The sequence below is a fragment of the Arachis duranensis genome, chromosome 8 (assembly GCF_000817695.3).
Source record: "Arachis duranensis cultivar V14167 chromosome 8, aradu.V14167.gnm2.J7QH, whole genome shotgun sequence".
NCBI classification, from domain to species: Eukaryota; Viridiplantae; Streptophyta; class Magnoliopsida; order Fabales; family Fabaceae; genus Arachis; species Arachis duranensis.
This window is the reverse complement of record NC_029779.3, coordinates 4,771,357-4,843,445: the sequence shown is the minus strand read 5'-3', so window position 1 is coordinate 4,843,445 and position 72,089 is coordinate 4,771,357. Positions and strand designations below refer to the sequence as shown.

The window sequence follows — 72,089 nt, the reverse complement described above, 5'->3', positions numbered from 1 at the left end:
AAAGGACTGGTCTAGGAAGCTTGATGATGCTCTCTGGGCATACCGGACAACATACACGACTCCCATTGGCATGTCTCCTTATCAGTTAGTCTATGGCAAAGCCTGTCACTTGCCAGTTGAGTTGGAGCATAAAGCTTACTGGGTAATCCGATATCTGAATATTGATTCAGAAGCTATAGGAATCAAGCGAATGCTTCAGTTGAATGAGCTTGATGAATTCAGATATTCAGCCTATGAGAATGCCAAGCTTTAAAAGGAGAGAACCAAGCTACTACATGACAAAAAGATTGCCATCAGAGTCATTAAGCCAGGACAAAGAGTGTTTCTATATAATTCAAGGCTCAAATTCTTTCCCGAGAAGATGAAATCTCGATGGTCAGAACCATTTGTGGTTACCAGAGCTTCACCATATGGTCATGTGGAAATACAGGAAGAGAATTCTGACAGAAAATTTACAGTGAATGGCCAAAGGTTAAAGCACTATCTTGGAGGCAAGATTGATCGCCAAAGGTCCACTCATCAGCTGAACTAGCAGAACTGACCGTCAAGCTAATGACGTTAAAGAAGCGATTGTCGGGAGGCAACCCGATAAATTTGTACCCTTAGCTAATTTTCATAGTAGTAGTTTTCTTTTTTTATTTTTATTGAGTTTTTACTGTTTCTCTGATCATGCAGCTATGTTATTCCAGGAACCGAACACCTCTAGCTAAAAAAAAACAATAAAGAGAACACGACGTGCAAGCGTCGTTGACGCGAACGTGTCAATCATGTGTGCGTGAAAAACAATATTTGACAGAGAGTTATGCGGGAGTGGCGCTGGACCCATGCTTGGCGCACAAACATGACCGCGCGTACGCGTACCACACGCGTGCGCATCGTTTGCAATTATCGCCATCCACACGTGCACGTCATTGACGCGAATGCGTGACCTGCAAAAACAGCATAAAAAAGTGTTTTGGCAGAGAGTTGTGCTGTCTTGGGGCTGGAAGCTTGCTAGAGGCACAAATTTACTCATGCGTACGCGTCCCTGACGCGTGCGCGTCATTTGCAAAAATGGTCCTCTACGCGTGCACGTGTATGACGCGCACGCGTCATATGAAATTATTGGTTCCCAAGCCATGCGAACAGAGAGTTGTGCGTGCGCGCGGCTGGCTTCGCGTGAATCGCACAAAACCTGTGGCACGCGGACGTGTGCCTGACGCTAACGCGTCATAAAGAAAATTCGCGACCCACGCGTACGCGTGCTGTACGCTTATGCGTCGCCTGCGCCGCACAAATACACTTGTTTACCGCACAGTTTTTACTTTTCTTTCTCTCTCTCCCAATCCTAATTCTCTCTTGTTCTTTTGTCTTTATATTCTTCTTTTCTCTCACTATTTGTTTTTATTTGCAGTTCTTCTTTGCTTGAGGACAAGCAAACCTTTAAGTTTAGTGTTGACACTTTGCTTAAGGGTTTTTTTTGTTTATTTTTATGGCACTAAGGGAGGTGAATCATCTTCACAAAGGAGTACAACCTGAAGAATAAAACGACCGCTCAGGATAGCTAAGGTGGTTGAGTTCCTTTCATTTTTTCCCTCCCGCTTTTATTATGTTATGTTCCGGTTTCCTGCTACTTTGTTTTGTTTAGTGCATGATCCTTTAGTAGTAGATTCATAGGTTCTAGTTTAGTTTTCTGTTAAGTGCTTTAATTCTGAAAGATGTCTCATGTATTACTCACTGAACTTGAATTCAAATAAAAAATACAGAAGTGATGTATTGCATGAGAAATTGAGTTAATTTTAAGAGTAGTCTTATTTACTTAAAGGTGGTGGTATTTTCTGTGATTGTTGAATGCATGAACAGTGCATATTTGAATTTGAATCAAGGGATGTTGATGTATAAGGAACAGGAATTAATTATCTTTTTGCCAATATGGATGCTACTTTGAGTCTTTTACAATTTTGTTTATTTTAGGTAGCATTCGGTGGAATTTGATGGAGTTTCTACAGCACAAGAATCAAAGGAGATAGCAGCGAGGAGCGACGCGTACGCGTGAGCGACCTGTACGCGTGATTTGGTGCTTTCCATGGCGACGCGTGCGCGTGACTGACACGTACGCGTGATTTAAAGATCTGCTCAGTGATGCGTATGTGTGATCGACGCGTACGTGTGATCGACGCGTCCGCGTGACTTGCGAAGAAGACTAGCGACGCGTATGCGTGACTGACACGTATGCGTGACATGCGCCACGTGTAGAAAATGCAGAAAAATGCTAAAGGTAATTTCTGGGCTGTTTTGACCCAGTTTCCAACCCAGAAAACACAGATTAGAAGCTGCAGAATGGACAAAATAAGTGGTCTCCACAATCAGCTAAAGACTAGTTAATGAATTCGAATTTAAATTCAAATCTTATTTTGAGGAAAACATTTTTTAGTTTTAGATAGATTTTAAATTAATTAGGATTAATTATAAAAGGAATGCCAACAGGGTTATTCCAATACAACATTATTCTATTCCAAATTTACAATCCTAGTTTTTTCTCTGAACCATGAGCAACTAATCCTCCATTGTTAAGGTTAGGAGCTCTGTCTATTTGTATGGATTGATTCATTTGATCTTTCTAATTTAATTCATGTTTTGATTTATATTTCAATAATTGTTTTCGTTCTTTATTTTATGAATTTGGGTGGAACGGAAGTATGACCCATGTTCTAATTGAGTTCTTGTAAAACTTGAAAAATGTCTTTACTTGAACAACAACTTGAAAACATATTATCCTGAATTTCTAATTGTTTGTATTTAACAGGATACGTGACATATAATTCCCTTATTTTTGGATAATTAGGATTCTTGTGGCATATAAACTGGAATTTGATCATCACCTTCTAATTGGAATTAATTGACCAAGGAATTGGCAGTTAATGAATTTTAAAGAAGACTAGGAAGGTCTAAGGAATTAGGGTCTAGTCACATATAGTTTGCCATGAATTAAATCTTGCATGATTAAAATAGTTAGTAAGAAAAATGAGTTCGAAAAAATAGATAACTCTGAAGCCTTAACTGTTTTCTCTATATTTTATTCCCAACTCATTGCTACTTGCTTTCTGAAATTCTTAATTTACTGTTTAATGCTATTTGAATACCCAAATACTCTTTTCTATTTGTCTAACTAAGCCAATCATTTAACTATTGTTGCTTAGTCCATCAATCCTCGTGGGATCGACCCTTACTCACGTAAGGTATTACTTGGTACGACCCGGTGCACTTGCCGGTTAGTTTATGGGTTATAAAATACCGCACCAGAGCACAAACAAAAGCTAACTGTGGCAGAGATGAAGATGTCGAGATGGATGCGTGGTCATACACAATTGGATAGAATAAGGAATGAAGATATAAGAGAGAGAGAGAGAGAGAGAGAGAGAGAGAGTACCATCAATTGTGGAAAAATATTATAGAATCGCGTCTCAGGTTGTTCGGACATGTGAGAAGAAGACCGAAAGAATACCCAGTCATGAGGGTGGATGAGATGGAAGATGGACCAGGGGTGAAAGACAGAGAAAAACCTAAGAAGGTCATCCATGAGGTGGTTAAACGAAATCTATATTTAAACGGTCTCTCTATAGACATGATATATGATAATGCTCAATAGTGTCGTTTGATTCATGTAGCCGATCCCACCTAGTAGAATAAGATTTTGTTATTGTTGTTTTTGTTATTGTTTATGTTGTATTTTTAAATATTTTAAAATAGAATAATACAATATATTCTCAACGTATTGTTAAAGATAAATTAAAAGAAATTCTAACTACAGCAATTTGCTCTCTACAGATAGGGCTGCACACGGATGGGATATACGCTAAAATTCTATCAAATATGCACTGCTCCCATTGGATCGGATCAGATATGGTATCCGCGTTTTTTTAGGTTGGATCGGATATCAGATATATCCACATAATTCAGAAATTTGTTTTAAGGCCTTGTTTGGCTGTTTTTGCAAAAAAATGTCCAGAAAATCATTTTTTCACTTGTTTAGGCCTATTAACTTTTAAAATATTATTAATAAAAGTTCTCTTGAATAATAAAAAAATAATAATAGCACAAGATCTAAGTTTGATTGTTCTAAGTTGGAATACAACATAAAAAATTAAAAACAAGATAACATAAAATTTATGATAAGACTTGGTAAAACAACACATTAAATTAGCAATTCAACATACCAAAACATACTAAAACAACAACTCAGCAATTAAACATACTAAATCATACTAAAACAGCAACTCAGCATACTAAAACACAGTAAAAGAGCAACTTAGCAAGTTTCAATTGACATATCTCTTCCATTTGACACTGTATCAGCAACCATTCATTCCTATTGAGAAATAGTAAGTGAGAAAAATTAGTAAAACATGTTAGAAATAGCAGGTCATCACTCAGCAAATACTACAACCTACAGGTGAGTTTGGTGAAACTATCACTAGCAATGATACATTAGAAAATAGCTTATCTGGTAGAAATTGACTACAATGTCAAGTAGTTGATTTCTCATTCTTGTAAAATAATCTTTCAAAACTAGTATATGTTATCATGTTAGGTAAAGAAAAATACTTGACAACTGGAAACGAAATCAAATAGACCAATAATTTAAAGCATGTTTTGATTTGCCAAAAGATGATATAATGCCATTGTATTTTTTCAAAAAGAAAAGAAAATCATTGACAGTAATTTAAAACTGTGAGAAAATGGCAGGACGATTCTCCTTTGGCAAAGAAAGATATAAAATTAAAGAATGTACAGAAAATGTTTTCGAAATATCTTAGAATTTGTTCTGTCTATACTATAATATTTAATTTAAAAATTAAAATTAAATTACCTATAATACTTGATGAGTTGAAGAGCGAAGACGATAGAGACGAAGGAGGCCTGGTCTGACAAATTGATGAAGCCGCTTGGGGAGACAACCATTGCCGATGGAAGAGAAGACCAAGCTGCTAGAGGAGACGACCTCACTGCTGGAGGGGGTGATCGCACCACTGGAGGAGACCACCAACCGTGAGCGCTGCACTAGTGAAAAACGCAACCTATGGAGAACAGTGCCTATGGAGAACGTGTATGGAGAATGCGACCGCCGTCCACCGCGTCAATCGAGGAGGCGACGACCGTGCAGCTGGAGCCTGGAGGAAACGACGAACTTAAAAGACGGTGATGGATAATTAACGCCGGTGATGGAGTGAGGTAGAGCCAGTCAGAATGGAGAAGGAGAACCAGAGTCTAAAAGTCAGAGTAAAAGTCTGAGAGGAGAGCCCAGAGAGTAAGAGAGGAGCATCGTAACATTAAGGATTTAGGGTTGGGTCACATTACATTAGAATTTATTTAAAACTAGGCTATTTATATGATGTGCGGATATGCGGATTGGATCCGCGTGTATCACTGCCAAATTCACTATCCAATCCTATTATGGTGCAAATAAAATAATATTGGTAAAATTTAGATTGGATGTCGCGGATATGCGAATATTTTCTAATCCATGTAGAGCCCTATCTACAAATTGCCCCACTCAAATTTTGAAAAAGACTATACAATGCAATAACGGATTTATACATCGAAACCTAATCTCTGCCGTATCTAAAGAAAATCAGTCGTTCGGTTGATAGTAGATACATTCGTAAGAAAATATATTGGAAAAATCCATGACCGGTGAAAGACAGAAAGACGGTTCAGTTTGAAATTCCCCTCATCTTCAGATTTCTTGCTTTAGGCATTACTTACCGGCTACCGCTAGTTTGGGTACTCTTTTTTCTCTTGATTGCTTCACTTCTCTGTGTGCTTCTGATTCATTATCAGTAACCGATCCATTGGAAGCTTAAAGAAAGAAAAAAAAGAAGATTAGCCCAGGTGTTTAGTTTTCTTTCTGGTGCAATTTCTTTTCCAGATTCTGTGTCACCAAAGCATCTTGCTATTGATTCATTTGCGTTTAATTTCCCGGAGTGCTAAACAGCATGCGCTTTAGTTCTAAAAGTTGCATTCATTTTTTCATTATTTTGGGCTAAACGGTTTCCGTTATTATTCAGTTAAGCGTCGTTTCGACTACTTGTGTGTTAATTAATAGGTTTGCTCTTTTGGATTTTCAGTGTTTTGATTACCTTGTGAGAGAGGTGTGGGAGAGGAACAAATCTGTTTGTAATTTGGATCTCTTTCCTGTGAAACCCTAATTTTCTGCATAAGTGAAGGTTCCTTACTCAATGGAAACTGGGGATGACAATAGCAATGCCGATAGCCCTGAACGTACGGCAGGGATGGAGGGGTGCTTGTATTCCGAAGCTGTAAATAATGGAGTGGTAATTGTTGATGGGAGTGGTCCTGATGAGAGCAAAGAAATTAGGCATTCGAAGAAGGAAGCTGTAAATACCAGAGTGTCAACTGCAGATGGGCGTTTTCGGACATACAAGAGGCGGAAACATGTAAAGATGAGTTGTTCAGAAAGCAAAGCTCAGGAAGAAAGCAGAGTGTGTGTGGAAGCCGCAAGTCACTTTTCAGAACAGGTATCCTGCACATCTTTTGCTGCATGTGTGCCTTCGATATTTGTCTGTTTTCATTTATCATATGGCATAGGAGATTTTATATCTAATCTATTGTTTTGTTTTCTGATATTTTGTAGAATTGTTATGCACAAACTGCTAGAATTTTAGGGTTATGTAGGCACTAGCAACTAGGCATGCATAAGACTGGAAAATTTTCAAGAGTGCTGATATTGAGGGATTTGTTTTTATAATTTTTCCTGTAAATAGTTTAATGTTAGATTCCACTTGGAATTATTTATATTTGTTCTACTGAGGAAAAGAAGTCTTGAATGCGAAGACCAGAATAGTAGTATGTTCACATGTTATTTGTGGTTCTCTCACTGCTAGGGAAGGTAGGAATCATGGGGAATGTGAGTCATCCTGAATATGCAGATATTGTAAAAGGATAGTCAGTCAACCATTTTGTGAGGTGTATGATGCGAATATTGTAACAAGTTGTGTGTGTTTGTGTTTACGTGTGTGAGGAATTTATTATTAAAAGGGTAGTAACATAAAAGGATAGTCAGTCAACCGTTTTGCAAAATAGGCTTAGGAGAGTCATAGCTGCTGCGATGCTCTGAATTGGGTTTCTCTCCATTTTTGCAATTCCTATACTGTTATCTTCTTTCTAAGCTGATATTAAGCTGATATCAGTTGTGGGTGCTACTGGTGTTTAAAAATACACATACATCTTTTCTCTTTGCCTATTTTCTGTGGTTCCTATCAGCCCCTTAGTGTGTGAGTCTAAGATTTGTTAATCTGAGTTGCAGAAGAGACATTATTGCTGAAGGGCTAATGTTTTAGGAGAAGGAAGAAAAAATTGCTGTTGTCTGATTTTATTTGTCAATGAGCATGCTGTTTTTAAACAACGAGTCTTTCTCTTTTTCTTTTAAAGAAAAAAGCTTTCAGTAAGTGCTAGTTGATTTGTGAAGTTAATGACAAAATTGTTGTGGAGAACACACACGATAAATGAATCCAGCACATTATTTTTCTCTTAGAATTTAGATATGAATGCAATTTACAAAATAGTTAGTGGAGCGGTGGGGTGGCTTGTGTAGAATTCCTACTTCACAAAATTTAGATGATTTAAAGAGCAATACTTACAATATCTTCATCCCTTCTGCAAAGCTGTAATTTAAGATTTCCTTTTATGCAGGCTGTGAAGAAACCATATGGTATAGCTGTAGGAAATACTTCAAAAGATAATTCAAATGGACATTGGGGGAATGTTGTACTAAATCATTTATATCATTCATTAGGCAATGATAACAGTGGCACAAAGTGGTGCATAAAGGAAGCACTGATGAGTAATCCAAAATCCATTACCGACATGGTTTGTTCTATGTCTAGAACTGCATATATCATGCTTATATCACTATTAAATTACTTTTGTCTCTTCCATCTTGCAAATCAACATATTTTTCTGCAGGAAACTTCTAAAATTGACAAAGATGGCCAAGAATGCTCGTCACACTTCGACTGTTCCTCTCATAGGTTACAGTTTGAAGCTAATGGGCATGCATATGTCATGCATGGTGGATGTTCAAGTGAATCAGATGGCAATGGTCTTACTAAGAAGTGTCAGCGTGTGTTCCATAATATCTTAGCCTCTGAAAAATTCAGTTCATTATGTAAGGTGCTACTAGAAAATTTTCATGGAATGAAACCTGAAAGTGTAGTTGACTTTAGTGTCATAAATTCAAGGATGACAGAAGAAGCTTATGAACAATCACCCACACTTTTCTTGTCAGATTTTCAACAGGTAAAATTTAAGTACCTATACAACTAACAGATTTTGCATGGCTGTATGATTTTGCTTGAGAAAGTTTGAAAAATTTAGACAGCTGAATATCTGGATAGTATGGCTATTATTGTTGTTTATGTATCTTTCAACTTCTATGCTCTGAACCTGAAGTGCTTAAATTTGTACTGATCCTGACATTTGAAATAACCTAAAGGAGATGTGTTGCATATGGTGCACCTACATCATTCTACAGTGTAGGCAATTAAGCTAAAATATGGAAGCATACATAAGGAGAATTAGGGAATAACAGGGCAGTATTGTAATTGACCTGCTAAGCTGGCAAAGTAGTTGAGGGGAAATATATTCTGTAGGGGAGAGATAAGAGGTATTTAGGTGATGGAAAGTGTTGACTGAGGTATTCAGATCATTGAGAATTAGGCTCAGAACTTCAGGAGTGAGATAGGCTCTTGAAATCCTATCACCTATGTTTTCCTTTTCTGTTTTCTTGGTAATTCAATAACATTCATACTACAGAGGGTTAAAATCACATGGGCTACGCTGCTACAATACAATTCTCCATTCCTCTATTACCGTTCTTCTGTTCTTTTCTATCATCATGGTACCATGTTTAACTGGAAATTCAATTTTCAATATTTATTAGTGGTTATTTCTTCAAAACATTTTGCTGCGCTTATTTCATGTTATTTTCTCTTATCTAATGCAATAGTTAAGCTGTTATTAACCATATTAATCTTGGATTTGAACAAGATAGACTTTATAAGAGTAAAGACATGGGTATCCCGTATTCCTTGATTTAGCTTTTGGTGTGGAGTTAAGGCTACAATCTTAAGAAGGTACTAGAGCCTATCTTGTTTTTTGTCTTGCTGATGTTCATCTGTGCAAACATCATGCCTTGAATATCCAATTTTGGGTGTGAGGGAGTGTGTTAAGTTTGAAGTTATTGAAGGGTACAACCAAGATTGCTCCTATAAATACCGGGGCATCCATTACCTCTTGAGCTAGCTTTTCGAGGTCACATTAGACTCATTCTTATATAACCCAGTTTTGGGATTATTTTAAAAAGATAAAGTTGAAGCTTAGAAAAGCAAGCCTTTAGGTAAATTAGAAGCTTCTTCGATGGAATTTATTTTTATAATAATTCTGATATGACTGGTTTGTAATAAATTATCAACAGCCTCCAGTAAGCACGTGCTGAAATGACTATCATAATTTTATTTGTTGTAGCTTATTCTAGGCCACAATTATGAATTATGGTAGTAAATCTTATTAAATATGTCCAACTTCATGGTTAAAATTTTACAAAACTAGGATATTTACTGCTGTTGCATTAGCTTTACTCACATCAACAGCACATTTTCTTGCGGGTCTTTCAAAGAAGGGATTGGCTTATTTTGGTAAATACATCCGACGAACTCCAATCCTTTTACCAATTAACATCTCACAAGATTTCTCAAAAACCTTGCTGTGCACTATGAAGCCTTCTATCACTCACCGTGGAGGTGTAACAGGGGAAAGAGAATTTTCTAAGGGGCCCATTACTAAAAGAGGGAAAATAGCCCCTCTGCCTAATAGCTACAGCAGAACGGAAAAGAGAGTGAGAGTAAGGAGGGGCCTACTAATGTAACAGAATTGGCACATGAAAAGGGTAGTGGAAGGGGTCTGAGATCTAATTTTGTTAGTGATCAGTTGGGAGAGAGGAAATTTGAGGGAGTGATTGATGATGAGGGAGGACATTGAGAATTTGGAGAATGCACTCAGGCTTGCAGAGAGGCTGGGCTCTTGCATCCCTCTACTATTGTTATTTTCTCTTTTCCTTTTCTCCAACAAATAATACACTAAGTGGGGAGGGTGAATTCTCACTGAATCCACCATTCCACTTCATTTCCCTCTTTTTTGGTCCCTATTTCTGACTATTTTCCCTTTTCTATCACTGGTGCATTATTTTCCTCTCTGTTTTCTCGATACTGGTTGTTACAAGTTCCTCCCTTTTTTTTTTATGAAAGGCAATTTTTCCAAGGAAAATGTGATACTCATACGGATCCAATCCATTTTTAATATCTTATGCATTTTTGATAATTAAAAAATAATGTTACTTGATGACTTAATACCAATCAAATTGAAGTAAAAGTTATATTGCACAGTAATAGAACTTGTGATGTACAGGATTTAATGTTGGGCAATCAATGAAAATAAACTAATGTTCCTTAGATGAAAATGATGTATTGAACAAGTAATTTGACCACATGTGATTAGGAATGAGTGAATTAAAATCAAATGTGTTACTTATTGTGGAATAGATGGTAAAAGATTTTTGTAGGTGGTTTTCAGCATTTGCAAAGAAGGCTTGTAAACGACCTATTAAGGAGAGTAAATTAGATGGATGATAGTCCAACACCTATAGGTAGAGGGAGACCTAGAAGAACTTTAGGTAAAATCATTAAGAGTTTTGGATTTTAATAGATTGAAAGAGGCATTTTTCTGAAATGATACTATAGAATTGTGCTGTCATCTAATCATATACTTATCCTCAATGGAACCTTGTTACAAAGATTAGAAACATATATTGTGAATTACTTGAAAGTAACAGTCAGCACGTTTGTTATTTATATGTTACACTCAAGAAAAACATACAATTTACATAAACGGTAGAAGAATGAGGTTATTGCCTGTCTCCTCATTTTTGTAGTGGCCAATATTTCTTGTAGAATATTGCCATGTGTTATGAATGATAATATATTAGAAGTTAGAGAACTCGAGCAGCCCTAAATGTTTCACATTAATTCATCTGTGGAATTTCTGGATCTGGTCTGATTGTTGCCATGGTTGAGGATAGTCTATAGTTCTGGATTTGTACAATGCTGGATTGCTTCCTTTTTTTTTCTTGGCTAATTTTGATGTAGGTTTGCATCTGGTTTGGTGTTAATATTGTTAAATTATTGTCAATGTTGTTTATATCAACCATTGAGTTGAACTATGGTGTTGTCATTTCTTTTTCAAGGTGAAATCTTTCTTCTTTAGTTTATGATTTGATGGTAAATATGGCAATTTATCTACAAATGATACACTGAACTTCTCAGTGTCTTCTGTAGACCCTGAGCAGATAACTGGGGAATGTAATTTCTGGGTCTAATTATATGTTTAATCTTTGTAATATGGTTAGGTTTGGAGAAAGCTTGAAAACACTGGAAATGAGATTGTTGCTATAGCAAAGAGTCTTTCCAACTTGTCAAGAGCGTATTACTTAGAGCATGTAAATCTAAAACCTTCGCTATTGGAAAGCATCTTTAATTGCTTTTGTGTATTCTTATCTTCCTGCTTTTTTTTATCCCTTTTGCTTACCTTAAATTTTTTGTTTAGGTGGGAGTTCCTGGACACAGTTCATTTGAGGATCAAAAACAAGTGGTATGACATAGGAGTATTATAATTTTATTTTAATATTTAATAAGCTGGTAATGCGTGATATCTCATCAAGTACCAAAAAGACAGAAAAGGAATTTCTTTGAAGTCTGCAATTGAGTTACTTCAGTTTATAAACAAGAGTAGGGATAGTAATGGGTACCCGTCCCGACGGGTACCCCTCCCCCACCCCCAATCTACATTTATGAAAAATGCCCCCTATCCCCGCCCCATTTCCATCACAGGTCTCTGTTTAATTGTCGCCAAGGGGATAGTGGATACCCCTCCATGTTACCTTCAAAATTTTTTAAACAAATTTAGTACAAAACCCATAACACAATCCTTCAAAAGTTCAATAAAGTTTAACATAAGGCAACACAAAACACAATTTAACCTAATCTAATACAGATGTTAAATATCCAAGAAGACAACTTACAACTTTTATATATAAGTGAGGGCATTTTAGTAAATTTTCAATTTGCGGGGATTTTGCCGGTCCCCATGGGGCTGATACCTCTACCCCTGTCTCCGTCTCTATGGTGGGTTCCTGTGGGGATTTCACGGGTCCCAGTGCGGGTAATCCCCATGGGTACAGTTTGGACCTTCCAATGTCTACAGCTAGTGCAGCTTTTAGCTGGAAGAAAATAGTTACTGCTATTCCTCTCTAAGCCTAGGCCTAGCTTAGACTTCCTATCTTCCTCTATTGGGTACTTTTTATGGGGGTTTCTTTTTTCTGTGGCATCTGGTGAAAGTAGGTTTAATCTACACATCTGATAGAATACTTAGCTGGATTCCTGGTCCTTTAATTAAAAATAAAATATTGCATTTATCTGAATAGGTTACAATTTCCATTTTTAAGATAGCATCGGTTTGAGAGATGCATGTAAAATACCTAGTTTGGAAGGAGAGTAACTAAGGAAAAGTTAAGAAGCAAACTCTAATAGAGTATAGAGCATTGAGTTTTAGCTCAAAGCACATCTAGCCTCTTTCAGGACTAACTGATATACATTCAAATGCTCCCCAAAGCCTCCCTCAACTTTGGCATAGAGTTCCTCCACACACCAGGTTGTGGAACCCCCTTCTAATCATTGAAGAAAAAAGTAAGCAGTGGCAATCCTTTTCCCCTTGCACCTATTGTACTCTGACAAAAGCCAATGACATTCATTTGTATTGGTTATTAATCAACTGTATCCTAAAGCATAATAGCTGTAACAAAAAATGATTTTATAGTGAAAAAGGATGAAATTCTGAAAGAAATTGAGACATTAAATAGGATAGGTAAGGAAGGTCTTATCTCTAGTGAAGATTGTGAGAAGGGTTCCCAGTTAAATGAGTTTGAGGATCTTTTGTTGAAATAAAGATTAAAGAATTAGTTGGGGACAAAAGGCCAAATTCGAATGGAAGTGGATGTGAATTCTAAGCTTTTTCATAAGGTGCTTATTATTGGGAGAAAGAGGAAAAGTTTAATTTAGTGGTGGTTTGTGGGGATGGTTAGCTTGTTAAACACACACACATTTAGAGGAAATGTATTCTAGATCATTCCTTTGTAGTTTAAATTGGCAGCTATCCCTCGTGAAAAGGCTGCTTCTTGGAGAGACCCATTGGAGAAAAGGACATAAAGCAAGCTATCCCTCATGACTTTATTGCTAGTTTTTTATCGTGTCTTTTGGACAGACCTTTATGGTTCCCACCTCTCTCTCATGACACAATGCTCACTCTCTCACTCGCCAGCTAGGCTAGTTACAAAACCCACCTTCATAGTTCACTCAATTATAATTAGGTCGTTAATATCTAATTGTCTAGGTATGTAACAGATGTCGTCAAAGTTTATCTTTCGAAGGTGTTGAAGAGTTCCATAACATGAGTATCATGTAGTTTTATGAGAAATGCTTCTGTAGTGAGGAAGATGATGAATCTTAGATTGTGCAGAATGTATGAATGAAAGTGAATTACCATGCTATTATTCATTAGTCTGAGTTGGTAAAACAGAATTGGTAACCAGTGATTGCCATAACCAAATTTCCTAACGTAGCTAAATTGTATTAAAGGAATTTCTTAATTTGGTTGACTCATAACTAAACCGATTGATTGATTTGTGGGTCAATCTGATCTCTATCTTCAACACACCCTGTGCACATGCCGTTGTTTTTGTTAAATTAATGTTATACACTTATAGAACCAAAAAAAAAAAAAATAACAAAGAAAAGAAAAAATTCTTTGTTTTGAGGTAGATTTTTTTGTATCTGAGGACATTATTTCTTGACTAAGAAATATAATATTCAATATTGTAGTTCACTTTTTCTTTAGGTAAGTAAGAATTTGTTGTAGGCAGCTCGGTGAGGGACTTTTTTATTTTTAAAACTTAATGTCTTGCTGGCTTTCACTACAAATGGTGCACATGATCTGTTTTACACAACAAATGCAGACCCTTATATTTATTTATTTTTTTGCTGTGGTTGCCGTTTTATTGAATCATTACAAAATGCACTCTTGATATGATTAAAGATTTTGCCTCAGATTTATTAGATTGGTCTTGAGAATTGCTTTTCATGCATTCTTGTCAAACAGTTCCATAACTATGCATTGGACAATGTTATGAGACCACAGCAGACAGAAGTTTGTGCTACAGATAAAGTCTGCAGTTGCAGGCATTGTGGAGGCAAGGCAGATGGGACAGACTCCTTGATTTGTGATTCATGTGAGGAGATGTACCATGTATCTTGTATTGTGCCGGCTTTGAAGGAATTACCTGAAAAAAGCTGGTTCTGTGCCAATTGTACTGCTATTGAAATAAGATCTCCACATGATAATTGTGTGGTGTGTGAAAGGTTGAATGCCCCAAAGTCCTTGAACAACATTGTTGGTGATGAGAGCATTCCTACAAATGATGAAACACACAATGAATTGGAGGAAAATTCAAATTGTACATATGGGATCGAGGTGTCCATAGGGAGAAGAAACTTGCCTGATTGCAAAATTTGTAGGGAGGAAGTAGATGGAGAAGATGTACGGATATGCGGTCACAATTCATGCCCTAGTAAATACTATCATGTAAGGTGTTTGTCCACTAAGCAGGTCCAGTCATATGCTCACTGTTGGTACTGCCCTTCTTGTTTATGTCGAGTTTGCCTCGTTGATCGAGATGATCACAAGATTGTTCTCTGTGATGGTTGCGACCATGGATACCACATCGATTGCATGGAGCCTAAACGGACTACCATTCCAAAAGGCAACTGGTTCTGCAGAAAATGCGATGCAGGGATCCAAGCAATACGCCGGGCTAAAAAGACATATGAGAATTTCAATTTTAGAACTGGCGAAGATGTTTCAAAGCCTAAGTATAAGCTTGGTAAGAAATGGAAACAAGGACGAGAATTGGAGAAAGATGGAGGAATGGACATGCTTTTAACAGCAGCCAACACACTTAAATTTGAAGAGAACTTGGCTAGTAGCTAGATTGGTTAATAAAAAGCATGAATTCCTTGACGGCATATGCATTAACTGGTAAAACCCGATTACTTAGCATTTTGTGCATTATTTTGATTATTGACTCATTTTGTTAGGCTGTAGAACTGCCACATTTAGCTGACTTTTGGGTACAAAATCATTTGAAACATAGGACTATAGAGGCCGAAAAGATAAACCACCAAAAAACTGTATGCAAGAGTAAGTTGGTCATAACAATTATGTAGTACATATGGGTGATATGAAACTTGATTGTCTCCTTTGCTACTTGTGAATTGTAAGATATTGAGTGGCCCAACTTATGGCAATTACGACTTGTTTTGTGTTCCTTTTTAGGTCCTAAACATGCTTGTGATAAAAAGATTTTGCACTCCTGTTTTGGGTTTCTCAGAGAACTGCTGTTATCAAGAAGATCCTTTCTAAATGTTTCTCAAGAAGAGTTAATTTCTTTGAAGGAACCGAAGGCTGTGTTATATTTATTATTTGAAGGAACAAGAAACAAAGCGCTTGACATTAACAATCAGAAAATCTCCAATTTATTAAGGGAGTGGGTGATAAAATTAACTCATACCTTTGCAAGTAAAACGAGCGGCAGCTTAGATGGGGCAACTGTAATCTTCAATATTGATTTTGTTAGATCTGCTGAGAAGCCAGCAAATGCATCCGATTATCAAATATTCGTATAGGTATACTTATCCTAATCAAAACCTAATGACCTATCATGTAACATGTATACCTGTCCTAATAACAACCTAATGACCTATCATGTAACATGTATACATTTTTTATTTTTTTGGATCAGTGGGGGGCCAAAAGGCGCAGAGACGTACTTTATAATCAAAGGTAAAAAATATCAATGATAATGATTCATTTTGAAGTGGAGTAAAATTACCTTTAAAAGAGCGGATAGAGAGATCCAGAGAATGAAAGAGGAAGAAAAAGCTACAGGGTTTGGACTTCAGAGAGGAGAACCAAAGAAGGATGCAACTTCTAAAGGAGAATATAGTAACATTATGGAGACAATCGGAGAAGTTTTGGGGATAGCGGTCTAGATTAAAATGGCTGTGATGAGGGGACAAAAATACGATATTCTTTCATACCACCACTATTTACAGAAGACAAAGAGAATAGAAAGGCTGAAGAATGTGATAAGAGAATTTTTGCCGGTTTAGAATCGATCAAAAGCAAGAATCAATTTGTTGGTAGTATAGTTTAAACCAACAATAAACTCTCTTAATCAAATGTCAATTTCAAAACACAATATAAACCGAGAGTAAATAAACCTCGGGTCATTCTTTCCTAGGATGCAATTGAAGTGTTACTTCCTTGGTTGTTAAGGAAAAAAAGGGTTTCAAGCAAGAAATTAAAGATTAAAAGAACTAAGAAATCAAAGAACTAAAAAATGAGCAAAATTGTGAATTAATGCAAGCAAAGGTAAACAAGATCAAAACTACTGAAAATGCTATAAATGCAATAAGGAGCCTTGACTTAGGAATTGAGAATCCAAGGAATCCTATCATCGCCATAACCACAACTATGATAATTGTCATGAGTTAGTCTCGCCTAGTCAACCCCAACCATCGAGGAATAAGTCAAGCAAGCATAATTGACCTTAATCCATAAGTCCTAGCCAACTTACCAAACTAGTTGATAAAAGGCTAGCGTCAATGGAAACAAGAGCCAACTAACTCCCAAAGAATTACCACTAAATGTCGGACATTATGACTCTAGTATCCTATGAACTCAAACCACAAGCTAAGGTGTGAAAATCTACTCAAAATCTAAAGTTGGTATTTTCATAAACACCTTGTGTGCATAAAATTAACACATGAAAAATTGCAATGTAAAATGTGAAACTATAACCAACTATCGACAAAACTAAACATAAACAAGCAATCAAACATAAAGGAAGCAAGGAACATTAAATTCATTGATCAAAACTTCAAGAAACACAAAATTGCAATATAAACAAAGTAACTTGAACCAAAATGAAATGAAGGTAAAAGTGCTATAATGGAAGAGGAAATTGAGAGTACTTACAATTAGAGAAGTAAAATCCAAAAGAAAAGCTTGCTATAAAATGCTACAATGGAGATGAAAATTAAACCCTAAGAGAGCAATGCTACACTACTCCTACTCCTATGAAAGCTTCCTATACTACTACAACTACCTAATTAAAAGTGAGCTCCCTTTTGATATGTGTTGAATTCCCCTTATATAGCACTCCAAATTCAGCTCCCAGCCTTCAAAATTTGGGCCAAAAGCCCTTAGAAAATGCACAACACGTGTTTCATTAACAAAATCACGTGCAGGGACCTGTGCGGACGCACAGATGTGTGCGTCCGCACACTTGGTTGTTTTGGCTCCTGTGTGCACGCACGGGTACTTGTGCGCACACACGCATAGAAATTTCCTCTTGTGCGTACGCACGCTGGCTTGTGCGCACGCACACTTGGCTGAAGTGGTCTTGTGCGTACGCATGCTTGCTTGTGCGCACGCACACCTTGTTGTGTGTGTTTTTCCTTGTTTTCTTCATGTTTTCTCCCTTGTACATGCCTTCTTCCATTTTTGGCCATCCATTCTTGCCTTCAAACGTCTGAAATCACTCACAAACCATATCACGGCATCGAATGATATAAAAGTGGAATTAATTTGCTCTATTAAAGCACAAAATTGCATGTTTTCATATTTAAGATCAAATTAGGGATCAAACACAAAAGTATGCTATTTTGGTGCTTAAGTGTGAGTTCATGTGCTAGAATCCATCCAATGTGGACTCATCAATTTCCCCACACTTAAATGATAGCATGTCCTCATGCTAAACTAACAAGGAGAATGATCAAAGGGGTAATCAATTTATTGAATGCAACTATCTATATGCATGCAAGTATGTAAATACTATCTATACCTATATATCTATCTATAGTTTCTATATGAAATTGGTGAAAACAAACAATCAAATTCCTAAGCAAGTATAGACAATTAGGGCAAAGCAAGGGGATAATCCAATGCAACCAAAATCTAAAGAATTGATCCAACTCATTAAAGCGAAGCAACTTGCAAGAATGCATGATAAGAAGCATGGAAACATAGAGTTGAGTAATTGAACCCTCAATAGGTGTGTATACACTCTGATCACTTGGTGTTTAGGATTTCTGTTCATATCCTGGGTCGAGCAGTCTAATCCAGGATGTTCTACTGATAAGACGACCGACCTCTCCTCAAAGAGCTCGGCCAAATCACCAGAAAAAGCCCAAAAAGGGCCCAAATGGAGGAACACGACCCAAATCCAAAGGCAACCCAAGCCTATAGAGATAAGGGCGGTTTTCTTGAAGACAAGATGACCTCAATCAAAGATAAGATAAGATAAGATAAAGATAACTAACTTATCTTATCTAAGAAGGTCGCTCTACACCATTATAAATACACTGAAGCACCCAAGTATAACTCATACTCTGATTCTACAAAAAACCTGCTTAATACCCTTGCTAACTTAAGCATCGGAGTCCCTTGCAGGTACCACCACCCTCCGGTGACGAAGGATCAGCAGCATTGCCAGTCCAACAAGTCGGACACGACAGCTCCGGCCACCACGCACCAGCCGGACACGTCATCTCCGATTAGTACAGAAGATCTCATCCGAGATCGACCTACAGTTTCAGGTAACCCTTGGAACATTGGCGCCGTTGTCGGGAACCTGAAAGTCATCCCACCACCATGGCGGACGACCATGATAACGACCACGATTCGGATCTAGAAGACAGAACGCCGCACAAAAACGCGGACACTACACCAAAAGATATCCCGCAACCTAACGGAGACAAGAATTCACCAAACTCGAGAGCTCTTGAGACGCTTCAAGATCATTTAAAACAACTGGAGGAAGAAGCCCAACATTAGCGAGAAACTGGGAAGGACCTACAAAGGGAGATAAGGCGACGCCAGAAATTGAAGGACAAACTCCTAAAACTCGAAGCCGATCTCAAAGCCAAAGCGACTCGATCCACTCCCGAGGACAGCTCCCGCAAGGACCAAGATCCATTTACCAAGGAGGTCATGAAGACTAAAATCCCAAAAGACTTTAAACTCCCGGATATGGCTTTATACGATGGCACGACAGATCCCAGCCATCACCTCAGTAATTTCAGGAGTCGAATGTACCTCATTGACGCCTCAGACGCAGTCCGCTGCAAAGCCTTCCTGACTACCTTAACAAAACGGCGATTAAGTGGTTCGACAATCTACCCCCCAAGGTCCATCTCAAGCTTCGACGACCTAACCAAAAAGTTATAACCATGATAAGAATCATCATATCCGTAGGAATGATATGCATTATAAGAAGGATTACCATCATAGTAACTTGAAGGGGAAGGTTGCCATGATGATTGCTCATATTGATGTGGTTCCCTTCCCAAGGATTCATCCCTCCCATAATGTGAGCTATCATTCAAGTTTTCCTCGCCTACAATGTAGTCATAGTCATATCCAAAATCACAAGGATGAGAATTCATAATGGCAAATAGGAACAAAACTAATGGAGATCTAATGAAAACTAACAAACAAGCAAAAGACAAATATTTCTACAATATTCACATATTTACATTAACCAAAAACATGGCACTCATGTGCATTCCCCGGCAACGGCACCATTTTGATAAATGAATTTTTGCCGGTATAGAAATTATCGAGTAATCAATCGTAGTATAGTCTAAACCGACGCAAAATCCATCATCAAACAATTCTACAATCTATAACCGAGAGTATTAGTCCCGAGTCGTTCTTTCCTAGGAATGCTACAAGGGTGTATGTTATTGGTTAAGTGGTCTTTTGTGGCTTGAAGAGTGTGGCATAAAAGTGCTAATAAAAGAAAACAACAATCAATCAATATTGAAAGCCTTGGCCAAGGTTGAACATTGGAAGTTCCATCACTATAGCTTCCTTTAATTGTGATAACAAAGGAGTGTTGCTTCACTTAGTTAACCCCTAATTATAGAGGAAAGTCAAGTAAAAGTAACTAACTTGAGTCACAAGTCCTAGTCTTACCCTAGGGAAGTCTAGCTTTAGTGCACTCTAAGTCAATTAGCAATTCTCATTTCTTAATCAACAATTGACATCCATTATTCAAGTGTCTCCAATGACTCAACCACTAGGCCAAGTGAGGGGATGCTACTCCATATCTAAAGTTGGCATTTTCTCAAACACTTGGAGAGCTTTCTCAAACATTTGGAGAGCAAGAATGAAAGACATAGTAAAATTAAGAAGAGGTTTAGAATCAAAGTGATTCAATACAAGAGATTAACAACAATCAACAATGAACAACAATGAAAATGAAATCTTCAATGAATCAATAGAATCCAATAACAACAAAGTTGAATCTAAGACTTATGGGAATTGAACAATTACAAATGCTAATTGAGATTAGAGAAGATGATCTACAACATGAACAAAGTAAAGTGAGAGTTGCAATAGATCTCACCAAGGAATGGTTGGAGAGAGGTTGGAGTCTCTTTCTCTACAAATGTAACTAACTAAAAATATCTAAGAAAACTTGTAAAATGAGTCTATGGATGTGAATGTGTGTCAATCCCCTTCAATCCTTGGTTCTTATATGCAGTTTGGCGCCAAAGTTGGTTGCTGAAACCTTCCAAAATCGCCAGGCACGTGTTGCAATAACAGAATCACGTGCGGACTACGACGCGTGCGCGCACGGTACTCGTGCGCGTCCCTGGCTTATTCCACAATGTGCGCGCGAGCGCCTTGTGCGCGTGCGCGTGCGCATGCTTGGCTGACTTTGCTTCTTTGACTTTTTATGCTTCTCTCCACTTGCATGCTTCCTTCCTTACTCCTTTGATCCATGTCTAGCCTATTTCAACCTGAGATTACTAGCAAACATATCAAGGCATCTTATGGAATCAAAGAGGAATTAGAATTCATCAAAAACAAGGCTTAAAAGGCATGTTTTCACACGTAAGCACAAATACGGGAGAGATAACAAAACCATGCTATTTCATAGGCTAAATGCGAGAAAATGTCATCAAAATACTCTAAATTCAATACAAGATAAACCCTAAAATTGGGGTTTATCAATTCTCTATCCAGAAAGACAAAACCAACCACCCTCCGGTGACGAAGGATCAGCAGCATTGCTAGTCCACAAGTCAGACACGACAGCTCCGGCCACCACGCACCAGCCGGACACGTCATCTCTGATCAGTACAGAAGATCTCATCCGAGATCGACCTACAGTTTCAGGTAGCCCTCGGAACATTGGCGCCGTTGCCGGGAACCTGAAAGTCATCCCACCACCATGGCGGACGACCATGACAACGACCACGATTCGGATCTAGAAGACAGAACGCCGCAAAAAAATGTGGACACTACACCAAAAGATATCCCGCAACCTAACAGAGACAAGAATTCACTAAACCCGGGAGCCCTTGAGACGCTTCAAGATCGTTTAAAACAACTGGAGGAAGAAGCCCAACATCAGCGAGAAGCTGGGAAGGACCTACAAAGGGAGATAAGGTGACGCCGGAAATTGGAGGACAAACTCCTAAAACTCGAAGCCGATCTCAAATCCAAAGCGACTCGATCCACTCACGAGGACAGCTCCCGCAAGGACCAAGATCCATTTACCAAGGAGATCATGAAGACTAAAATCCCAAAAGACTTTAAACTCTCGGATATGGCTTTATACGATGGCACGACAGATCCCACACATCACCTCAGTAATTTCAGGAGTCGATGTACCTCAGTAATTTCTAGCCAAATTCTCTATCCAGAAAGACAAAACCAATCACGCCCCAAGTCTATTAGGAATCAAACAAGGAGATCAGAAAAGTCTCCGCAGCTACATGGAAAGATTCAACAAGGCATGTCTAGACATACAAAGTCTACCCACAGAAGCAGCCATCATGGGCCTCATCAATGGCCTATGAGAAGGGCCTTTTAGCCAATCCGTATCGAAAAAGTATCCTGCATCTCTAAATGAGGTACAAGAACGAGCAGAGAAGTATATCAACATGGAGGAAAACCCTCGACGAGGAGATGCCTCAAAATCTGGATTCTCCTACTCCTCTCGAGATAAGGACAAATAATCCAAGAAAAAAGAAGATCGACATGGGAAAAAGATAAAAAATACCACAATTATACCCCTCTTCGGGTATCCCTTGTGGATGTCTACAAAGAAGTATGCCATACTGAAAAGATACCTCCAACTCGACCACTTAAAAGCAAAAAAGGAGGAGGAAACCGGACATAATATTGTGAATATCATCGAATCTATGGACATTCTACCAACGAATGTTTCGACCTAAAAAATATCATAAAAAACTGATAAGAGAAGGAAAATTAGATCGGTATTTGGCGAGCCGAGCAGACGATCCCAGAAAACGAAGAAGGGATAAAGATGTCAGACAGGCAGAACGACCACCTCGTATACCCGAGAGACACGTCTATATGATACACGGAGGATTTGCGGGAGGCGGGATCTCTAAATCATCTCGCAAAAGATATCTTAAAGAAGTATATCATGTCGAGGGAAGAGAGGAAACACCCGACATCCCCACAATTACTTTTACCAAAGAGGACGTATCCGACATCATCTCAGGACACGATGATCCTATGGTCATCAATATTGTATTGGCAAACGTAAATCTCCAACGCACACTGATAGCCCAAGGAAGCTCCGCCGACATCTTATTCAAAACTGCCTTCGACAAACTCGGCCTAGAAGAAAAAGAACTCAGAGCATATCCGAACAGTTTATTTGGACTAGGAGACACCCCAGTTCAGCCACTTGGATACATCTCACTACACACGACCTTTGGAAAAGGAAACCGGTCAAGAACACTCAAGATAGACTACATCGTGGTCGACGTAAGTTCAGCCTACAATGCCTTAATAGGTCCGACAACATTGAATCAGCTCGGCGCAGTAGTCTCGACTCCACATCTATGCATGAAGTTCCCAACTGCAGAAGGAATAGCTACAATAAAAGTAGACCAGAAGATGGCACGCCGCTGCTACAACGAAATTTTAAACCTCAGAGGTAGAGGAGAAGAATTCCACACAATCGAACTCGGTGGAGCTCAGAGGCGGGAAGAACTCCGCCCACAACCTGAAGGTGAAGTAAAAATAGTCCAGATCGGAGATATCCCAGACAAAACAACCAATATCGGTACAATCCTAAAAGGAGACATAAAAGAATCACTCGTACAGTTCTTACGAGATAACGTCGACTTCTTTGCATGGAAGGCTGCAGACATGCCAGGCATAGACCCCAAGTTAATGTGTCACAAGCTAGCAGTCTATCCAGGATCTCGGCCAGTACAATAGAAACGTAGAAAGCTCAGACCAGAACGATCCCAAGCTGTGAAAGAGCAGGTACAAGCTCTACTGGAGGCAGGATTCATAAGAGAAGTCAAATACCCACTATGGCTAGCTAACATTGTCTTGGTGAAAAAATCAAATGGGAAGTGGCGGATGTGCACCAACTACACTGATCTCAACAAAGCCTTCCCAAAAGATCTGCATCCACTCCCAAGTATCGACGCTTTGGTGGATGCCTCCTCCGGATATAAATACCTCTTATTTATGGACGCATATTCGGGATACAATCAAATCCTGATGTATCCACCCGACCAAGAAAAAACCTCATTCTTAATCCCAAAAGCAAACTACTGCTACATCATCATGTCTTTTGGACTTAAAGACGCGGGAGCTACTTATCAGAGATTAATGAATAAGGTCTTTACAGATCACATCGGAAAAATCTTGGAAGTATATATGGACGACATGTTAATAAAGACACAAAGTGAAAAGACATTGTTGTCCGACCTCACCCAAGTATTCGACACTATAAGAAGGCATGGCATGCGACTTAATTCTGCAAAATGCACCTTCACAGTAGAAGCTGGCAAATTCTTAGGTTTTATGCTCACACAAAGAGGAATCGAGGCAAATCCGGATAAATGCCGGGCCATACTCGACATGAAGAGCCCGACTTGTGTCAAAGAAGTACAATAACTCAATGGAAGGTTGGCAGCCTTGTCCAGATTTCTAGCTGGATTAGCAATAAGATCTCTCCCCTTCTATGCCACTCTAAGGAAGGAAAAGAGGTTTGAATGGACAACGAAGTGCGAGCAAGTCTTCCAAGATTTCAAAAGATTCCTGGGACAGCCACCTATCCTAACTCGGTGATGCCAGGGCATCTTGGCCAGTTTCACTGACCTTTTCTTTACTGTTTTAGGGTAGTTTTATGCATTTTCTTAGTAAATAAGCAAGTTTTGGATGAAAAATACACTTACACCTTGATTCAAGCAATTATTGTGAACTTTACATGATTTCATGAGGATTAGGCAGGAATTGAATGATATAATTGATGATGCATAATCTCATGACTTGGAGCAGAACTTTGATGCACTTTAATTGCTTGATTTCAGGACAAAGGAAGCAAGAAGGAGCCACGTTAGCAGCCACGTTAATCTAATTAACGTGACCACTAACGTGGAATGGGGACAAGCTTGTAGCATTAATGGAAAAAGTGATTGCCAATAACACCCTCGAAGCCATCATAGCCCACGTTAGTTGCGACGTTAACTACATTAACGTGGTAGCTAACGTAGAGGAGGAAGATGAGCTCCAACGTTAGTGGTAAAAGTGCCACTAACGTTCCACAAAGGCACAATGAAGCCACGTTAAGAGTCACGTTAATCCAATTAACGTGAACTCTAATGTGGGATGAAGAACCAATCACCAACATTAGTGACACTCACCTTAGTCACTAACGTTGGACCAACCCAAGAGTGCCCACGTTAGTGGTCACGTTAAGACCACTAATGTGAGGAATAACGTGGAGCTAAGCATGATAAGCCAACGTTAGTGAGACTCACCATTGTCACTAACGTTGGAGATGGCAATCACTACCACGTTAGTTGCCACGTTAATCTAATTAATGTGAACTCTAACGTGGGAAGGAGGGGCGTTTGGAGCGTTAGTGACAAAGGTAAGTGTCACTAATGCTCTCGAAGCTTAGGCATGCCCACGTTAAGAGTCACGTTAGTTATACTAACGTGAACTCTAACGTAGGAAAAGGGGGGAAAAGGCAACGTTATTGGAAAAGGTGAGTTCCAATAACATTTGCGAAGGACCAAGAGGCAACGTTAGTGGTCACGTTAGTGCCACTAACATTGAAGTTAACGTTGATCATTTTGGATTGGAACGTTAGTGGAAAAGGTGATTGTCACTAACGTTTCCGAACCCACATCTCCACTTAACGTTAACGCCACTAACGTCCTAACTAACGCCCATGCCTAACTCACACTTTTCTACAAACAAAGCTGAGCCCACTGAAGATTGTAACTGCTTCAACTCAAGATCTAAGGCCCATATCCAAGACATGAAGAACTCACTAGAAGATCAAAAAGAGTAGTACGTATAAGAGTAGTTTTGAACTATAGAAAAAGCTTGGCACTTTTGGAGAACTACACTCTGTATATTTACTTTCTGCATTTTCTAGTTTTGTTAAGCATGTACTCTTCCCTACCATTTTCCATTTCCAGAGCTATGAACAACTAAACCCCTCTCATTGGGTTAGGGAGCTCTATTGTAATTTGACGGATCAATTATAGTTTTCATTCTTCTTTCTCTTTCTTTTCTCTTGATTTACTAGAAAGCTTTCAATCTTAATTCAATTGGTTAGTTGTCTTGGAAAAGAAACTCTCCATAATTGGATATTCTCTGAGCCTTGGAAAAGGGATGAGGAGATCATGCTAGAAACGCTTTCTCATGTTAGACCAAATTGGGGTTTGGGCGGATATAGTGACATGTAATCCTCCCAACACTTTGATTTGGAAATACATGTGGTATAATCAGTGACTATACTTCATCTCTTCCCATGAGCAATTAAATCGAGAAATTGGGCAATTGTTCAAGCTTAGAGAGATTGGATTGCCAAGGAATTGGGATCCAATCACTTAAGATTGCCAAGGAGATCAATGAATGCATTGATTGAGGAAGAGATGAGAATGAACTTGATCCGGAGAATGCAACATCTCCTATGCCCAATGAATCCCCCATCTCTGATCTTACCTATTCTCTTTACTTTCTGCCATTTATTTTCATGTTCATCTCCCCATATCCCCATTTAAGATTCTGCAATTTATTTTCTGCACTTTACTTTCCCGCCATTTAATTTTCTGCAATTCTCAACTCAATTTCTGTTTAGCTCAACTAGCACACTCTCCCAACTAAAGTTGCTTGACCAATCAATCCCTGTGGGATTCAACCTCACTCTATTGTGAATTTTTACTTGACGATAATTCGGTATACTTTCCGAAGAAAAATTTGTTGAGAGTCAAGTTTTCGTGCATCAAGTTTTTGGCGCCGTTGCTGGGGATTGATTTTGTATCGACAATGATTAAGTTGGAAGTTCACTAGATTGAGCATTTTCTTTTTATTGTTTAATTTGCCTAGTCATTTACTTTTAGTTTCAATTAATTTTCTTTCTCATCCCCTATCCCCTCGTTGTTTTCTTTTTCTTTGAATTTACTTACAATTATGATCACTAACCCACTAAATGTTTGATAATTCGCACCACTCACACTAACAGTCACTCTAACAAGAATAATCACTTCATTTTATTTCTTGCTGTGTGCTTTGTTAGTTGTATGACAGGGAGAAAAAGCAGAGCTTCAACTTCCTTTGATATTGAACCTGAGAGGACCCTCCGTAGATTAAGGAGGGAAGCAAGAGGGAAAAGTGTTGTTGGTGTTGAGGAAGAGGAAGAGTACTTTGAAACAAACATGGAGGAGAACTTGGAAAACAACCATGAAGAAGAAGCTCACAACCATGCCAGAGAAGGCCCTGTGAATCATGCTGGGCAAGAGAGGAGAGTTCTAAACTTTTACATCAATTCAAACCCAGCAAATTGTGGAAGTAGCATCCAAAAGCCCACCATACATGCCAACAACTTTGAATTAAAACCCCAGCTCATCACCCTTGTTCAGAGCAACTGCTCATTTGGAGGAAGTGCCTAAAAAGACCCCAATCAACATCTAACCACCTTCCTGAGAATATGTGACACTGTGAAGTCTAATGGTGTTCATTCGGATGTCTATAGACTACTTTTGTTCCCTTTTTCACTCAGGGACAAAGAATCTAAGTGGCTGGAATCCTTCCCGAAGGAGAGCTTAACAAATTGGAAAGATGTGGTGAACAAATTTTTGGCAAGATTCTACCCTCCCCAAAGAATTAACAGGCTGAGAGCTGAGGTACAAACTTTCAGGAAACAAGATGGTGAAACTCTCTTTGAGGCATGTGAAAGGTTTAAGGACTTAACGAGAAGGTGCCCACCAGACATGTTCAATGAATGGGTTCAACTTCACATTTTCTATGAAGGTCTTTCTTATGAGTCAAAGAAGGCCGTAGACCATTCATCAGCGGGCTCTCTAAACAAGAAGAGAACCATTGAAGAAGCCATAGATGTCATTGAGACTGTCGCTGAGAATGACTACTTCTATGCTTCTGAAAGGAGTAATACTCGAGGAGTAATGGAGCTAAACCACATATAAGGAAATTCAAGACAGTGGAAGAGGTGTGATCTAATATGCAGAATCAGGATGCTGCCATCAAGAAACTTGAAACACAAATTGGCTACTTATTCAAGCAAGCCCCTACCCACAACATTCACAGCAACACTCAACTCCAAGGAAGGAGTGTCAGGCTATCACCCTTAGAAATGGAAAGGAATTGCGGGAGACCTATAAGAAACTGCAAGAGAAGACTTCGGATGAAAAAGAAAAGGGACAAGAGGAAATGCAAGTCTCCACTCCTGAGTCACATCAAGAGGGAGAAGCGCTGAAACCATGCTTTCCAAAAGCCCCATACCCCCAGTAATTAAAGAAGAAAGGAGAGGACAACCAATTCTCAAGATTCTTGGAAATTTTCAAGAAACTACAGATCAACATACCATTTGCTGAAGTAATAGAGCAAATGTCACTCTATGCCAAGTTCTTGAAGGAATTGATGACCAAGAAGAGAAGCTGGAAGAACAACGAAACTATGGTACTCACCGAAGAATGCAGTGCCATCATCCAGCACAAATTGCCCCAGAAATTGAAGGATCCTAGTTGTTTCCAAATCCCTTGTATCATAGGAGAAATCACAGTGGAGAAGGCTTTATGTGATCTAGGAGCAAGCATAAATCTGATGTCCTTAGCAATGATGCGAAAGATGAGGATTGAGGAGGCCAAACCAACAAGAATGGCCCTGCAACTAGCAGATCGGTCATTCAAGTTTCCTCACGGAATAGTAGAAGACTTGTTAGTGAAGGTAGGAGACTTTATCTTTCCAGCAGACTTCGTAGTATTGGATTTGGAGGAAGGAGCCAAGACCTCTATCATCTTGGGAATGCCATTCTTAGCCACTGCTAGAGCCATCATTGATGTCCAAAAGGGTTAACTTGTCCTTAGACTACATGAGGAGAAAATGATATTCAATGTGTTCAAAGCCATGAGTTACCCACAAGACTCATTGGGAGAATGTATCAGGTTGGACTCAGTGGATGCTGTGGTGCAAGAGACTCTTGAAGAAGAAGAATTTGAGGAGTTAACAGAAGAAGAGGAATCAGCATCAAGCGAAGAGGTTGCAACAGCTAAAGTTCATATTCAAGGCACACTAGAGGGGAAGGATGAAAGAAAAAAAGCACCCAAACTTGAGCTAAAGGCATTGCCGCCTACTCTTAAGTATGCATAATAGGAGAGAATGAAAGCCATCCAGTGATTATAAATTCAGCCCTCAGCCGAGAACAAGAGGAACAGTTGCCTTAAGTCTTACAAAAGCATAAGGATGCCATTGGGTGGACACTTTCTTACTTGAAGGGAATCAGTTCGGCCATATGCATGCATAAGATACTATTGGAAGATGATGCCAAACCTTCCATTCAACCCCAAAGGAGGCTGAATCCAGTTATGAAGGAAGTGGTACAGAAGGAGGTCATGAAGCTGTGGCAGGGAGGAGTAATCTACCTAATTTCGGATAGCCCATGGGTCAATCCAATCCAAGTAGTCCCCAAGAAAGGAGGAATCACTGTGGTACCCAATGAAAGAAATGAGCTAATCTTTACAAGAACTGTCACAGGATGGAGGATGTGTATTGATTATAGAAAGCTCAATGAAGCCACAAGAAAAGATCACTTCCCACTTCCCTTCATGGACCAAATGCTGGAAAAACTTGCAAGACACGCATATTATTGTTTTCTAGATGGTTATTCAGGATATAACCAAATAGTGGTTGATCCAAGAGACCAGAAGAAAACATCATTCACTTGCCCATATGGAGTGTTTGCCTACAGGCGCATGCCATTTGGGCTATGTAATGCACCTGCAACTTTTCAACACTGCATGTTTTCCATCTTCTCGGATATGTTCGAAAAGTTCATTGAAGTTTTCATGGATGACTTTTCAGTACTCGGAGATTCCTTTCCTAATTGCCTAAATCATCTTGCCTTGGTATTAAAAAGATGTCAAGAGACCAATCTGGTCTTGAATTGGGAAAAATGCCATTTTATGGTGACAGATGGAATAATCATTGGTCATAAAGTGTCTAACCAAGGTATTAGGGTAGACAGAGCTAAGGTGGAGCTAATTGAAAAATTACCTCCACCGAGTGATGTCAAGGCAATTAGGAGCTTTTTGGGGGCGTGCTGGCTTTTACAGAAGGTTTATTAAAGATTTTCAAAGATAGCCAAGCCCTTAAGCAATCTCCTTATGTCTGATACACCATTTATCTTTGATGAGAAGTGCATGCTCGCATTTGAAAACTTGAAAAAGAAGCTATCCTCAGCTCCTATCATCACCCTACCTGATTGAAATTTGCCATTCGAACTGATGTGTGATGCATCTGATTTCGCAGTTGGGGCAGTGTTAGGACAAAGAAAAGAAAATTTGGTGCATGTCATATACTATGCCAGCAAGATCCTCAATGACACTCAACGAAACTATACCACTATTGAGAAGGAGTTGCTAGCAATAGTGTTTGCATTCCACAAATTTAGATCGTACCTCATTAGTTCTAAAGTGATTGTTTTCACTGATCACACGGCACTTAAATATCTATTTGCCAAACAGGAATCAAAACCAAGACTAATCAGGTGAATCTTATTGTTGCAGGAATTTAATATTGAGATTAGAGACAAAAAGGGCGTGGAGAACAAGGTAGCAGATCATTTATCCAGAATCCCTTATAAGAAAGGAGCTACACATGATACAAGTGTAAATGAGTTCTTTCCACCCAACCAGCTAATGTTGGTACACAAGGCACCCTGGTTTACAGATATTGCCAATTTTAAAGCAGCCGGTGACCTACCCCCTGGGATCAACAAACATCAAAGAAGAAAACTCATCAATGATCCTAAGTATTTCATTTGGGATGAACCTTATCTCTTCAAGAAATGCTCAGATGGAATTCTTAGGAGGTGCATTTCAGAAGAAGAGGGACAGGAGGTCCTGTGGAGTTGTCATAGTGATAGCTATGGAGGTTATTTTGGCGGAGAAAGAACCGCAACAAAGGTGCTGCAATGTGGATTCTTCTGGCCCACTATCTTCAAGGATGCTAAGGAACTGGTGAGGAGCTGCAATGAGTGCCAAAGGGCTGGAAATCTGCCCAAGAGAAATGAAATGCCACAGTAATACATCTTAGAACTTGAACTGTTTGATGTGTGGGGGATCAACTTCATGGGACCATTCCCAACCTCACCCACTTATTCACATATTTAGCATGATATTACAAGTCCTTCCCAAAATTGTTCTATGATTGAAAACTTGCTTCCTAAAGATCTTTTAATTGTATATTTTTATTCTCCTTTGTACCATTCGATGCCGTGATCTGTGTGTTAAGTGTTTCAGGCTTCATAGGGCAGAATTGGCTTAGAGAATGGAGAGAAAGCTTGCAAAAATAGAAGGAACACAAGAAATTGAGGAGATGACCAGCGAGAAGCGATGCGGACGCATGGCTCATGCATCCGCGCGAATTGGAGAAAGTCACAGCGACGCAAACGCGTGCCTGACACAAGCGCGTGGATTGGAATCTGCACGAGTGACGCGAATGCATGGACGGCCCACACGCGTGGCAAGGAAAAATGCTGGATGACGCGAACGCGTGGACGACGTGGTCGTGTGATGTGCGCGATCTGCAGAATTTACAGAAATCGCTGGTGTGGATTCTGGGCCGCGTTTTAACCCAGTTTTTAGCCCAGAAATGCAGATTAGAGCTGGGGAACATGTAGAGACTGAGGACGACTCTCATTCCGCATAATTTTTAGTTTTAATTTTTGGATCTAGATAGAGAATTCTACCTCTTCCTCTAGGTTTTTCTTTTACACTCATAGTTTAGGATTTGAAGGCTTTTGCTTTGGTTATTGAGAAGAGTCTACCTCCGGAACTGGTCATTCTAGTTTGTTTACTTACTTTTCACTTACTCTTTCATATCCTTAATTTGTCCAAAGTTACAATTGGATTATTTTTAAAGTTTATTAATACAAAAACTATTTTTTTTATTTTTAATTGATCTCTTTGATTATTTTTTATCATGTCTCTTTTTATTTTCCCTTTTAATTTTGTGAAGTCTACATTTATGATAATGGAGTAGTTTCCCAACTTGATTGGGAATTGATTAAAAGGAGAACCTTGAGTTGGAATACTCAAGAGTCAAATTGTAATTGGGTTTATTGTTGGTTGAATCTCTAGTTACTAACGCTAATTCTTCCCAAGGGAGAGGTTTAGGACTTGTGAATAGAAGTTGACTTCCAACTTACTTGACTTTTCTTTATTCAGTAAAGGATAACTAAGTGGAAATAACTACCAGTTATCAATTGATCTTGAGAAAAATCCAACAAGGATAGAACTTCCAATTAATCTTCTCCCAGTCAAGGTTTTTATTTGAATTACATAAATTCTCTGATTTAATTTCCTATTTATCAAACTCAAAAACATTTTGGAAAACCTATGATTAATAAAATAGCACATCTTTCTACAACTCATTGGGAGATGACCTGGGACTCATACTCCCAGTATTTTTATTTCTAAAATTTGTGACAACTCTTTTCTAAATTGATAAGTGAATTTTTGTTGGTTAAGAGCTGTACTTGTAACGCTGTTTCTCTTAATAATTCTTAATATGCCAATTTCCACCACTGCCAAGACTCTCACCACCAGATGCCATTGTCCGATAGTTAAGGGAGGCTGGGTTCGGTGATGCTTTACTGCTCAAGGATTTTGTATTTGACAACTCCCTGATCACGACATTCGTTGAGCATTGGTGGCCAGAGACCCACACCTTCCACCTGTCGTGGGGTGAGTGCTCAATCACCCTACAAGACGTCGCATACTAACTCGAGTTGCGCGCTAATAGAGAGCCCATGGGTGGTTGCTTTCGTGACTTTTACACATGGTATGGGATTAGGGCCTAGGAGTTGGTTGAGAAGCTACTCGGTGTCAGGTCTCCTGTTGTCTAGGAACATGGAGCACGGAGGAAGGAGTCATTCTTCCTGAAGCTGACATGGCTTTGGGAGCATGTTTGACAGATGCTGCCTGGTACTGATGACCTAGCCACCCTCCGACAGTATGTGAAGTGAATGAATATATCACATGGACGCCGTACGACGGCCTTGCACTGTAGGATATGTGCCCCCTATGGCTGAAAGAGGAGGCAGAGTGGGGGACATGGATGTTTATTATCCCCCTCGTATGCTTCAATATAGTGGAATTCTACCTTTCGGATCGTGTGAAAGGCCAGTTCAATGGCGAGCAGTTAGTGCTTGGGGACCTAGTCAACGTTGACATGTTCCTGACTACGACGGGCCGCGGCGAGGACATCTGGTGGCCAACCAAGCTTTGTGAGTGGTATGACCGGTGGAGGGCTCAATTTGGGGAGGGAGACCGCATATCCATTCAGTCATGCTTCAACTATCGACCGACGCATGAGTACTGGGAATGGTATAAAATGGCATGCCATGTCAGATACTTGTCAAGACAAGACGTGCTAGATGACCCTAGGGTGGTGGATTTACTGGGAGACGTGCAGCTTTCTGCCAGCTAGCCGAAGGACGTCGTAGACCTTCCTTAGGACGTCCTTGATCATCGAAGGCATGCCAGGGAGGTTTGGCCGGACATCAGGAGGCCCTCTAGGCGAGAGAGTGGTGTTAGAGAGTGCGGAGGTACTTCAAGAAACTACAGGGACAGGGTTAGGTCCCGCAGGGAGCACTTGGACGTGGAGTCCGAGGAGGAGGCAGAGTATCACCGACATGAATAGTACAATGATATCCCAGAGGACCAGGGTGACTCGTCGCCTCCTCCACCCCCACCCCCCTCCTCCACCACATCCGCCATCTGGGTTAAGCTTAGGGGCTAGTCGGGATGCTTAGGATGTTGCCCCTCTTGATTGGCATGACCTGGTCCATCCAATAGTCGCACTAAGGACCTGCTAGTCAATGAGATAAACTTTGAGGAAGCTTTTCATATTCACACCACCAACTAGCCCACCATGCAGGGCATAGCAGAATAGTTTCGAACAGTCGTCTACACCTGTATCCGGCACTATTTGGGTCCCCCACAAATCTCCGTGCTCTGGCACATACTTCGGTTCACACCTTGGACCCGGTGCTCAGTATGCGACATCGCCATCGGTGGATTATGGACGACTGATAACCGCGTCCCAGCCGATGCCTGCACCACCTCTTCCTCTGCCTTATCACCCTCCCTATCTGCCGGTGTCCTACTCTAATAGTTATGCTACGCCATTCCATCCATGCCCGTCACAGCCGCATATGCAGCCACAGGCACCAGAGTATCATTCACAGCCTCAAGTGGATCCACATCCAAGCAGACCTCAAAGATAGGGCAACCTCCGCTGTGTGGCACCTGGCATCGGCGACATTTCTAGGGTGATCACCGCCGATGATATCGGATAGTTTCTATTGATGTATTTTGGTGTATTTTGATGTACTTATATCGCAGTAGTTACATTTTGATGTACTTTGATAAAATAGTCTTCGATTATTTTGACTTAATACTTATGTTACGTACTACTTGCTTTGTGCATGTTTCATGTTAATGTGGTTATGGTTTGTACTTCAATATTTCAAATTCATTATAATGATGCAAATTTAAAATACAAAATATTGCGAGTCAATATAACACAAACTTAAATATAACTTATTCCACACAAACACATGAACTGCGCAAACTTACAGCTTAAACCAAACACATACAAAGTAACAACCATAAAGTAGGCATCGTCCGTCTTCTGGTTTGGACAACCTCTTCGAATATAATCGGTTTGCTTGCATAGAGCGCACATTTTCTCTCGGTGCTCGCCCTCATCCATCTCATTACGAAACCTGGTTGAAATCGGTCTGCCAGTGGACTTCCTGCGCATGGCAGGGTTAGGTCGGAGGCATGCCCAATACCACTCCGGCCAAAGTTTCTCATCTAGTATCAGCGGAAACTCCGACTGGTATACCTTGAACATAGCTTGCTGTGTGTACACCGAATGGATGTATGGACACCATTACGTGCGGTGGCACAGGCGGCCAGCGCATGACGATATGGGAAATAGAGTGATTGGAAAAGGCCATAGTCACATGTGCCTCTAGCTAGGCGAACTCGGAACGACCTCTGTGACCAACCCTCGAATGCCTCTAACTCATGAACCATGAACACAGAAGCCCGTCTATCGCAATGAGTGACAAGCATCTTTGAGATTCCCTCTTTGTTCTTTTCAACAGCCACTATGAGACATTGTGAAAACTAATTACCCGCAACTAGTTGTACATGTGCCTCTCATCCCTTCCTCATGAACAACTGCTGCAGCCTCTCGTACTTGCATCGCACAATCGCCGATATTGGTGGATAGCGTGTAGCATTGAGGATGACATTCATGCACTTGGAGAGGTTCATCGTCATGTGACTGAATCAACGATCGCCATCGCAGTGTTGTAGCTAGATCTCTTTGATGAATTTACCGGCCTAATTAACCATATTCCTCGATAACAATCTCAACGCATCCATGTACAACTCATACCCAACCTTTTCTTGGACTATAAGCAGCATTTGTGAGGTACCTCTTTCTCTTAGCAGACTTGAAACGAGACATGAAGTTTGCTGCCATGTGTCGGACACAGTAAGCATGATATGTTCTCAGAGGATGCCAGCCACTATCCTCAGCTCTCAATACAGCCTTGGTCGCTTGGATCTATCAAAAATAATCAACAGGCCTTCCTGTGTGGTATCGTGTCGCCTCAAATTGGTAACAAAGAAAGACCATGATTCCGTCGTCTCAGACTCAACAATGGCAAAGGCTATAGGAAGGATATTGCAGTTACCATCTTGTGCTGCTGCAATAAGCAGAACACCACCATATTTTCCATACAGATGTGTACCATTGACAGAGACGAGCAGCTTGAAAGCCTCGACGTAGGGAGGGAAGGCCCAAAATACCTTGTCAAGCATGCTGCAGGCAGGCACCATGAGGTGCCGATCATAGTATGGTGCAACGTTGATCTCATACATTGTTCTGAGACAATAACTCTACAGCGCTTGCAGCAACCTTGACACCTTATTGTAAGACTCCTCTCAATCACCGTATATCTGTGCAATTGCCTTTTGCTTCGCCATCTAAACCTTCCTGTACGAGGGTTTGACATGATAGCTTTGCCTAACTGCACCTTGTAGGACTTAAATGCTAACGGACGTGTTTGATTGTATTAACGGGAGGATGACACGACAGATGAGACTACTATCCAACTGTCAGTGGTCCAGCAACACTGTAGGTGCCATAACACGTGTGCGGTCCTCCCAACCTATGCACCTCCCTAGCGAAATAGAACAACCGTGGTAAACAGGTTCAACAAGCATAACAATGACAACTGAGTATATAGAACACAATGAATCTTTAACCTACCAGTATCTAAGATTCTGTCGGAGAGCAACACGGAGACTCCAAGGGCAGCCTGCTCTATGTTGTCGGCAACACACGTTGTACTTTAATCGATCAAACTCCACTACTCGATACTCAGCACTTCTGTGAATGCTGTAATTCTTCACACCCTACATTATTGCATCTATGCTTTTAAATCTGTGGCCAACCGTAAACTCCACCCCACCGTCCAAGTTGTAATCTTCCTGACCCGTGTTGGAAAATGGGTTCTTCTCTTGCATCGCATCTAGATCCAACATAGCATAGTGACTGGGTACAGATGGCAAGGCCAGAATTAGGTACGGGGGAGGCAGAAGATACCTAGGTGTTCATACCCTGGGTCGAGCTAGGCTACCCGGACGGACTAAAGACACGAGCGACCGACCACTTCAGGACGGTTGCCATCGACCTCTTACCAAAAGTGTTCGGCCAAATCATCATATAGGCCCAAGCAAGTGCAACCGAAGGACGAAGCTCACTCTAAGGCGACTAGCCCTTAACGGATGAGGCGGTTCACCTAAAAAGATAAGATAAGATAACTATCTTATCTCAATGAAAGCCACTCAATACTACTACTATAAATACACTGGAGCACCCAGGTATAACTCATACTCTGATTCTACACAAAATCCTGCCTAAAGCACGTGCTAACTTAAGCATCGGAGTCTCTTGCAGGTACCACCACCCTTCGGTGAACAAGGATCAGCCGCACCGCCAAGTTCAACAAGTCGAACACGACAGCTCCGGCCACCACTGCAAATCTCGTCCGAGATTGACCTACAGTTTCAGGTAACCCTCGGAACACTAGGTGATGTCTCAACGGGGGTCTCTAGTACATACTCTTTCACATCATCATCCTCGGAGACACCGCTCTCGTTGCTATCCGCAACATACTCCTCGTCAGAGTGCTCACCGTCGACCTCCATGTCTGCCACTGGACTCGCAACATGAATCGGCGATGGTGATGAGAGGTGGGTCATCTTAGACGAAGTCTGACGAATCAGATCCACTGCCACTGACGTTACCAACCTCCGCAGAAAGCTCCATCACTTGCTCCGTCATAATTCTCCCGTGGATGTCAAATATCAAGCGGACATGCTCGTCACCATGGAGCCAAAACAGATAAAACTAAAAAACTCCATTTCCAATCGGTGCTAGCAACCTATACGCCACTCTTTCAATCTCTTTTCTCCCACTACTACTGACGCAACTCAATATAGACTCTTCAAGTCTGCCAATGAACTTCCAGGCCAGGTACACAACAGAATGGGATTCTCACACTCAAATGTTACCCCATTATCACTATTTTTCATACGGCAATTCAGATACACACTTACAACCAAGAAACCAGTACTATTAGACTTTTTGGCTTCTTTTCAGAAGGAATAGATAGAAAAAGAGTAGTACAATGTTTGTGGAGAATACAAAGGATTACACATCCTTTTATAGCCATTGAAAATTTATCTTGACATATCTCGTTTACAGTATAAACGGAGTAATACAATGTTTGTGGAGAATACAAAGGATTACACATCCTTTTATAGCCGTTAAAAATTTGTCTTGATATATCTCATTTACAGTATAAATATCATAATTACCCTCTTATCTCGTTTACAGTGTAAACGAAATAAGTTAATACGTATCTCGTTTACACTATAAACAAAATATAGGCTACATTTCTTCTTGGCCTTTTCTCATTTACAGTATAAACAAGATACGTATTAACTTATTTCGTTTACACTGTAAACAAGATGAGAAATGTGATGGTTTCTGATAAAAAGTTTCAAAATGCATATTTCAATAATTAAAATATTTATTTTATTTATTTCAAAAAAATCCTGTATTTTCTGCTAAACAATTATGACCTCGAAATCTTATTAAAAGCTACTCCGGTCTTGAATTATATAGATTCGGATTAGATATACATGAATACATAATTTCTTTCCCAAAACTTCATTTCAACTCGAAAGCATAGTTAGCAAAATCAGATTAGACCAACTCGTTCAACCAAAAAAACCAGTGAATCGGCCAAATAACCAATTCGGTCCAAGCATCAAACCACATGTACATTTTATTTAACACAGTCAAAACCAACAAGTTCACAACAAACCCTCGTCAAAACCGTTTCATGAACTTTACAGGTACATGGCCACCAACGGAGGATACACAACCATTTATTCAAAAATGGTGCTCTACTAGGTCGTATTAATAACATATATAGTGCAAAATAAAATATCTATACTATATCTTGTACCATATATGTTTTATTTTTCCAATACGCTATAAAATATAAATGTCAAAATAAATCCTATTTCATATATTTTATTTTACACACAATAAATTCTAAATATTATTTTCATTTCTTTTATTATTTAAATTTTAAATTTTATTATAATTTTATATATTTATTTAATTATTACTGGACTGATTTAACTAGTAACCCACTAAGTTTATGCGAAGTTGTTCACAAATCACAATTGGATACGCAACAAATGGAATATTTGGATAATTAATTTTCTTCCCTGTTGCAGAAAGCTTCATGAGCTTTCACCCTTATTGCCTACCACATAACGAGTACTGGTGTCACTAGATTGAAGTTGCTTTCTCTTTTTCACGAGATGCAACGCAGTTTTCCTATCATCCCGTGCTTCCTCAAAATCAGGCTGCACAAAACAATAAACATGGTTAAGCTATTTCAAAAGGAAAATAATTGGTTGAACGTATGCTTCAGAACAGTGCATCTAAGAGCAAAGCCGACTTCCTGCTAAATCCAACTGACCCGATGTTAAAATGCATTGGTGTAAGTTCATCTTTCATTCGGTTTTGCTAATCAAAATTAACATGTAAGGCCAACGGCTTATTTAACTGAATGTTGATTTGTAATATTATTTACCACGTTGTGTATCACACAAAAGCCCTTTGTAAAACCTAAAACCTCAACCCATAAAAACCATGCTTTCTAGAAAATGTCTACAGGCATCTAACCTAATTACCAGGAGCATCAGGGAGACAAACCTTGAGAGCTAAAGCTGAGTCGAAGCTTTCAATAGCATTATCTGGCTCACCGAAGTTCAGCTGTGCTCTGCCAAGTGTGAGCCAAGCCTGCAACAATCAAGATCGAAATGCTCAGACTAATTTGATTTAAAATGTTGTTTCATCTTCCTTACTAGCTTACAAGAATAGGTGTGAGATGAGTCCAAATGAATATGATATATATAATCTTAATCTTAATAGTAGTACATATTTCTCACACAGGTATGAAGGTAATCAATGCTGTATTTATTCAAACTGCAACCACAAAGAAACTTTGCTGATCATGTTAGAAACGAGGGCATGTTTAGTTTCACTAAGGTAGTTAAACAATGTGGACAAGTGTGTTGTAGTAGTAATGTGGGAAAAGGAAATAACTAGTCATACCAAAAAGAGCAGCTCATATGGGAAAATAGATTTATAGGATTGTATAAAGTAACAGACAAAATCCTTTCACACTAGGTAAGGTCAACCAACAGATCAAAATGACATTGTGAATCTGCCATAACAAAGTCATAAGGAGGGCCATTTAAGATTGAAGTTCTAAAAAATAGTTTCGCCTAGTGTTTTGCTAAAACATGATTATAAAGTGAAAGTAATAAAAAAAATGGAGTATAAGATAATGAACGTTTTAAATTGGAAAAGATAATACAGAATATAAAATGCATAGTAAATGTGTTATCAGCATCACACCTCAGCCCACGATGGCTCCAGTTCTGTAGCTCCTGCCAAGAGAAGAAAATATATTATTTTTGACAAAGAACATCCAAAAAATCACAATATAACTAATTAAATCCTTGGCAGAGTTAATTTCTTTCATTCATTTATTGTTGTTATTATTATTATTATTGTTGTTGTTGTTGTTGTTGTTGTTGTTGTTGTTGTTATAATATTGTTATTATTGTTATTGAGATTGAGAGAAAATAATAGAACATAGATGATAAGAGGTCCTAAATAGAAGAGTGAAAAGAAAGGAACTATTTATGATAATTTCCAATCTCTCAGCATGAAACATAGCTTTATGATCTGAAAGTTGTGTGTAAAGATCCTGAGCCTTACACAAATAGAGGCCAAACATCTAACCTAAAACTTGCTTGTCAGAAAAATGTCATTGAAGATGTGCATATTGTCCTCCAACCACATACACCAAGTAGTGGCATAAATTGCAGTGTCCCACGGGTATTGCCTCTTTCCTACTCCCAAAATCAAACAAACTTACTCACGAAGAACTGATTAATGGTTGCAGGACACACCCAACATTCATAAAGGAAACCAAACAAATCATTCCCTAAAAGCAGCTGTGAATTTTACAATGCAAAAAAATTTCCTTGGCAGAGCTAAATTCGTCACAAGCTGCTTCATAATGGTTAAAAGAAAAAAAACCAAAAAAAAGACTTCATGAAATAGTTCATTTTCTAACAGGAATATAGTAGTTTCATTTAGTGCATAATAAATAGAAAATACAGGTTTGACTCACGTGTGGCAGCCTTCAATGCATTCCAAGCATCTCCAATTTCCAGTAATACTTGCGCCTTTTGTTCATGCAAAACTGAAAGATCAGGGGTCAAAGTAAGAGCAGATTCCCATTTAGCCAGTGCTTCCCGGTACTTCCCATCCTGCAAAAAAGAATTCAGAAACATGATGTGATATTGGTTGCAAAGCGCAGTACAAATCAGATCCTACTCAATCAACAAAGACTAGATGAATGACATGTTGCATGCCATTTCATGATAATATCATATGATTGATATCATCAAAAAGCTCAAATTTGAACTACAAATACATATCATAGTAGTATTGAAAGTATTAGATTCACACTCACAGAAGTTAATCTGAAATCAAACATTTGGTATTAAATAACTCAGACTTAACAAAGAAGTCTCACATAAGTAAAGAGAAAAAAAGAAGAGAAGCATTGCAGGAGTAGCAATCAGTCAGTAGTAAACCAAATCATGCTTGCATTTTTAGCTAAAAAAAAGGGAAAGAAAAAAGAAAGTAAAACTGTAAGTCTGTAACATATTGTATTCTATTCTCATAAAGCTCTGCACATAGCTTAAAAGAGCTTGATGCTCAAGTGCCTATATAAGCAATTTTGGTCATGTCATTAACAGCCATCAACCACCCCACAGTAAGATATCCAGAGCGCAAAGTTCACAGGACTAACTCCCTAAACATTATAAGCCTAACTCCTTCCAAGCCAGTAAATAGGCAAAAGGATGCCAGTGTGTTTATGTAGGTTGTATTTTCCATATCCTTAGATAATGTTGGACTTAAAATGTTGCAAGAAGGATTTGACAAAAATTTATGAAATTGTTGTCACTTAACATGTTCCTATAATAAAAATAAATCTTATGCAGTTGATCAGGAAATTCACAAGATATGAGATCCAATTTTTCACATATAATATTTGATATTTTTCAAAATCTCATGTGCCTCTGCTACCAAAGCCTTCTCTGATTGGTCTTAATTGTCGATTTAGTTTAGATTTCTTGCTACCATCTATCAAATCCTTATATCAGGCCTTAGCTTCCTTAGACATTGTAATTCAAGATGCTGAGTATATATAACTCTTCCGACAGTCGAATCAACACTGGAAGAACTCCAACCACAGCATCCTGGAAAACTGCATTCATTCAGCTGACATGTAATGTAGGATGATTGAGAACATTTATATGAGATAGACACAGCTTATTTGCAAAGTGATAAAAGAAAATGGAAAACAAAGGCCTCTCATGGGTATTGAGCCTAAGAAGAGAGATCCTACTTTTCAAGTATCGGAGGAAAATTATTCAATCAGAAAGATTCTGCTCATATAATGATGAAGTCAATAGAAAAACACATGCAAACCACTTGAAATCTCTCTGGATAGAGTTAAATTAGCGTTGTAACACTCTAAGGAGGATAAGGTATGTTATTTTCTTGTTTGGCTGAGCCTGTATTTCCATCAAGAGAAGAGACAGAGTCTAGGCATAAAGCAAAATGTCAATACTCATCGATAAAGTCTTGCTCTCTTTTTCGGAGGTAATCAACCAGAACATATCTACATAGCGTGCTTGTTTCAGGTGTCATGTTGAGCTGCAAATCAGGGTTTTACAAAGAAAGGTCACAGTTTTAATTATCAGCAGAAAATCATCCTTCTTGAACCTAATAGTCAAGTCTTCGAAATTGGACTCTATTCTTCCCAATTAGGCAGCCAATCACTACTTAGATTGATTTACTTAAAGCAGAAAATGTATTTAAACAACTAAGGGAGCCAACTACCGAAACAACTACGCATACGTGAGTTCATACGGACCGTGTGATATACAGTTCCCTTTTTGAAATCACACCGTCGGGTTTGTAAATTACACATACAACTTGTAATGTTACGTTGAAAGCTTTGTAAGATATGGTAAAAGTTTGTGAGGTGTTTCACATGCCCATTTGAATAAAAAATACTTTAGGGTGTGTGACGACCGTATGCCATAGTTGTTGTCTATAGATGGTTGAAATAGCAAAACTGTACTTAAGTGAACCCATCGGAACTATTATATGAAATTCGAGAGGTTCTAAGTTCAAGCTCTTTTCTTCATCTTTCGCATCCCTTTTAGCATTCTCCTTGCCTTCCTCACAAGTTTCTTGTATGACAACATAAACTATGTACAAGTTATGTCTCAACTTCCAGGTGAAGAAGTGGCGCAGAGGCCTTGATTTATTTTGGTTTGGCGCATGACCTTGAATTTGCATTCCCAGGCACTACTATCAAGTCAAGTAATGAAGACAATTTATACTTCTAAAAACATAAACTGGATGACCCAAGAGCCATGACTCAACTACAAAATGAAATGCACTCATGTTTCCCCATCACAGATTCCATCTTCCAAATAATAATAAAAAGAACAAAAATGATAATAAGGAATATGATCAATTTATATATACCAGAGCAAGCTTGTCTCCCTGAGCTTGAAATACCTTAGCAAGTTGTCGTGCTTCCTCCGAGCCATGCGAGTGTTCTGGATGGGGCTGAGGGTAAAGGGGATGCTCGTCTTGATTGTGCTCGAAAGGCAGGTCGGTGAACTGTGGCAACGCCTCCAAACAACGCTTCTTCTTCGTTGTCTTCTTCCAACTTACTTTCATCTCGGCAAACCGGATGTCGCAAACACTCTAGTTTTGATTCGCATCCAACTATTCTTATTAACCAAGTCTAAGCGAGGGGGCAAAACACAACAAAACTCATTACCATACTTCTTCGCAAGGTTGTTAGAACGAACTGGTCAATAAATCGATGAGGCGATTAGTTTATTTGTTTAATCGTTTGATGGGAATTTAATTGGAATTCATCGCTTTAATTAAATATTAAATAAAATTATTAAAAATATAATATATTATTTTAAATATTTAAATTTAATAATTTTTAAATTAAAAAATTTTAATATAAAAATAATTTTAGAGTTATATTTTAATATGAGACTAAAAAGTATTATATCTCAAAATTAAAAATTAGTAATTTTTAAAAAAAATTATTAACAAGATTTAACCAACAAATATATACTAGTTAAATACAGGTAAAATTACAATTACACAATTATAAATATTCAAGTAAAAAATAATAGTAAAATTTTTAAATTTTAACGCAAAAATTTTTTAATTTTAACACAAATTTTTTTAATTTTACCTCCAAAATTTTCTTAAACTTCTGAAGTTGATGTTACAATTATTTTTTTATTTTTTATTCTTCTTCATTTTTTAATTTTAAAATAGAGACAAAATTGGTGTAACGTAGCGTTATTAGAAAATAAGATGTTCATTGCAGTTGTGATGGTAAAAGACAACGAATTAGACTATCTGAATTAGATCAATAATTAGACGGTCCGATTTAGATACACATATTGAACCGTCCGATTTATGCATCACGGTCCACATGTCGTGCATAAAGCAACCACACTCCATTCTTCTCTAACTCTGGTGTGCTCTCTCTCTCTCACACACACGTGCATAACCCTTTCTCTCTAATCCATCTGTGTAATAATCCGTCTTTTTTCATAGCTTAGTATATCAGGATTTCTGTAACGAAAATTATAGTTCATTCCGATACAACGAGACAAATATAAATAAAATATTCTATAGAAATAAAGAGAGAAAAAGCTGAGAAAGAAAAAGTAGCACAATAAATAAGAAAGAGAAAAAATATACTAATAAAACATTCTTTTTTATATTAGACAAAATAGTATCAATAATAATAACTTGTATCTACCGGATCTAAATTTATCTGATAAAATTCTGTTACTGATATTTCTTGATTAGTTTAACTCCAAAAAATATTCTAAATATATTTTAGAGTTGAAATATTCTAAACCACTCTCATTGGGTTAGGGAGCTCTGTTGTAATTTGATGGATCAATTATAGTTTTCATTCTTCTTCCTCTTTTTTTTCTCTTGATTTACTAGAAAGATTTCAATCTTAATTCAATTGGTTAGTTGTCTTGGAAAAGAAACTCTCCATAATTGGATCTCCTCTGAGCCTTGGAAAAGGGATGAAGAGATCATGCTAGAAATGCTTTCTCATGTTGGACCAATTGGGGTTTGGACGGATATAATGGCATGTAATCCTCCCAACACTTTGATTTGGAAATACATGTGGTTTAATCAGTGACCATACTTCATCTCTTCCCATGAGCAATTAAATCAAGGAATTGGGCAATTGTTCAAGTTTAGAGAGATTGGATTGTCAAGGAATTGGGATCCAATCACTTAAGATTGCCAAGGAGATCAATGAATGCATTGATTGAGGAAGAGATGAAAATGAACTTGATCCGGAGAATGCAACATCTCCTAAGCCCAATGAATCCCCCATCTCTGATCTTACCCATTCTCTTTACTTTCTGCCATTTATTTCCATGTTCATTTTTCCAAATCCCCATTTAAGATTCTACACTTTATTTTCTGCAATTTACTTTCTCGCCATTTAATTTTCTGCAAATCTCAACTAAATTTCTGTTTAGCTCAACTAGCACATTCTTTCAATTAAAGTTGCTTGACCAATCAATCCCTGTGGGATTCAACCTCACTCTATTGTGAGTTTTTACTTGACGACAATTCGGTATACTTGCCGAAGGGAAATTTGTTGAGAGACAAATTTTCGTGCATCAACATATAGCTCCCAAGAAGTTCTAAACAAGTAGTTGAGACCCAAGATTGTTGATTGTGGAAGTATATGTCTGAATCCCATACTTTAATTGTCCATCCACTTTCTTACTGATCGTTATGCCTCAATTTGGATGAACTAATTCTAACATTCCCATTAAAGCACCCAACTAAATCTCGGAGTCCTCTCAATTGAGCCTTGCACCACACTTGAATTCCAAATGTTGATTTGGCTTCTTTAATAAATTTTGATCCCTTTCGTAACCAACCTCTAATTCTCCACCATTTAACAACCTAAAAAGGTCCTTAAGTTGATGATCTGTTTTCAAAATAGCATATTAATGTGGGCAAATGAAGTTCATCGGTGAAATTATTACCCACTCAAATTGCTCTTGGGATAGAATTACCTTCCTAGATTCTTGCATGAAGACTCCACTTCTTGGTTGTCAACTTTTTCTTCATCAACCTCTTCAAGTTCTTCCCCATCACTCAAGTCATAACAGGGAGGTTGTGTGAAGTCTACATCAACCTCTATACCAAATCCAATGGAAAAAGTTCATCCAGATCATTGAGGGGATTGACTAATGTGGACAGAAAATTAATAATGATGGAATTCACTTCTTGATCAACCTTCCTCAATTCTCCCTTTACCTCTTTTGGCTCACTCATCTCACCTTCCTCCTCTTGTTGCGATTCAAAACTTAGCTCCTCTCTTCCACTTGAGACTCTGTATTTTCCTCCTCATTATACTCTTTAGTTGACCTTTCACATTCCTCAAGGGTAGTGCTTTGATTGTTTGAGCATATTAGAACTAAGTGGTCCATCGCTTCGGCTATGGTAGCCATGAATTGCCTTTGCTTCTTTCCGAATTCTTCTTGCTCTTAGAGAAAAGCTTGAAGGTCTTGTTGTTCTTGGAAAAAGGTTAGGAGAACTTCACATTTAGATGAGAAGAAAGGTTCATTGGTTGGGAACAAGGTTGTATAATCGGAAGGTGGTTTATGTTAGTGAGTATATTGAGGTGGTATGTAAGGAGGTGATAGTTCATATGGTTGGTGGCAAGGTGCATAAGCATTCGGATTCTATAGAGGTGGGTGGTATGGTGCTTGAAGGTTTGGTAGTTGAGGGTTATGTAAGGGGTATGGTTCATATTTTTTGGTTTGGTATGCACATCGGCGAGGGTTTGGCTCATTGTAACATGGAGGAGGTGGCTGCCATCAGTGCTGCTCATATGCATATGGTTCCTCTCTCAATTGGTTCTCCCATCCCATAATGCAATCCAAAGTTGCAGTTGTCATACCCTACAATATAATTACAACCAACTCTCACGCAAGGAGGGTGATAACTCATAGAGAAAGTAGAAAATAAGAACATAAAACATCAATAAACAAGAGAAACAAAATCCTAATTACTAACAAAAACAAGCAAGAAACCAAAAAAGTAAGCTATTACATTATTCATATATTCACAACAACCAAAATTATGGCACTCAATTGCACTAAGTTCTCAGGCAACGGTGCCAAAAACTTGATGCGAGCTTAAAGTCGATATAGAAATTTCTTAAGTATAAAAAATTTCACGTTGCGAGTATAGTCCCAACCGACAAGCCGACTAGCGATCATAGTTTAATTCAAAGATTTTTCACAATCAAAATAAAATAACCGAGAGTTTGAAGTCTCAGGTCGTCTCCTACGGAACTAGTGATTACGAGTGCACAAGTTCGGTTGTGAAATCGGGGGTTTCAAATATAAGCAAAAATTAAAAGAATCAAAGAACAATAAAAATTGTAATTAATGAACTGATAAATGAATTAACAAACAACCAATGCAAGTAAAGAAAAAGAAGCAAGATTAAGCAAAGTGAATTATGATTCAAGACATAAATGGAACCTTGGCTTGGGTTGAGAGAAGGAATCCTTTCCGTGTCAACATAACTATGGCAATTATAATGGATTAGTCTCACCTAGTTAACCCTTGACATCGAAGAGTAAGTCAAGTGAGCATAATTGTTCTTAATCCACAAATCCTAGCTAACTTACTAATTGTCTTAGTAAAAAGCTACCGTTAGTGGAAACAAGAACAACTAACAATCCAACAATCACCACTAAATATTAGACATTATGACTCTAGTATCCTACATACTTATTGCCCCAAGCCAAGGAGTGAAAATTTACTCCATATTCAAAATGAACATTTCCACAAACATACACTTGGTGGGAATAATCACAAAACATAGCAAAATTACAAAAATACTTAAAACTATGAACAATCAATGAACAAAATCAACAATGGCAACTCAAACAAACATGCAATAACCAAAATCATCAAATTCATCAACTAGAAATCAAAATTGCAAATATATATATATATCTAAACTAAAACTTCGTAAAAACTATCTAAAAATGCCTAAGTGTTTTTGTATGTTCTCCCCTTCATGGCCCTTCCATATGAGTTTCATGCCATGCAGAATTGGGCCTCCCATCCTCCAGAATTGCGAGCCACGTGACATTTTAATGAAGTCACGCGCTGGGACTTGTGTGTACGGACAGATGTGTAGCACAAGTATATTAACAAAGTGACTTAAACTATAAGAAAGTGTAGCACAAGTATTGTGATTAAAGAAAAAAATCAAGAAATACTTACAATGGAATTAATCTAGAATCCAAGATCAAAATGAAAATTGTAAGCTTGCAATATAAACCCTAACTAAACCCTAAGAAAGTTGAGAGAAAATTCTAAGGAAAACTAAACCAAAACTTCGCAAAAACTATCTAAAAATGCCTTAAGTGTGTTTTTGTATGTTCTCCCCTTCATGGCCCTTCCATATGAGTTTCACGCCATGCAAAATTGGGCCTCCCATCCTCCAGAATCGCGAGCCACGTGACATTTTAATGAAGTCACGCGCTGGGACTTGTGTGTACGGACAGATGTGTGCGTACACACACTTGTTGATTCTCATCTCGTGTGTATGCACGGGATGTTGTGTGTATGAACACTCTAAAATGCTCTTCTCCTTTATTTCCCCATGTTTTCTCCCATTTGCATGCTTCTTTTTCACTCCTATCAAACCACTCTTATCTATTGCACCTGAAATCATTCACCAAAAACATCACGGCATCAAATGGAATGAAAGTGAAATAAAATTGATTAAATTAGGCATAAAAAAGTATGTTTTCACATTTAGACACAATTTAGAGAGAAAACACAAAAGTATGCTATTTAAGTGAATAAAATGTGGGTTTATGTGATGAAATCTATTCAATTCAATCCAAAATTTACCATCAAATATGGATTCATCACGTAGCATATGGTGCGTGAGGCACATGAAGAAAAGGCAGCCCCTGTAGGTGAGGTTGGTGGCTATGCGAGGTGCAAAGAGGGGGGACATGAGGCACATGGGAGGCTGCGTGAGGCACAGGGAAGCTTGCAGCTGAGATGGGGATGCGTTCAACACAGATTTGGCTGTGTTACAAGCATGTCCACTATAGACTATTATATATTGTTGAAATGCTCTGAACACCAACTTTCTAATGCCGCTAGAACCGCTTAATTTGTACCTTTTTAGCTCAAATTATGCTTTTTGGAGTGTGAAGAGATCAGAGTTGGCAACTCACTAAAGTTCACTGGAAGTGCTCCTTCAGTCTTGGCTTTCTTGTTCTTCTCTTTTTCTTTGTTCTTTACTAACTTTCTTCTAAAATCTCCTTGCTCTTTAGTGCTATGGTTGCTTGCTACTTTTCAACCTTGTTCTTGCTCATTTTCAACTATTTTCTATGCATACCATAGCCCAAAGAAACTTTAAGGAATATTGATTAAAAACACTAAAATCTTAATTAAGACTAAGAAAATCACTAATCTATATTGAAAGAAACACTAAAGAAAACAACTAAAGATACTCATGCATCACAATACAAAACATAAGATCTTCCTTGTGGACAAGCAAGAAAAAAATTATGCACAAAAAAGTCCTCTAAATTTGAGTAGATTGAAGAATTGCTTGATATTTTAGTGAGTAAAGTGATCAAGTGATAGTAGGGTAAACTCCAAACTATGTGATCATGAAATTAAAATTCACCAAAGACTTTTTCTCTTAAAACTAAATTTTTTTTCTTTTGAAACCACCATTGAAAAACTAGCCCAATCCACATCCACCTTCATATAACACACTGGAAGCTTCATGGAGGAGACAAGAGTCAACTTCTAAAATTAGGGTGCCTCCATTAGGAACCAAGAAATACAAATGGGACAAATTGTCAAACAACTAACAGAGAAGCCATCCAACACTTTTCCAAGTGATACAGTGATAAATCCAAGAGATGAATGGAAGTCCATCATGTTGAGAAGTGGGAAAACCGTGGGTAAAGAAACCATAATCTATGAAGCACATACTGGAGAGGAGGAGATAGAAAAGAAGGAGGTTCGTGCACCAACTATTGCTCCAAAAGAGAAAGAAACAGTGAAGCCATATCAACCAAGAAAATAACTAAAGATACTCATGCATCACAACACCAAACTTAAGTTGTTGCTTGTTTCTAAGCAAGAAAAAAACTATCCACAAAGAAGTCCTCTAAATTAGAGTGGGTTGATGAATTACTTGATATTTTAGTGAGTGAAGTGATCAAGTGATAGTGGGGTGACATAATTCACCAAAAGACTTTCTTCTCTTGAAACTAAATTTTCTTCTATTAAAACCACCTTTGAAAAACTAGCCCAATCCACCTCTATCTTCATACAACACACTGGAAGCTTCATGAACGAGACAAGAGTGAACTTCCAAAATTAGGGTGCCTCCATTAAAAACCTAGAAATACAAATTGGACAAATTGCCAAACAACTCACAGAGAAGCCATCTAACACTTTTTCAAGTGATACAGTGATAAATCCAAGAGAAGAATGCAAGGTCATTATGATAAAGAACACTCTGGAGAGGAGGAGATAGAAAAGAAGGAGGCTTATGTACCAATTATTGCTCTAAAAGAGAAGAGAACAATGAAGCCATATCAACCAGGAATTTCTTTTCCTCAAAGGCTACAAAAACAACATCTTGATGGACAATTCTCCAACTTTTTGGAGGGGTTCAAGAAGCTTCACATCAACATTCCATTCATAGAAAGGAGATGAAATAGTGGTGATGACCGAAGAATATAGTTCCATAATTCAAAGAGATTTGCCAAGAAAGATGAAGGATCTAGGGAGCTTCCGAATTTCATGCACCATTGGGAGCACTTTCGAAAAATTCTTGTCTGTGATAAAGAAGCTACAAATCTAAGAAGTTAGACCAACAAGGATAAATGGCGGACAAATCAATGAAATATACACATGGAGTAGTTGAAAATGTCTTTGTCAAAGTGGAAAAGTTTTTTCTCCCAGTAGATTTTGTGATCTATGACATGGAGGAGGATGAAAATGCCTCCATCATTCTTGGAAGACGATTCCTAACTACTGAAAGAGCTCTCATTCTAGGTCTCTAATGCATCAAGTTTGGCCTTAATCGCATCCTTCCAGCAGTCATGCATAATTGCCTGCTCATAGGATTGTGGTTCTGTGTTGTTGGATATGGCAATAGAGAAGGCTCTTTGTGAAGGGCTATACCTATTCAAACTAATATAATTGCAACTGGAATATTTCTCGAAATTGGAGTCATCTGTGCTTGATACTGAAGTTTGCATGCACTGAAAGTCTTTGAGATAAAGAAGCTTATTTATTAATCTTGTTAATTTTTGTAGAGGTGTGTGAAATTGATTGTGCTGGTGAGGCTGTGTTTGAAGGAACACAATGTTATACTGTGGTAAGTGTAGTGGAAGTTGTGAGTTGGTATTGCATTGAGTGTCACTAGCTTCTAAGTTTTCAAGTAAAGAAGAATTGTGTATTTCTTGTGGTATTGAGTCAAAACTTGCATCTTTGGTGGGATTTGAAAAACAAGTGTCGTCTGGATCTAGTGCATGAAAAACTGGTGCAGCAGGTGGTATTGACTCAACTGTTTGTGTGTGCATATTTTGAAGAGATCATGAAATGGAAAGCTGTTTTCATAGAAAACATATCCTTTTGTGCCTTATTGTAAACCCAGAAACACACACACTTTGATGCTCTTTTATCAAGTTTTCTTCTATTGCTAGTTAGTGCAGATAAAAAGGCCAAACAATGAGAAATTCTTAAATGCTCAATAGAAGGCAGCTTATTACGTAAAATCTTATATAGGCACTTATCCTTTAAAGATGATCTTAGGATTCTGTTTATTATGAATGCAGCATATGCTACAGTATAATCACATAAGCACTTAGGCATATTTGATTTGAAAATTATGACTCTAGCAATGTACAATATATCTTGGTGTTTGCACTCCATGACCCCATTTTGTTGACGAGTCTCAACACACAAGGTCTGGTGAAGAACGCCTTTTGAGTTGAAAATTTTTTTTAAAGCTTTAAATTCAGTGCCATGATTTGATCTTACATTTTTTATGAGTATTGTGTTGATTTTCAGCCAAAAGAATGAAATTTTGCAAAATGGAAGGTGTCTCGGATTTGTTCTTCATGAAATGTAACCAAAAGAATGATCATCTACAATGGTTAAGAAATACTTGTGACCATTTATGAAGGGTTGGCCACTGGCCCCAAACATCAACATGAAGTAGATCAAATTGTTTATCTGATCGAATCTTACTTGTACTAAAAGATAAATGTTTCTTCTCGACATAATGGCAGAACTCACAAGGAAGAACATGTGGAGTGTAATCTAACTCATTGTATTGTTTTTCAAAATTTTTAAACCTATCATTTGACACATGACCTAACCTACAATGCCAGAGATGGAACTCGTCTAATTGATTAACAGCATTAATGTGTTTGACCGTGTTAGTGTGCTTAGTTGGTGCCTTTAGATTTTTTTGCCTCTATATCATGTCTTTCTTTTAGTATGTAAATCCTTTCTCAAGCTCAGCTACTCCAATCGTCTTCAAGGAAAGCTAATCCTGCACCTCACAATTAATATGATTGAACAAAACTTGACATGATAGAGAGTTGGTGGCTTTAGAAATTGAAATCAGATTAAAAGAGAAGCTAGGGACATATAAGACATCAGTTAAGTAGAATTCTTTAGTGAAGGAAACTATGCCACATATGGTGGAGACAGTCTGTGAATTGTTCGACATTTTGACAATTACTGGGCTAATGACTTTGTAAGATTGAAATAATTTCAGTGCAAATAATACATGAGCAGTTGCTTTTGTATTTAAGATCCATTTTTGAGAAAAATCAGATTGTGTATATGATCTGAGAATTTCAAATACATCTGAAGAGGGGGGGAAGAACTGTTGTTGCTGAATCATTGTTACAAGTAAATAATTGTGTTTGCTGTGTGAACATTGCGATTAAGGCTTTCTTTTGATCATTAGTGAACAATTCCCCAAAATCTTGATATTCTCCTCCCTAAGACGAGAGCTTGTTGTTGTCTTCTTCATCGCTCTCAACGACCATCAAGTTGTTTATGGTGGTTCCTTGTTGAGCTCGCTGCATATGGGGGGACCCATGTTTGTGATAACAACTATCAATCAGATGCCACAGTGAGCACACAGCTTGGGAGGACCTTGTCCTCAACCACTTCCATTAACTCCACATCCCCTTCCTCTCCCTCTAATGTTTAGCGATCCATTTCTAAGTGTTGCGTTTATCAGAATCTTGGAATTTAGCATCTCTGGCTGGTTTAGCTGTCTTTCTTGCTACAAAAAAAGTTGATAAATCGCAGCAACCTCTCAGAAGGGTTTCATCAACATTACTCGGGATTTGGCAATGGAGTATTAGTCATTGAGCCCCTTAGAAATCGAATTGCATTTGTTCTTTTCTTGTATCGTCTCATTATACCAAGTCCGCAACCACATTCTTTCATGCACTTGCAACTAGGAACTAGTTCAAATTTTTTGGGTTCTTCCCAGATTCCTAGTTTTGTGAAATATGACTGTCACTGGCATCTTTCCTTGCTTTATTGAGAACAGTTCTTCTTGCAACTCCCTTACTCTAAATGCATCCCCTTCTTAGAATTTGTGCTTTAGGTCATTCCAAAGTTCACACACATTGTTGTACGAAAGGACACTTTGGAGAATATCTTGACTTAGTGGCGCAAGTAGCCATGAGAGTGCAAGTATATTGCATTTATCCCATGCATCGAACTTGCTATCTGCCTCATCAGGTTTTAGCAATGATCCATCCACAAATTTGATCTTATTCTTTCCATGTAGAATGCGCCCGAGTGGTGGTTTTGATTTGTTAGTGGAGTTGAAGTGAGAGCGTTACCTGGATTCTCACTTGGATGTAAGAAGTAAAGCTTGAGGGATCTTGATTGAGATTCAATGTCGCTTTCAGGGCTTAAGCTTGAATTGACGAGAATTGTGCCATCATTTTCGTGAATCGCTGGAATTCAGCCATGGAGAAATCTTGATTATTTGAATTTGAGTGTCCATGAGGTTCTGGACTTATCAGATCTTCTTGTGATCTCGCTGAAAATGAGCTTGAATCACAAGATCAGAATTCACAAAAGTTGATTAAACCTTGAAAATTGAAGGTACTCACAACAAATCTCAGAAAACCATCAAGCTTACTGCACCATGTTGAATCTCTATTCTTGGTGGCAGAGAAAGTGGGTGAGAGGAGAGATTGCAAGAGTAGAGTTTGAAAAGTTTCTAATATGAATTCTGACTTTAGAATGATGAATCTTTACATTTCTACAGATACATGTCACTGCTTATGTACTGGCTGCCATAAGCTTAACTATAATCTTAACTACTCTAATTTGCCTAACTAAATTCACACTGCTATTGCTAACTAACTAACTTCTACAAACTGTAAGCATAACTAATTTAGTTATGGCAGCTGGTAGCTCATTTCCTTTCACTACTCAGCTATCTTAATATACTGCTATCTAAAAAGCCAGGCATTATTTTATTGGCGGGATAAATTTTCTAGCCTTGTTCGCCCTTTTTGACAAGTTAAATAGAGGGCCTTGGATGTCAAAGCCGAGCCACTTCGCTATGAGAACATCAAAGCACAAAGGTTTGTAACAAGCGGGTATTTAGAAATTTTCATTTAAGAAGAAATAAATTTCGTGCCCAGAAACACTACAAATGAATATCAAATTATCAATACATAAATTTGAACTGGATTAGTCGCTCAAGAAAGAGTAACCACGGAACATCTTAAAAATTGAACTTTTGATAGTTTAAAAGAAAATAGCAAAGTATGACTATGTCACTGGACATTAAAATACAAGGTAGAACAAATGATGAATCAAATATCAGTAGCATCAAGTTTCCAAGACTACTAACTGAGCCTAGGACAATCCAAACAGGGCACGAATTATACCAAGTAAGCCACCACCAACTAGTGCCTTCAACAATCTCATCTTTATATTTGTGTATGGTGGGTACCTTACTGGTGCATCACCGAGAAAACTGCGATAAAGAACTGCTTTTTTGTGGCTAAATGCATCAAATGAGAATTTTCCATGGTATGCACCGACTCCACTCTCCCCAACTCCCCCAAAAGGCAGAGTATTTACTGCAAGCTGCCCCAAGGAAAAAGGCCAAATGGAAAAACAAAAGCACAAGTGTGTTGAGATTTCAAATGAATTAAACATAATGAAATGAATAGCATGGATGTAAAGGTGTAAAAGCCAAAATATTACTTAGAGTAGAACTAATTTCTGTATGAACCAATAAAAAAGACTTGGGTACATAAAACATGTTTTACAAAAGACTTGTGAATCACTTGTTATAGGAGGCATTCAGGGATACATTTCAAACCATAAACAATACTTACATGTAATGCAGTGTCATTGACAACCAAACCTCCTGCAGAAATATTCATTACAAACTGTTCCTTGAGCTTATTGTTGGTCGTAAACAAATACGCAGCGAGAGGCTTTGTTCCTGAATTGATCACATCAAAGCTTTCTTCCAGTTTATCAACCTGTTTCAAACAAGGAAGTGAATCTTATTTCCGAAATGCACTTGTCCCACGTATTGATGCACATACAACTTACTTTCTCATCTGGTAAACATGCAACTATTCATTTTGTATATTAGATTTCTTGTAAAAGCAACCGGGGAAAATACAAGCAAACAATGCAATATCTTTACAAAAGACCTTTCACTAAAGTTACGTTGGGGTCTTAATTCTCACCGTTATGATGGGAAGTAAAGGACCAAATATCTCCTCACGCATTATCAGGGAATTTCGTGGGATATCCAATAGAATAGTGGGGCTAATCCTCCTGCAATTTAAGGGAAAATATAAATGATAGTGTCAAGATCTTTACTATACAGTATACACTAAATAAATACTTCATCGATGAAGTTATTCGTTAGAGCAGACAGAGAGCTTACAGTTTGCTTTTATCTTTTTCGCCTCCAAATACAATCTTCCCAGAAACCTTCTCATCATCCAAGAACTTTGTCAAACGACCAAAGTGATTGGAGTTCACTATACGAGACAAATCTTTTGATTCCAACGGATTCTTTCCATAAAACTTCTCCAATTCGGCCTTGAGGGAATCCACCTAGAAACAGGAAACGCTAAGCAGTTATGAAATAAAGATTTATAATCCCAACTACACTTGGGGTGGAAGTTATTACCAACTTGGGAGCATAGTCTTTTGTCGTAATAATATAATCTGGAGAAACACACGCTTGTCCATTGTTACAACCCCACTTTCCAGCAATTATTCGTCTCGTTGCTACCTTGCCAGGTCAATTTCAAATTTATTTAAAGTCAAAATCAAATGCAAGGAAATCAGTATGGTAGCAAGTGATTGACAATAGAAAAGTGACGCAAAGTTATACCTTCAAATCAATATTTGAATCAACAACAACCGGAGATTTTCCTCCAAGCTCCAGCACTACTGGTGTCAGGTGTTTAGCAGCAGCAGCCATCACTATGCGCCCGACCCTTCCATTTCCTAAAATTAAAAGAAAGTTAGTTTAGTGTTAGGGATTACTGTATGCAACAGAAATCTCAAGTAATCATAACAGGAGAAGATAATAAATCCCCCTATATTAATTAATAATTGGAATTCATACATAAGACCGACAATAAAAGTCTCAATATGTTCCAGATACAAGAACAACCAATGCAGCTAAACTAAGGCACTTGGTCACACCCATTGAGCATGGAGCAAGGCATAACCTCATTCATTGTCCTCTTTTGAATGAACAATAATGCCAAGAGATACAAAGTTAACTCATATCTATGCATCAATTATCTATCATTATAGCAGCATATATGAATACTGCTTAGAAGAGCTGCAAGTGTCATACTGCCTTGTTCAACAAGATATGTGAACATCTCACATACGGGATGCTTGATGTTGTAGTTAAGGAGTGGTTCTTCCCACTTAATAACTAGCTTTTAAAGTGTGGTTTCTCCCTTTCCTTAGATACTTAACAATGATATCAGAGACTCAGTTGTAGACGCCATGGAAAAGGCTACCTATAGGCTGAATTAAGGTAAATATCGAATACTGATAGCCAGTAGCAAACTCGCTATCACTAGGTCAATGTCGATAGAGTGAAGCTTCTGTGGACGGGTGTGGTTTCCTACTTTCCTTAGATACTTAACACATTCTTGACCAATTAATTATATGATTTAATATTGTTACATGACACTCAAAATATCTCAAGATGCAGAGTCCCTGCTCTGAATTTCAATCTAAGATAACCAATTCGACAGCAAATAATAGTTGCATTGTAGAGGTATACTGTGCTATCCACAACCAAAATTCCATAGCAACCCAGCCAGCCATTATTTAAAAATGAAGTATTTCCTATTCCCAAAAAAAAGGTGGGGGAAAGAATAAAGCTTTTCATAAGAAACAACTTGTAGGTTGGCCACTATATAATGAAAAGGAAAATGCTCTCTGGAAGTATATATCCATGAAAACTGCATACATTGATTCAACAATCGTACAATAATGATTTCGGGACAAATTGAAATGAATACCAAATGCTATCAGATGCAATAAGTGACATCAGATACGGTAAGGTTCATATGATCATTGTCAATCCCATGTATCAAACAGGATATCATTTATGACTAAAATAACATCATCAAACAAGATATGAATGACATAGAAACTGTAAATTGCAAGCTGGGAAACAGTCATGTGATTTGAACGAGGCACATGATTTTTAATCTTTAAAGATTTCTGGTAAAACAATGCACTTGTTGAACTATCCAGAAAGCTTTTACAATTAGACACTTGCATAAGATCTTAATGAAGATCAACCATAAGGGGAGTTTTCACCATTTAAAACAGAAAACCGTATCATTTCAAAATCATAAACCATGAAAGAAATTCAGAAAGTTCTAGAAAAATGATAAGGACCTGTATAAAAAATTTTGTCCCACTTTTGCTGCAGCAATGCAGATGTTTCATCAACTGCTCCCTCAACAACTCTTATACAGGAGTTATCTAGGTACTCCCCTAGCAATTTTGCCAGCAGTGATGATGTGGCTGGAGCAATTTCTGATGGCTTTAGAACCAAGGCATTACCAGCTGCAATAGCTCCAATGACTGGTTCAAGTGACAACACTGTAAAAACAGATCGAAAATGTATTATTAACATCTTTATATACTTTAAAGATAGACCTTAACGGCATGAGAACATAAGTTGTCAACTCAACATTTGAAACAAGCTTTAACCAAATATTAACATACAAAACGGATAGTTCCATGCAGAGATGACTAACACAACCCCCAGTGGTTCGGATACTATTTCAGCTGTAGAAGGAAAGGTTGCAATTGAAGTTTTGACCTACATAACACAGAAACGCATTTGATAAAAGAATCAAGCAAAGCACTCTGTCCAAGGGATAAATTTCTCGCTTATAAGAAAGTAATAGTACCTTTTCTGAAGTCATCCAGCGTTTCAACTCCTTGAGTGCAGCTTTGCATGAATTTTTGAACATAGCAATCTGCAATAAATACCATCAGTCATGCAAAGCCACAAAATGACATATTTAATACTATTGTACTTTACGGTAAACATAATTTGTTCAATAAATGAACAACCTAACAAACAACAATGAGGGATTGGTTAGTTTTTAGTTTTCTTCTACTCTTAGGATTTTGTAAACAAGAAAGTGAAACCAATGAAAATAATAAATTCTTATTTTAATTTTTTTTATTTTCCATTTACAAAATCCTGAAAATAAAAATATTTAAGAATGGAAACAGAAACCACTAGGCACTACAGTTTCATCCTACATTTTGCCCTTCATGCCCATGTTGAAAACTCCAATTACCAAAATAGATATAATACCAAAGGCTATCAGAGGTCACACTACCTCCATAGACAGACAGAACAAAATTTTACTAACTTTGATGATATAAACAAAATGTGCAGAAGTCAAGTTAGGCAGAACTGAGCAGCAGCAGCCTAAGATCCAAACTAAATTCAAATGAGAATTAACCAGTCCAATATGCATCATTGAAGTTTTCGACTTTTTGGAATTTTAACCATAGTTTTTCATTACTTAAAATTTAAGAGAGTATCAAAGCAAGACTCCGGCTCCAAATGCGCAGAGTTTTCCCCTTCTCTGGTGCAAAAGTGTTTCAGGCAGACATTTAGGAGTAAAACTTGGGAAGGTCTTCTGCAACACAATGCCATCCGATCCATATAGGCACCTTAATTGGTACATGGTTCAAACTTAAATAGGCACATAATATCAAAAATGAAAAATCCTTCATAGACACAACATCCAAAATCAACCGTTCATGCTTCATTTAATAATCTGATTATTTATTATAACAATTAACCAGTAGCATTGCTGAGCTAAACTGACTGGAATTCTATTTTTCAACTTTGTGAAAGAAGGAAGGGAAAAAATAATCCAATTGTTTTAGTTCAACAACCCACAATGTATGAACAGGTGTACTACCTGTCTACCACAAACCAAAAAAAGGAAGGAAACTCCAAAAACAAAAATTAAATAAATAAATAAAGAAGAAAAAGAAAAGGGTAAAAAAAGAAAGGCCACAACCAATTACCAAAGCAATACTCACTTCACACCCTGTGACGGTTGTTCAAGAAAAACCTTACCACCATTGTAGTTGTCATTGAAATAAATGTAAGAACCTATACAACCTATGAAAATTTCACAAGCAAAGGTAGAGTGGCCCCCACATAAAAAGGAGAAAGGCCATGTGGGAGCTGAAGAGAGTGCCATTAATGCTCACAGCAACCGCACACAGCAACACTTCCACCACCAAAGTGAATCATCAATAAATGAATTGCTATTTAGCACTAACCAAGCACCCTACTACCACAAAGACACACATCTAGTTCCTTTTTACACACAAAACATGCACCCCTACCACAAACTTTGACACACAAAAATAACTATTTTTATATCATGTCTGGTAGTGATAGATAGCATAACAGAATTTTCTTTTTACATGTTTTGCTTTCACAGTCCTCACTTTTTGGAGGTAAAATAAAGGGTAAAAAATTAAAATAGTTGTCTCGATTTCTTATTTCACGTAAGATATAGAAAGAGTTTTTGCATTTCAGTCCCTTGTAATTCTATCTAGTCTCTGAAACCAAACGCCGCCTTAAATTTTCCAAAATGAAGAAACAGCACAACACGTCAGCATGAAAGTGTTGCATATGGTATAGGCTAACCTAACATCGTATAATCCCCGCGGAACTGTAGCCTTCCATCATAAATGAACTGCAATCCTGTATAACAACCATCCAGAACAATGTCTCTGACAAGGACAGAAGGCCATAGGAACTTCATTCAGTATTCAGAATTCGGGACAACAATTATAGTAGCGGAACCATCAGGAATAAAATAAGATAAGAACAGAGGGATTAATGTTTCTCATAGCACACGAAATTCAACACCCTCCTATATTATTAGTGATTACACTTGCATATACTATAGTATGAGTTTGATCTAAAACTCTTTTACTTATCTATTTTCTAAAAAGCAACTTAGGTGTATCTGTCCTCCGAAATTCATTGACCAGCAGCAAATATTTAATGGAGATCAGATCCGCCACAAATTACTCCGTGGTCTGCTACGGCCGACGGCGTGGAAGGCAAAATAAGTTATTAGTAATTAATATTATTCAACCGTATTCATTGCTATGCCTGGAATAATGCGACTTAATTAGTTAGTAAACGCAATTTTTCAGAATATTCTACGAACTGACCGCAACCACAACTCTAAATGTGGGGGAAAATCATGAGATATACTAATTATCAAGCAACGAATTGGTTATTGGTTATTGATACGCAGAGAACCCATTGCAGGTTAACCAATAAACAAGGTGTAAACGGCTGAAAAGCAAAGGGGGAAAAAAAAAGTAAAACTCAATCATGTAGGAGTAGAGAGAAGAATAAACGACAAAGGAGGTGGCGGTGGTTGATAAAGAAGAAGAAGAACAGAGACCTCGTAAGCGACGGTTTCGAGTGGCGGTTTGGCGAGGTCTGAGTAAAGCGCGTCGATGATCTGCTGCTCGTGAGCGTCGCAGAGTTTGATAAGCGCCTTGAGCTGCGACGCTCTCCATTCGTAGCTTCGCGTTGTACCCGAAGCGAAAGTCGCCCTTAAGTTATTGACAAGAAGTGACGCTGCTTCTGCGTTGAACGATTCCTTCTTCTTTTCATCTGCATTCGTCGAAGACGACATTGTTATTGTTGAACCCGAAGGCGAGACGCCCAACCCAGAGTCAATGAAATAAAAAAGGTGAAAAGATGAGATGAGTGTGTGGGGGCTTGCAATTGGAAATTGGTAGCGCAGCGTGTGCAAAGAAATTATAACAAGGCGTAGGAAATTGTAATGAGCGGAGTAAGCTAAGGATAGGGTGTGACGGGTGCTGTAGTGTCTTGTACTACTGCTTGCTTATATACTTATATCATTTGATATATGGTATTGATCGCGTCGTGTCTGTTCTTCCCCACGGGCGCCTCCTGGAGTTCGGGGTGGTCGTCCTTACAATTTCGGGCACAAGATATTTTAAGGGTTCTACCTTGTTTTAACACTGTTTTCTATAGAATATTTTAAAATTTTGAAGAGTTCAAAATAGAGGTTAATTTTTTTCGTATGATATTCTAAAATATTTTATACAATTATATAATTATATCTATTTTTTAATAATTATTTACATAATTAATAAAAATAATAATTATTTTTTATGATATAGTATTCGTAATTAGGTGTATATAAAGTTATTTTATATTAATAGTATATTAAGATTAAATTTTTTAAGATATTATATAATTTTAGAATTTAAATATATATGTGTATATATAATTTTAAAATATTTTATTTATATATACAACAAAATAACATAAGATGATTTACATGTGTAGTAAGTTTAATTTTAAATTATTTTCTTTTTATCGATCAAGTTTTAAAGAAGAGAAATTTTGAAAATTTCTTCCTTTGTAAAAGCATATCAAATTTTTTATTTTAAATTAAATAAAATATTCTACAAAAATAATTAAAATTTATAAAATTTTTCTATTAATATCCAAACAAACTATTTAACTTGATAGCCTTAAAATTATTATTATTATTATTATTATTATTATTATTATTATTATTATTATTATTATTTGCTAGCGAGGTGAATTTAAGATTATCTCACAGAACATAGATTTATAATATTGAGACATGAAGCTATGATGGATTTTTTTATTCTAAGTCAGTATCTCTATAAGAGTGGGATGTACCTACAAGAGATTTTAATATTCAAATCAAAAGAGTTCATTAGATGAAATAATGGTAATATAAATGTTTTTGAATGTGAAAATCGCACTTGGAAAAACTAATAGCTTCCTTATTTATATTGCTTATCTCTAGAAAGTGATGGATTTAGTTAACCTTTTTTCATGTTTTCAGAAAAAGTTTAGATAAGATATGATACCGTTTTAAACATGGAGGTGTGATTCAAATATAATGATATGATTTTATATGATTTAAATTATGAAATGTCGTTTATGGTTGTTATCAATGTTTTGAGAACCAGACCGGACCGGCCGGTTCAATCGGAAAAACTGAAAACCGGTCATTTGGCTGGTCCGGTTAAGCTATAAAACCGTCTTGCAAAAAACCGGATAAAAAATCGGTTAAATCGGTGGTTAATCGGTGAACCGGTAGAACTGGTTTTTAATAAGGCCGGTTCATTCCTCCAAGTCAAAACGGCGCCGTTTACATCCAAAAAAAAAAGGAAAAATGAAAACCCAGCGCATAACACCTCCCACCCCACCCTTTCCTCTCTCTCACCCAGCGCATAACACCTCCCCCCACCCTACCCCTCACCCACCAGAAAACCCTAATCCTCTTTGAATTCGAAGAACCTCTCTTTGAATTCGAAGAATAGCCACCACCCATAATCCTCTCTTCTCCTTGAAGAATAGCCACTACCCACCATTCCACTTCAGAGCTAAAATTCATCGCCGAACCCTTCTCACCCTTCTCTCTCTCTCTCTGTCGCCATCTCTGTCCGAGCTCTCTCTGTCGCTGCTCCTCGCCATGGGTCGTCGCCGCTTCTCTGCTCCTTGCCGCTTCTCTGCTCCTCACCGCTTATCTGCTTCTCGCCGTGGTTCATTGCTGCTTCTCCCCTCCTTCCCGTGCGTGGTTTCTGCTTCTTCCCTCCTCTTCGTTTCTGCTTCTCTCCGGCGTTGTTTCTGCTTCTCTACTCCGCACCGTGTCTCGCCGTCGTTGCTTCTCTTCTTCGCGTGGAGTCTCTAGTCTCTGCTACAACCCTCTCAGGTCTCAAATCTCTTCTTCTCTGCTTCAAGCCTTCAACCCTCTCAGGTCTCAAGTCTCAGTCTCAGTCTCTAACTCTCCCTGATTCTATCTCCCTAACTCTATAACTCTGAAATTTAAAATTTATCTGAACATGCATATGATGTATTATTGATGATTCTGCTGAATTTTGAGATATTAATGTTTTGAATTTTTATTTGAATTCAGTCCGTTGATCTTGAACTAATTCTGCTGAGATTGAGTTATAAATTCAATTGTATAATTTATTAATTCTGCTGAGATTGATTTTTAAATATAATATTTTATATTTGTTTTGGTGAATTGCTGTTTTACTGTTATTGATTCAAAATAAAAACATTGCCACAATTCTGCATTGAAATTATTATATGGCTTCATATGATTTGGTTGAGTATGATTCTTAGGTTGGGTACATGTTTGGGATGTTCTGGAAAGTGACTTGATTAACATACAGAAGTTCACATATGGGGAAGTTAATTTTTTAAAAAATTTATTATATATTTAATTAAAACGGTTGAGCTCTGGTTGAATCCCGGTTGAACCATTAAACCATTGAACCAGTTACTTAACCGGTTCAATGACCGGTCCGATTCTCACAACCTTAGTTGTTATTCAAAGTCTCCAAACCGTGTTTGATTTAGGCCATCATTTTTTTTTTGGACGTGATTTGGGCCATCAGTTAAGCAATTCTATTGGGACCAAAGGGAATGTCTAGAACAAAGCCCTCCAAACACTGGAGGTCAAATATCGGGTTCCTGTATTTCCTAAGTTCTAGCTTTTGCTTTTAATCTGTTTTACCAAGGTAAAGACCATGTGTTTTGATGATGTTGCCTTTATTAGGGAAGTTTAATAACATATTTTGGCTCTTCGAGGTAAAGCTATGTGTTGCTGGCTTTCCATGATAGAGTCAAGTAGTGTAGATGACGGCTCTCGAAGGTAGAGCTGTGCATTGTAGTTGGTGGCTTTCCGTAAAAGAGTCGTGCATTGGAGTTTATTCCTTTCAGAGGAAGAGCCAGGTATTGTGTAACACCCTATTACCTCAAGTCGTAAAGTAAATGATAACAAAGTGCCACGACATTTCTATAGCTCATATAATATAATATATAGAAAGAATTGATAATACTAGAAGCCGGATAAAGAAATAAAGCTCAAAACAGAGATTAAAAAGCACGAAATGTTCACACAATAACTAAAAGCATAAGGCACAAGCTATAACATGTTAAAGATATTAGATTTTTTGGGTCTAGGAAGTTGTTTAGAGGATTCTTTGAGAATTCGGCTAGCCTACTACCCGGAGGGAATCAACGTGATCAACTTGAAGACGGGTGTGAAAACAAAGTGTGGGATCCCGAATCACACAAGGAGAATCAATTTTAGGATCTCATGGTTTGTGATGAACTCCATTAAAGCTTGGAGCTATTAATTTTGAATGATGGAGCTTATTGGAGATTCAAGCATTGGTGGATGTTGAAGAATGGATTCAAGCACAAACCACCATGACAAGGAGCTCCCCATAAGTCCAACTTAAAGACAATAAATAAAAGTGCTAGGTGGAAGACACCCCACCTTGGTAACATCCTTTCATTTTTTCCCTTTTTGTACATATTGGTAAAAATAGGTTTAATTTTATATTTCGTTTAGTTTGTTGAGTTTATTTGGGAGTCTAGTATGTTAAATAAGGTTTTATGGTGTTTTGGTAGCTTTTTGGAGGTTTGGAATGCTTGGTTTGGTGCAATAACTTGGAAAAATTTTGAAAAACAGAGCATCATGCCATGCGTACGCGTGACCCCAAGTTTTTCAACTACTCACGTGTATGCCTCATCCACGCATACGTGTGACATCCAAATTTTTCAGAGCCAGTACAAAATCAGAGAGTTGCATGTGTAATGTGCTGAAATTGTGCCTCTAGCACAATTTTGCCCCACGCGTACGCGTCACCTATCTTTCTCTTCACCCATGCGTACGCGTCGCATGCCACTTCTTCCACTCACGCGTACGCGTGACATGACACGTATGTGTCACTCACTGCCCTGTTTCACCCACCTTCTTTTCTTCTCCTCTTTCCATTTCTTTCCTTCTTCTCTCTTCTCTTCTTTTCTTTCCATTCTTCAACCATCATCCAACACTACCAATCACCATCTATCACCATTTCTTTTAGTTAGTTAGTTAGTTATTTAGTTAGTTTGATTTATGTTTATTTTTCTATGTTTTATTATAGGTGTTGGAATATTAATCTTGTTTGCTATCTATTGCTGTTGATTACTGATAGGAAGTTATTTTAACATCATTATTGTTAATTTTCATTGTTGGATTCTTTGTTGAGGTTACAAATTATTACTTGGTTTGAGTTCTTAATGCTTAATGTTTTTGAATACCAAGTACATGTGACATTTCTTTCAAGCTTTCTAAATCTTTTGAATTGCATGTTTTGGCCACCATGTGATTTAAAGCATTTCATTTTGATTAGGCAATAATGTATTATCAATGCATTTATTATTAGGTGATGCTTGTTATGATTGATCCTTATTCACATCACCTATTTCATGTATTGAGGTTTTGGAATTGTGAAATTGGATCGAAAGCTTACCTAGTGACATATTTTTTAGCATTGTCAAGCTTTGTGGACCATGCTTGCTATGTGCTTGAGTTTGACTTCTATCTTCTTTTTTCTAAGTTCCATAGCACCCATGTGTTCCACCTCTATGTCACCTAGGTATTGCAAACAAATTTCAATATGTGTCATTGTTGATGTGTAAGCTTTATATTTCAATTGGTTCACTAAGTCTACTTGCACATCAATCAATGTCCATTCATTATCCAATTCACAATTTGACTATTTGCTTGAGTGCTTTCATGCTTCTTTATTACTTGTTTGTTTATCTCAACTTACAAGTTTCTTTAAAGTATTTCAAGCACACTAGAATGAGTGAAGTGCTTACTTCTTCTTGTGTAATTATGACATAACTTTTAATATCAGTGTGGGTGTTCTAAACCGCATGCAACTTAGAACTCACACACTATTCTTCCTTAATATCACACTAATTCACTCACTCCATTCTAGTAGTTCTTACCTCATTCCAACAATATATGCTTCCTTACTTAAGCATATACTTGTCTTATTATATCCTGTTTCCTATTGTTCAGGATGATTCACCATAAGCAACAAGGGAAGCGAGAGAAAGAATATGCAGCAGCTGGTTAATCCACCAACTGAAGGTGGCAATCCGAATCACAACCAGTACAACAACGCAGGCGTAAGCTCGGACCAGAATGAGCTCAAGTGGTGGAGGAGCAAGTACAAGCCCTCTTGGAGGCCGACTTCACCAGAAAGGTCAAGTATCCGGCATGGCTAGCAAATGTAGTGCTGGTCAAAAAGCAAAATGGCAAGTGGAGGATGTGCGTCAATTACACTGACCTGAACAAGGCATGCCCCAAAGACCCATATTCACTTCCCAGTATTGATACCTTAGTAGATGCGAGCTTAAGATATCAGTACTTGTCGTTTATGGATGCATACTCGGGATACAACCAAATTCCGATGTATAAGCCGGATGAAGAAAAAACCTCATTCATCACACCCAGAGCGAACTACTGCTATGTGGTAATGTCTTTTGGATTAAAAAACGCTGGGGCCACATACCAAAGGTTGATGAATAAGGTGTTCGCTCCCCACCTCGGCAACTTAATGGAGGTCTACGTGGATGACATGCTGGTGAAAACCAAGGAGGAGACTGACCTCTTGACAGATCTCTCGTAAGTTTTCAACACCGTCAGATTACATGGGATGAGACTAAATCCTACAAAATGTACCTTCGCGGTGGAAGCTGAAAAATTTCTAGGGTTCATGCTAACACAAAGGGGGATCGAAGTAAATTCCAACAAGTGAAAAGCTATTCTAGAAATGAAAAGCCCGGCTTGCCTGAGAGGGGTTCAACAATTGGACGGCCGACTTGCTGCCCTTTCCAGGTTCCTAGCAGGATCAGCACTAAGATCCCTTCTACTATTCTCTCTACTAAGGAAAGGATGCCAGTTCGAATGGACTCCAGAATGTGAAGAAGCATTCTAGGAGTTCAAAAGGTTTTTGAGCCAACCTCCAATTCTGACCCGACCCATAGTCGGGGAAGAACTCATCCTGTATCTATCAGTAGCAGACAAAGCTGTAGCATCAGCTCTAATACGGGACGATGAGGTCGGGCAGCATCCTGTGTACTTCACTAGCAAAGTTCTACAAGGCCCTGAACTAAAATATCAAAAACTTGAAAAGTTTGCATACTCCTTAGTAGTAGCTTCACGACGGCTATGGCCTTTATTTTCAAACACACACAATAAAGGTACGAACGAACCAGCCCATGAAGCAGATCCTTCAGAAGACAGACATTGCAGGCAGAATGGTTCAATGGGCGATAGAGCTCTCCGAGTTTGACCTAAAGTACGAAACTCGGATCGCAATAAAAGCCCAATACCTCACCGACTTCATAGCAGAATACGCAGGAGATCAAGAGGAAAAATCCACTACATAGGAGTTATACGTAGATGGATCTTCCAACAAGGTTGGAAGCAGTGCAGGCATAATACTGGTCAGCGAAGGGGGAACACAAATAGAAGTCTCCCTCAAGTTCAAGTTCCCAGCATCCAACAATCAGGCAGAATATAAAGCCTTGATTGCAGGGTTAAAATTGGCAGAAGAAGTCGGTGCAACCAAAGTAATGATATTCAGCGACTCTCAGGTGGTGACTTCCCAAATAAACGGAGAGTATCAGGCCAAAGATCCCAATATAAAAAGGTACTTAGAAAAAACCCTGGAGCATCTTAGGTGCTTTAAAGAGACCGAGATCAAGCATATAACTCGAGACCTCAATAGCAGGGCAGACGCCCTCTCCAAGCTTGCAAGTACCAAACCAGGAGGGAACAACAGAAGCCTAATCCAAGAAACTCTCCCAGAATCCTCTGTGGTCAAAACAGAGGATGTTCAAGATGTCCTTGAAATAACCGGATTAGACCTCGGGTGGATGAAGCCCTTAGTCGAATACCTAAAATTCGACATCCTCCCCAAAGAGGAAAAAGAGGCCAAAAAGATTCGGAGAGAAGCACAAAACTACACTCTGGTGAAAAATATCCTCTATAAAAGGAGAATATCAACACCACTACTAAAGTGCGTCCCGACCTCAAGTACAACCGAGGTGCTAGAGGAGGTTCACAATGGAATATGCAGAAACCATCTTGGGGCTAGGTCGTTAGCCAGAAAAATAATCCGAGCTGGATTCTACTGGCCGACCTTGCAAAGAGATTCCACAGAATTTGTGAAAAAGTGCCAACCATGTCAAATGCACACAAACTTCCATATAGCTCCCCCAAGGAGCTCATTGGTATAACTTCCCCATGGCCTTTCACAAAATGGGGGTTGGACTTGCTAGGACCATTCCCCCAAGTTCCGGGGCAAGTAAAATACCTAATAGTGGGAGTGGATTATTTTACAAAGTGGATAGAAGCAAAACTATTGGCCACCATCACCGCTCAGAGAAGTTGAAGGTTCCTCTACAGAATCATTATCACTAGGTACGGAGTACCTCACTCCATCACTACCGATAATGGCACTCAGTTCACTGACTCAACCTTCAAAAACCTAGTAGCTAGCATGAAGATCAAACATCAGTTTACATCGGTAGAACATCCACAAGCAAATGGACAAATTGAGGCAGCAAACAAGGTCATACTGGCAGGATTGAAGAAAAGGTTGCAGAACGCAAAGGGAGCCTGGGCCGAAGAGCTCCCACAAGTACTTTGGGCTTATCGGACCACACCTCAGTCCGCCACAGGGGAAACATCCTTCTGACTTGCTTATGGCATAGAAGCCATGATACCAGTCGAAATCAACGAGCAAAGTCCAAGGGTGAGCTTCTACGATGAGGTTGAAAATATACGGGGGCACAAAGAAGAACTTGAGCTACTCTCCGAAGTCCGAGAATAAGCCCAAATTAAAGAAGCATCATTGAAACAAAGGATGACAAACTGATATAACAAAAAGGTCATTCGAAGAAGCTTCACCCCAGACGATTTGGTCTTGATCAGAAACGACATACGAGTCAACAAGTCTGAGGAAGGAAAGCTTGCCGCCAATTGGAAAGGACCATACAAAATTAAAGAGGTCTTAGGAAAAGGCTACTATAAAGTGACCGACTTAAACGGCACCGAGCTACCTAAGTCGTGGCATGCTTGTAACATGAAAAGGTACTATAGTTAAAAGCGAACTCCACTCCGTGATGTACTCTTTTCCCAACTTCATGGTTTTTTCCCAAAGAAAGGGTTTTCCTGAAGAAGGGTTTTTAACGAGGCATCAAAGTGGGGACTAGGGGGCAACAAAATTGTCAAAACCCTTAGTAGCAAAAAAGTACCTTTACAAATAAATAAAGATCTTTTTCCATATCTCTTTACAAATTCCTTTTCATGTTTTCACTCTCTCTACAAAACGCACCGACTTAAGCTCAACAAAACGTGAAAATTCCATGAACCGACCTAGATGGTCGTCATGATAAAACGACAAGGTACAAGTCGGTGTAAAGAGGTTATAAAAGCAGATCATGTAATAACTCGGAGGCTAGCCGACTTATGAGTAGGAGAACCCGAGAAGAAATGAAATGTGTCGCAAAAATAACCTAAGTTACGGAAACTCAATAAAGAAGAATTGAGTACGAGGAATATCAAAAAGAGATAAGAAAATCCATCGAAAAACCAAAGGCAGAAACTGTCCCCAAGTCTTAAGAAAAGTTCAGGATAACTTAGACAAAGGACAGCCGGCCAAGGTAAAAGATTTTCCAAAAAACAAAAGGTTTTTCAACAAAAAAAAAAATCAAAATAAGGTTTCCTCAAAACCTAAAGAGAAAGCATGTAGGCCAACGTAAATATAACCTAGAATCCTTATCCAAAAAAGAGTATTTTTAATTTTATTTTCGGCCGTAAAGGGCCAAGAAAATGTTAGAGTACCAACAACCACAACAAAAACAATAAATATGAAAATTGTTTAAAAAATGGGAGACCCACAGGCCGAGCCCCCATATAGCCATCACATAAATCAGTTGGAAGAAGGAAGGTCACCATAACCAAGAGGAAGATCATCGCCAGAGCCAGGAGGAGCAATCGGATCACCATCAGGATCAGGGGGAGAAGTCAGAGCAGCACCAACGGAGGACGGCGAAGGAGGATCGGAACCCTTCTCGGAAGCCTTCAAGGAACTCGGGGCATCTCCCGGTCGGGTAGGGGATTCTATTATCCTCTGACCCCGAGGCTTCAGCTCGAATTCGGACACAGGTCGGGGAGGGAAAACAATAGCCCCATCAACCACGACCTTATCAGGATTTAAAGGAGAGGGATCCAGGTCAGGAGCAATAACCCCGACCTGTTCCTTAAAGATCCTCTACGCCTCCTCAGCTTCTTCAGCGATAGAGTCCTCCAGCTCCACGTAGGCATCCCGAGCTCTCACCAAATCCTTTTTCACCTCCACAAGGTCCTGGAACAAGCTCAAATAGCTCTGCACCGCTTTCTCCCTTAGACCCTCTGTCATGGCACACCGGCCCATCAATTTCTTCTCCTCCTCCCGGAGACTATCCCTCTCCTCCTTCAACTCGGTGACCTCCTCCTTCAACCTCTTCTCAGCTTCTTGATATAAAAGAATCCTCCCCTCTAGCTCCTCAACCCTCAGGGATGAGCCCAAAGAACTGAGGGTAGTCTTCTCAAAAATATCCAGAAGCTTAGTGCACACCCCCGCCGCCCTAACACTCCCTTGAACCAAAAGATTAAGGTAGTTTCGAACGGAAGCATCATCCACACTTATACGAGTATGAGGATAGATGTAATTCCAAACAAACTGAGGTGCATCAGACTTAGCCTCACCTTCAAAAGAAGAGCTAGACCCTGAAGTCTTGCGCTTCTTCAGCTCTGGCTCAGGGGAAGATCGAGGAGGAGGGGAAGGAAGAGAAGAGGCGGAAGAGGATATGACAATAGGTCGGGAGGGGGTCCCCAGGTTGTGAGGAGGAGGATGAGGGGGAGGAGGAGGAGGGCCAGCAGCCATGACACCGCCAACCCTGGCGCAGAACCTCGCCTTGGCCTCTTGCACTCTCTGGTAAGATTCTTTGGAATTCTTCTTTGCCATCTCTGCAAGAACCATTAGATAATAAAGTCAGTAAACAAGTCGGAGATAAACAACTCGGATGATCACCCGACAAATAGGACGCTACCTAATTGGGCCTGAAAAAAGGTCGGAGACCCCTGGAAGAACTTTTTCGTATCCAGATAAGGGGCTCTCCCCCATACTTCTCGGAGGAACCCCACAATGGCCACCTCCACCTCGTCTAAATTGTCCAAGTTATATTTTTCACAAGGAAAGGCCTCCAGCCAGTACAAGGGAAAGTGGGGAGAAGAATTTTGGTCCAGAAAGAAAGGGTGGTGACCCTCAACAGATCGCACTTTAAAAAAGAATTTTTTGAAATCTTGAAAAGATTCGTCAAAAAGGGTGAAAACTCTTCGGCCTTGTATGGCCCGGAAAGACACCCATTGTTTTTTGTTATTTTGCCCACTAAAGGGCTTAGTCATGTGAAAGAGAAAAAAGAAAATCCTCAAAGAAGTCGAAAAATCTAGTGCATGGCTGATGAATTGATAAATTTTCAAAAAACCCCAAGAGTTGGGGTGAAGCTGGGTAGGGGCTATCCGACAATGAGATAAAACGACAATCTCAAAGTCGGAAAAAGGAAGAAGAACGCCCAAACGGGTGAAAAAACTCTCATACATAAAAATAAAATGAGGGTCTTCCTCAGAAGCTCTTCCAAAACAAACCCGGTCTTCCGGACCCGGGGCTATCAGTTCATATCTCGACTCATCCTCATCAGAAGCACAAATCCTATGGTGCGTACGAAGATCGGTAATATAGTCAGTATCCACAAGGGGTTCTTCCCCAAGAACAGTAACATCTACCCATTGAGTGAGGGATTCTATAGAAGACATCTTTTTCTAAAAAGAAAATGATCCCGAA

At 38.5% G+C, this 72,089-nt stretch overlaps 4 protein-coding genes across 9 annotated transcripts; 2 read left to right on the top strand and 2 right to left on the bottom strand.

Annotated features, from left to right (window-relative positions):
- The first annotated feature begins 5,701 nt into the window (after positions 1-5,701).
- On the top strand, positions 5,702-16,416 carry LOC107460290 (PHD finger protein EHD3). 5 transcript variants are annotated; one of them, XR_008002086.1, is made up of 9 exons: positions 5,724-5,871; positions 6,108-6,518; positions 7,693-7,869; positions 7,966-8,298; positions 11,462-11,551; positions 11,659-11,703; positions 14,266-15,201; positions 15,499-15,848; positions 15,965-16,414. XR_008002086.1 is itself a non-coding variant. In XM_052252801.1 (8 exons), exons 2-7 carry the CDS (start codon positions 6,219-6,221, stop codon positions 15,151-15,153), a joined length of 1,833 nt encoding a protein of 610 aa, XP_052108761.1. In that variant the 5' UTR covers positions 5,724-5,871; positions 6,108-6,218; the 3' UTR covers positions 15,154-15,201; positions 15,499-16,416. The 5 variants fall into 5 exon arrangements, 4 of the variants coding, with proteins under 4 accessions (XP_015934132.1, XP_015934133.1, XP_020984221.1 ...); XM_052252801.1 differs by having other exon boundaries at positions 15,499-16,416; XM_016078646.3 differs by lacking the exons at positions 15,499-15,848; positions 15,965-16,414 and having other exon boundaries at positions 5,702-5,763; positions 14,266-15,473.
- An 11,808-nt stretch (positions 16,417-28,224) lies between these two features.
- Positions 28,225-28,623, top strand: LOC107460282 (uncharacterized). Its single transcript, XM_016078637.1, has one exon. It carries the CDS (start codon positions 28,225-28,227, stop codon positions 28,621-28,623), a length of 399 nt encoding a protein of 132 aa, XP_015934123.1.
- Positions 28,624-38,175: 9,552 nt separating this feature from the next.
- On the bottom strand, positions 38,176-43,432 carry LOC107460299 (uncharacterized). Of its 2 annotated transcripts, none has more exons than XM_052252407.1 (5): positions 43,117-43,432; positions 40,643-40,781; positions 39,859-39,890; positions 39,151-39,237; positions 38,176-38,798 (listed from the first exon to the last, which is right to left on the bottom strand). In XM_052252407.1, the coding sequence occupies exons 1-5, from the start codon at positions 43,279-43,281 to the stop codon at positions 38,673-38,675; spliced, it is 549 nt and encodes a 182-aa protein (XP_052108367.1). In that variant the 5' UTR covers positions 43,282-43,432; the 3' UTR covers positions 38,176-38,672. The 2 variants fall into 2 exon arrangements, with proteins under 2 accessions (XP_052108367.1, XP_015934146.1); XM_016078660.3 differs by having other exon boundaries at positions 43,084-43,427.
- Positions 43,433-54,343: 10,911 nt separating this feature from the next.
- LOC107460296 (aldehyde dehydrogenase family 3 member H1) lies at positions 54,344-61,174 on the bottom strand. Its single transcript, XM_016078657.3, has 10 exons — positions 60,728-61,174; positions 58,175-58,243; positions 57,987-58,083; positions 57,654-57,860; positions 56,113-56,228; positions 55,906-56,010; positions 55,657-55,829; positions 55,454-55,544; positions 55,091-55,240; positions 54,344-54,836 (listed from the first exon to the last, which is right to left on the bottom strand). Exons 1-10 carry the CDS (start codon positions 60,962-60,964, stop codon positions 54,603-54,605), a joined length of 1,479 nt encoding a protein of 492 aa, XP_015934143.1. The 5' UTR covers positions 60,965-61,174; the 3' UTR covers positions 54,344-54,602.
- Positions 61,175-72,089: the final 10,915 nt, after the last annotated feature.

Bases quoted from the DNA above. Each gene is read 5' to 3' on its own strand.
- LOC107460290 (XM_052252801.1), top strand. From the start codon at position 6,219: ATGGAAACTGGGGATGACAATAGCAATGCCGATAGCCCTGAACGTACG. The intron at 6,519-7,692 runs GTATCCTGCACA...CCTTTTATGCAG, and splicing joins CAAGTCACTTTTCAGAACAG to GCTGTGAAGAAACCATATGG. The intron at 11,552-11,658 runs GTAAATCTAAAA...TTTTTTGTTTAG, and splicing joins GAGCGTATTACTTAGAGCAT to GTGGGAGTTCCTGGACACAG.
- LOC107460282 (XM_016078637.1), top strand. From the start codon at position 28,225: ATGGTACTCACCGAAGAATGCAGTGCCATCATCCAGCACAAATTGCCC.
- LOC107460299 (XM_016078660.3), bottom strand. From the start codon at position 43,281: ATGAAAGTAAGTTGGAAGAAGACAACGAAGAAGAAGCGTTGTTTGGAG. The intron at 40,782-43,083 runs GTATATATAAAT...TCTTTTTTGCAG, and splicing joins AGGGAGACAAGCTTGCTCTG to GATGGGAAGTACCGGGAAGC. The intron at 38,799-39,150 runs GTTTGTCTCCCT...TGTTTTGTGCAG, and splicing joins ACTCAGCTTTAGCTCTCAAG to CCTGATTTTGAGGAAGCACG.
- LOC107460296 (XM_016078657.3), bottom strand. From the start codon at position 60,964: ATGTCGTCTTCGACGAATGCAGATGAAAAGAAGAAGGAATCGTTCAAC. The intron at 58,244-60,727 runs GTCTCTGTTCTT...TATTTATTGCAG, and splicing joins TCGAAACCGTCGCTTACGAG to ATTGCTATGTTCAAAAATTC. The intron at 58,084-58,174 runs GTACTATTACTT...TGTGTTATGTAG, and splicing joins GCTGGATGACTTCAGAAAAG to GTCAAAACTTCAATTGCAAC.